Source organism: Oryx dammah, unplaced genomic scaffold (genome assembly GCF_014754425.2).
Source record: "Oryx dammah isolate SB20612 unplaced genomic scaffold, SCBI_Odam_1.1 HiC_scaffold_11209, whole genome shotgun sequence".
NCBI classification, from domain to species: Eukaryota; Metazoa; Chordata; class Mammalia; order Artiodactyla; family Bovidae; genus Oryx; species Oryx dammah.
This window is the reverse complement of record NW_024080602.1, coordinates 600,772-672,860: the sequence shown is the minus strand read 5'-3', so window position 1 is coordinate 672,860 and position 72,089 is coordinate 600,772. Positions and strand designations below refer to the sequence as shown.

Below are 72,089 nucleotides of genomic sequence, written 5' to 3'. Positions count from 1 at the left end.
CAATAATACTGGAATGGCTTGACATTTCCTTCTCCAGGGGATCTTCCCTACCCAGGGATTGAACCCAGGTCTCCTGCATTGCAGGCAGATGCTTTAACCTGTGAGCCACCGACTGGTGGGGACTATGGGAAAGAATGAGTCAAGAGTCAGGATACGAACCAGGAACAGAGGGCTTCACAGAGCATGAGGCAGTGAAGAGATTCAAAAAAGAGGCCATGCTTCTCTGGGTCCCAAACCACCAGAGAGCCGGAGAATGAGGCCTGGAAGCAGCTAGTAGGCTGAATGTTCAGAAGGTGTGACAGCGAGTGACCTGGACAAGCACAGGTTTCAGTGGCATGAACTCCAGCTCCCAAAACACCTGGATCAGTGGTTCTCAAAGGCTGGTGCAGAAAAACCTCCCGGCAGTTTATTAAAATGCGGATTCCTGGGAACTACCCCCAGAGAGCTGGATTCAAAAGGCTTAAATTTGAGCCCCCGAGTCTGAATTTTTAACAAGTCCCACCTCCCGACCCCCACCTCCAGGTGATTCTGATATGGTTGGATCACAAGCTATATTTTGATAAGCACTGCCCTGAAGACACAGGCATTTCCTTTCCCACCTGCCCCAGGTTCTGGCTTCCTGTTAAATGAACCATAATCTCCTCTGAGACCAACACTGAGAGTGACCAAACTTTTCAGTTCATGCCTTCCCATGAGGGATTGCCCCATAGACCTGTGTGGCATAAATCATATTTCAACACTGTAATCAGTAACACTTTCATACATACCACACACACGCACATTCCTAGGCATACACAGAATAAAGAAATACATTTGTCTCAGAGACTTACAAGCAAATAAATATAAATACACAGGACTAATTCAATAAAGGAGAGGAGGAAACTATTACACAATAATAAAAAACTCAATGCTCAAGTGACTCAAATACCACCTAAAAGAGTACATAAATGAGGTTGAATTGTGTGTGTTTGTCGCTCAGTCCTGTCCAGCTCTATGTGACCCCATGGACTGGAGTCCATCAGGCTCCTCTGTCCATGGGATTTCCCAGGTAAGAATACTGGAGTAGGCTTCCATTCCCTTCTCCAAGGGATCTTCCTGTCCTAGGGGTTGAACCTGGGCCTTCTGCATTGCAGGCAGATTCTTTACCATCTGAGCCACCAGGGAAGTGATGAATGAGGTTATAAACATTTATATTTACTCCTCTTTTTTGAGGCTGTGCTGGGTCTTTGTTGTGGCATGTGGGCTCCAGAGTGGGCAGGCCTTTAGTTGCCCCAAGGTATGTGGCATCTTAGTTCCCTGACCAGGGAGCGAACCTATGCGTTGCAAGGCAGATTCTGAACCACTGGGATGCCAGGGAAGTCCTTACATTTACTTCTATAATACATTTATATTTCCTCTTAGGAAAAGGGAGCCAAAGGAACACAGAAGAAGGGGTAACAAATTCAGCTTGGAGGACACGGTTAAGTCATCCTTGAGAAGGTGACGTTTTAGTTAGGCTTTGAAGGGTAAATAGGAATTCCCAAGGAAGAAAGGGAAGAGAATTCCAGGCAGAGGAACAGCAAGTGTGAAAGTAGGGAGGCAAGAAGGAGCACAGTGTTTCCAGGAAAGGTAAGATTAGCGTGGCTGGAACAGAGAAACGAGGGTGGAAGGAGGGAGAAGCAGATGCAGTAACAGTGACCTAGGGTGGAAAGGGACCCTGGGCCACCCACCCTTTGGAGGCTCTTTGATGCGTGCTATGGAGTTTGCCCTTGATCTTGGAAGAAACGGAGAACAGTGTGGTTTTCTCCGTAGGGGCTCTGTCTGTAGTTTCCTGGAGCTGAGGATATGACAGTGGGGAAGCTGGCAGATCTCTTCCCTTCCATCTAGTACAGCTTCCAATAGAAGGGGGGTCTCTAGTGGAAGCAGAGTCCTGAAGTCACACGGTCCTTGCAGACACAGCTTCTGCGTTTGCTTCTCCTGGGCTGTGGAACCTGAAGAACATCATTTGGGAGATAAACCATGGGGAATGCGGAGAGAGAAAAAGGGGTGGGGGGGGGGGGAAATTACCTTTAATGCCAGTTCCTCAAATGGACAAAAGGTATGAGGTCTCTTTGTCTAAACACGGATTTTAAATATTCACCAAAAATCAACTTTAGTTTCTGTAGCATGGCCGGGGGAGGAGAACCAAAAATGATCAAAGCACAACAAAGCAGAAAAAACAAGCAGAGGAGGAAAGAATATAAAAACAGGAAGTCAGTGGGCAGCAGTTCCCCATGAGGTCATTGGCACAGCCCCCAGGGGCTGATTCTCTGGAGGTCACAGGGTGGTGGCTGGGAGAAAGCGGGGGTACAACCCTTTCTCACAGTTGTGGGCACTAGAGCAGGCCAGAACATGGGGTCAATGCCAGACACACCTGGGAAATTTCATAAGTTATTTCTGTGTGGGCTGGAGGAGGGGTCGCTCCAAGCTGCCTAGCTGAGCCTCGGGTGAAGTAGGAGGCAGCGGCTGGATTCGGGTCAGAAGCTGAGCCCTATGTCTGGCAGGTCTCTGTGACTCTGGGCAAGGGCGTCTACCTCTGTAGGCCTGTTTCCTCATCCAGGATTTAGTGTGGTTTGCCAAGCCTCTGTGCCCGGTGGCCAGAGGACACTTGAAAATCCAGCTGTACACTCTGGCATGAGCTGTGACCAGGAAGAGTGTTTTATTTTTCTAATTTACACCCAAACACCATTCTGCCAGCCAAAGCCAGAGCCACAGGGCTGTGACCACTTAGAGAGGTGCCTTCTTCTTATTCATATGTAGGCACTTCATGGGCTGATGGTGGCCCTGACTGGGGGTGTGGATGGAGGTGCAGGGGACTAGCTTGAAACAATTGGCTAGGGCTGCCCCATGGAAGGTCCTGGATGCATGCTGAGGAAATTGGATGTAGACTTAAAGGGAATGGAAAGTAAATTTGCTCCAGCCCACAGGCCTCCCACCAAGCTCTTTTCCTGGCCCTGCTCACTGGAGAAGCTGTGCTGTGACTGTCACGCACCTCCTAACACAACAGACTGCCTCAGCCACCCGAGGGTCATTTTTGGGTTTGGGCATGACCTTTATTATGTCCCCCATGATTGGAGGAACTGAAACAGGCCCTGGACACATGTCCACCTCGACCTGGAGTCACTGAGTCTGGCCTCAAATCTGCCCAGGGGGCCCAGCTACACAAGCCATAAGTTTAGTTCAGTCGCTCAGTCACGTCTGACTCTTTGAGACCCATAAGTACAACAGAGTTAATGCCCCACAGGGTGAATTTTGACCAACAAGAGACCCAAGACAGGGAGGAAGCAACAGAGATTCCTAACACTTCTCCCAAGCAGACTGTTCCCGGGTGCAGTGATTTCACGTGGTCTTCCAGAAACATTCAGCGTGGCTGAGCCGTCCGTTCAACTTCTCGTGGCGCTGCAGTCAGTTCAGTAATGGACCGCTTTGCATTTGCTTTGCTCTTTGTCTGCCCCATCCTAGTTCTCTCAGTCTCTGGCCTGGGATTAACTCACCTCCCCATAAAGCTTTGGCATATCAGCTTTGCCTCTTGTTTTTAATAGGAAAAATGAGCTTAGGTGAGAGCTCCCGGTAACAGCTTGTACTGCCATCTTGCTGTTAGTATATGACTTCTCTTGCGTCTGCGTGTGTTGAAACAATCATCCTTGTTATAGCCATTTGGGCTATAGAATCAGAAGGGCATGGAGCCAAACAGCTGTGCTGTGCTCAGTTGCTCAGCTGTGTCCGACTCCTTGCGATCCCCTGGACTGTAGCCCTCCAGGCTCCTCTGTCCATGGGGGTTCTCCAGGCTTGAATACTGGAGTGGGTACCCATGCCAGGAGATCTTCCCAACCCAGGGATCGAACCCAGGTCTCCCGAACTTTAGGCAGATTCTTTACCATCTGAGCCACCAGGGAAGTCCAAGAATACTGCAGTGGGTAGTCTCTCCCTTCTCCAGGGGATCTTCCCAACCCAGGAACTGAACCAAGGTCTCCTGCATTGCAGGCGGATTCTTTACCAGCTGAGCTACCAGGTAAGCCCAGAGTCAAACAGAGTGGGGCTCAAATTCTGGCTCCATTGCTCATTAGTTTCAAACATAAACTTGGGTGGTGACTTGGCATCTTTACATCCCAACTTCCTCCTTTATGAGCTAGAGGTCATAAAACTTACTTCATAGTGTTGGGAATGATTAAATGCACTGAGAGGAGGGATGCAGAATATTTAGAATATTGCTGGACACACAGAATGAGCTCAGACAATGCTGTTTTTGTTACAATGATTAGGGCAATTGAAGAGCAGGCACCCAGGAGCCCAGCAACAGCATCTCAGAGAGGGACACACTCCGCCCGAGGTAGGCGCATGACAGTGATGCCAAGACCAGCCTGCCTGAAGACTTCCCGGACAAGATTCTGAGCGGGAGGATTCTCTGCTCTTTGAACATGGAGAGCGACTTGAACACCACCCCAAGCCACCTCTCGCAAGTCATTTCATCTCCAGGCAGCACCTGCCCATTGGCTACCCGCTCCGGCCTCGGCCCGGAGCACACCCACCCATCCCTCACCCTGAGTGCTGTTTCTGCTGCTGCTCCTGCCTCCGTTTGATCCTCAGAAAGGACAGGCTTCTGGCCTGGCTCGTGTCCACTTGGACCTCGGTCTTGGAGACTGAAGGCGAGATTTGGCAGGAGGCAAGGCCAGGGGTAACCTAGGACAGAGGCTTTCACTGCCCATAGAAGCCTCCGATGCCAGCTCGGATGTCAACGGCTCAACCTCAAGGTCACTGTCGCATCTGCTCAGCAGCGCTGCTGCTGGGGCCCCGCGTCTACTTTCACTGGTCCATCGCTGAGCGGTAACAGACCACTGACAGGGTGGGGAGAAGAAGGGCAAGGGGCTTCTCCCCCTCCCTCACCCCTGTGTCTCTACACTGCCCCCCATCTGAAGCTGAGTGCTTAGGAGTGAGGGACCTGGGACAGACTTGAGAAAGGGCTACAATAGGTTTTGTTTTGTTTCATTTTATTTATTCATCTGGCCGTGTCAGGTCTTAGTTGCGTCATTTGGGATCTTTCGATGTGGCCCACAGGCTACCTAGTTGTGGCACGCAGCTTCAGGAGTAATAGCACTCGGGCTTTCTAGCTGTGATATGGACTCTGGAGGGTGAAGGCTCAGTATTTGTGTTGCGTATGCTTAACTGCTCTGAAGCATGTGGGATCCTAGTTCCCCAACCAGAGACTGAACCCGTGTCCCCTGCATTGCAAGGTGAATTCTTTACCACTGGGCCACCAGGGAAGTCCCTATTTCATTCTTTTCATGATGGGGGAGCTTGCACGTGGAAAGAGCCAGAAAAGCAGAGAGAGATGAAAGCCAGTAGAGCGAAGCCCCAGAGGAACCCTGGGAGGAGCGGAAGGCTCTGGAAGCCAGGACATAGGCAGAGAGAATCTGGTCTCCATAGAGTGAGACACCTCTGCTCTCTGACGTCACTGGGAGGGTGTGGGGGGCACAGACATAAATACCTTTGTAGGGGGGAAGCTGGAAGTTGAGGGATTTCTTGGTGCACGGTCTCAGCTTTCTCTGGAAACTAGGCGGCAAAGCCATCTGCTGACAAGGGGAGTCAGGATGGAATGAGAGCGTAGTGGTGAGGATCCACAACAGTCAACCTGGAGAAGGGACAGGATACTCTCTAGCGACATAGCGAAGGAGGGCTCAGATGCATTGAAGACTGAATTTATGATTTCCTCTTCAGAGCATCCAGCAGTAGAAAGACTTTAGTCACCAGCAGGCCATCCCCATGTGCCATCTCTGCCTCCTCTCCCCTCCAGGGTCAAGTGACTGGCTCTGTGGTCAGCTTGGGTGCTGCAGGAGCAGATGGCAAGGGAGGCAGTCCTGCCCCTCTGGTGATGATGGATCTTCTGGGGCCCAGTGTTCCAGAAGCAGCATGCAGCCAAGGCAGGGTGGAACCGCCCATCACCTGGAGTACACACACTCTTTAGACAGCAGGATGTAGCTCTCAGCCTGTCAATCAAACACTGCTCATGAGACATCACTCCCCTGCCTTTCCCCTACCAACATGTGGACAAGAAATCCCACCAAGCTTTCCCAGTGCCAAGGACAACTCCATTAAAAAGGGGCTTGTCCAGAGGTTTCATTAACTGATGTATGTACTTAGTTACTCAGTCGTGTCTGACTCTGTAACCCCATGGGCTGTAGCCCTCCAGGCCCCTATGTCCATGGGATTCTCCAGGCAAGAATACTGGAGTGGGTTGCTGTTTCCTCCTCCAGGGGATCTTCCCTATCCAGGAACTGAATCCATATCTATTTCTCCTGCATTGGCAGGCAGATTCTTTTACATAACTGACTATCTTTGTTTCCACAGATTAGCTGTTTCCCAAAACTCTCCAGGTGGTGAAGAAAGCTAGAGACCAGGGTAACTTGAAAACATGTTTTCTGGCAGAGGATTATTGGCAGAACAACCACACTGGGGCCGCTTATTGCCCTTACATGTAAAGTAGCTTAGCGCTTGGCCCTGGCCTACCTTCTGGAAATGCCATCAGCTCACAGATGTCAACCAAGGAGCTTAGCCTCCTAGGAGAGAGATGAGCCATGTGAATTCACTGCATTCTCACTTTTTTTTTAAACCACTTTGAATTTTGTTGATCCACTTATCTGAAGGGATAAATAGGGACTTCCCTGGTGGTCCACGTGTTTAAGCATCTGCCTGTTAATTCAGGGGACACGGGGTTCGGTCCCTGATCCAAGAACTAAGATCCCACATGCCACGAGGCAAGTAAGGCAACTGAGCCTTTGAGCCACAACTACTGAGCCCTATAGAGCCTGCACTCCACAACGAGAGAAGCCACCGCAGTAAGCAGCCTGCTCTCTACAGAGATAGCCTGTGCAGAGCAACAGAGACCCAATGCAGCCAAGAATGATAAATAAAAGGATAAAGAGCTGAAAACAAAAGCCATGGCTCCCCTCCCCACCACACACCCATACATCCAAAATATGCTGGTTTTGATCTTCCGGTTCTGCTGTTCATCCCTTTTTCTGTTTTGGCGGAGTTGAAACACTGTTCTACACTGATCTTTTGTAAGCGCGCCATCTCGTGGTAGAAGAAGGTAACGGCCCATTAATGCGCTGCTGAAATAATTCATTATTTCAACAAGTACTGTATCTGTTGAGAGTCCACTCTCTATCAGGCGCTCTATAGTAACTGCAGCCATCTCCTTATATTAAAAATAAGAGTCTGCTTAGGTGCTGGGAAACTTTCACTGGGATGGATGATAGCAGTCATTCCAGACCCTCCATAAGAGCTGCATCGTAGGAACCCAATAACCTCCCTCTTCACTCTATTTGAAATCTCACTGAGACTCTTGGAAGCTGAAAGGAGCCTGATGGAACTAGACTGCCTGGGGCTGCAGAATTCATTCCAGGTGCAACAAACGTGACCTTTTCCAGCTGTGATCATTTCCCACCCCTGACACATCTGTGATTCTCAGCCCTGCTGCCCAGCAGAATCACCTACAGGCTTTTAAAAACAGCAATGCCCAGATCTCACTCCCAGAGATTCTGATTTAATAGTTCAGGGGTGAGGCCTTGGTATTTTTCAAGCTCTCCAGGTGATTCTAATGTGCAGTCAGGATTGAAAGATGCTATAAAAATTGGTGAGCATGGGTCAGACATCACCCTTTTTATTGCTAATATAACTGGGAGAATTACTCCCTTACATACACATGCTTTCCTCACTACCCCCTTTCATACAGGAATTGAGAGCAGCAGGGGCCCATCAGCTAAGAATTTCATCTGTCTCTCACATTACAAGGAATATGTTCCAGGTCTCCAGAGGGGGTGGTCTTTGAGAAGCCCCACAAGCTACTAATAAAAAGTATATGACCAGTCAGCCCCTTTTCTTATTCTTAGCCAGACTAAGGGAGTACAGTTGGAAAGAAGAAAGGGTGGAGAAAGCGTTAAGCATGGAAGTATATTCTGGTCACCAAAAGAATGCTAAGTGAAATTTCAAGGGGGCAGCCTTGCAAAGTACAGGAAGTTAGGGGGAAAGTGTTTCTTTTCTCCTTAAGGGTCTACAGGTACTCTATGCTATCCTAGGAACTGGGCTTCCCTTGTGGCTCAGCTGGTAAAGAATCTGCCAGAAATGCGGGAGACCTGGGTTTGATCCCAGGGTTGGGAAGGTCCCCTGGAGAAGGAAAGGGCTACCCACTCCAGTATTCTGGCCTGGAGAATCCCATGGACTGTATAGTCCATGGAGTCGCAAAGAGTCGGACACAACTGAGTGAGTTTCACTCACTCACTCATGGTGTCTCCACATCCCCCACAGCTTGTCTGACTCTGAAGGACTTGGAGGGTCCAAGTGCATCCTGTATGACTTGGCTGGGCCATTCTGGATGGAATAACTAAGCCTTGGCTTAATGAACTCCTGGGGAGTTGCATGGGGGTTGGTGGAGATCCCTGTGTCAGACCAGTGCCTGTGGGTGAGAGGTGGTATTTCTTAAACATGGGAAGGGATGCACACCCCAGAGCCGAGATGTTTTGAAGAGGAAACTGCCTCTCCAAAAGGAAGGCAGATCTAAGATCAAAGGAGCAAAATCAGGTTCTGGAGAGCCCCCACCAAAAGAATTTCCTCCTGTAAAACACTTAATTTCTTGGATGTTTTCCCAGGAAAAAATGGTATTAATGGCTGCTTAAAATTCTGTCTAATTTGTTGTAACTTTAATTCTTACAACTTTTAGTAAAGCCTGAAAGTGTGAAAGTGTTCGTCGCTCAGTCGTGTCCAACTCTGTGACCCCATGGACTGTAGCCTCCAGGCTTCTCTGTCCGTGGGATTTCTCAGACAAGAATACTGAAGTGGGTTACCATTCCCTCCTCCAGAGGATCTTCCCAACCCAGGGATCTAATCCAGGTCTGATGCATTGCAGGCAGATTCTTTACCATCTGAGCCAACAGGGAATTCTGAAACATCTATTTATTTGTGATTGTGTGATAATGTTGTGGAGAGAGAAGAGACACGTTTCTATGCCTTTCCCTGCAGGTAGACCATTATTCAGTAAGCAACAGGATGTTGGGGGTGAGTACTGACCTGAGTCGTGACCCACACAGAACCCAGAGCCAGGAAGAGAGCCAGACTCAGAGGGACAGAGGGCAGGGAAACTCAGACATGGGACAAGGTAAACAACCCTTACTTCTCTCCCAAATATAGAGGGAGGAAGGGAACACTTAAGAAGGGAAGGAGAGCTATCATTTAGCGTGTACCATAAATTCCTTCATCACTGAGATAAAAGGGGGAGAGAAGGATGGTTGACTGAGAGGGCTGATCCAGAGGTGTGATTTTTAACTTGATTGTTTTGATTTAACAGCAGGACAGTCAGCAAGAGACTTCCCATAGATACAAGGATATATATGGTGAGTAGGAGGTCAACAATTTAAGACCAAAATAAACATTTGAGCATCTAAGCAGATATGGGGCTTCCTTCATATCTTAGTCGGTAAAGAATCTGCTTGCAATGCAGGAGACCGGAGTTCAGTTTCTGGGTTGGGAAGATCCGCTGGAGAAGGACATAGCTACCCACTCCAATATTCTTGCCTGGAGAATCCCATGGACAAAGGAGCCTGGCGGGCTTCAGTCCACGGGGATTGCAAGAGTTGGACACGACTGAGCAACTAAACCACCACCAAGCCGGTATAGGAATTTTTGGAGATACAGATCAAGTTCTACTTCTTAATTTTCCATAAGAGGAAACTGAGAAGCCTGGGGGGGGCAAGGGTCACTGACATCTGAGATCTGTGTCTAGAGCCCACCTCTCCTGACTTCCAGATCAGGTCTTGTATTTTTTGTTTTGTTTTTGATTAATTTATTTATTCGGTTGTGCCAGGTCTTGGTGGTGGCATGTGGGGTCTTTGATTTTCTTTGAGGCATGCAGGATTTTTTTTTTTAATTGCTGCATTCGGGATCTAGTTCCCTGACTAAGGAATCCAGTCCCGGGGGACCCCTGCATTGGGAGCCCAGAGTCTTAGCCATTGGACCATCAGGTAAGTCCCCAAGTCTTATTTTTGTTCGCTGTTTTCTTAGATGTATCTTGGTCCTGTTTCCACTTTAACACTGACTCTGATGAACACATTGAAAGTCAATGTGTTAGATGTTCTGGGGAACTCACCAACCAAGACTCCTGCACTGGGTTTTCTGGTGCTAATTAAAGGAAATTTTTATTTTCATTTTTTTAAAGTCTATTTTTACCTTATTTTGTTTTTAGCAGAGTGATTACCAATGTTTGTGTAGGCGGAGAATTAAATCCCTGAGTCAGAGACTCCACTTTGTTTTCAGTAAACTCAGTGACTAGGATCTCATGGGCAAAGTGTGTCCAATGGTTCCATTTAAAAGGGAACTTGAAATTGAGCCACGGAGCTTGGCTGCAGTCCTCATGCTAAGTGATTCCAAGAGGAGACTTTCGCTCATGACCAAGGTGACCAGGGCTTTGAAGAGCAGAAACAAAGCGGGAAAGAGGTACAGAAACAACTCAGGGACTAAATGAAATGCCCCCTTTGAATGGGCATTGGCTACATGGGGGAGACAAAAAGGAAGGAATCTGTGATGTGCAGGCTTAAGCCTCTCTCTCTCCTCTCTCTCTTTCTCTCTCCTCTCTCTCTCTCTCCCGCTCTCTTTCTCTCTCTGTCTCTCTCCCACAGGATTAATATCTGTATAGCCATTTTGTTGGTATTTGAGTTGGCATTTTTGCTATCAGCCACAGGGTCCAGCAAATAGACACTTCTACTGGTGCTTAAGCATCATCTCTTTTCTGGATTAAACGAGAAGACACTGAAGTGGTGACTCATGGGCCTTCCAATAGTCTCATTTTCCAGTGCTTTCTGAGGTCAGAGGTGCAGGCCCTTCCTGTGATGCTCTGTGCTCCACGGTTGAGCCTCCCTTATCCAGGGGGAGTCAGGATGACATTGAAACCAGTAGGTGTTCAAACTTGCCCGGGCCTCCTGAGTGGTGTGTTTATAGCAACAGGACCCACACTGTAAACTGGCTGTAAGGCTCCTCTGGTCTGGGTTGGATCACCCTGTACCTGGGACCCTCAAGAAAGCTTGGAGACACCACGTTTGTTTATTCTGAGACAGAAAGCCAAGAAAACACATTTAAAGGAGCCCTGACCCTTTATCCTCAGAGTTAGCCAGACATGGAAATTCTCTCTCACCGCAAGACAAAACCGCATTTTAAATGCAGACTGTTTTTTGTCCCTCCCAGTCCTCAGTCCCAGTTCAATGTTCCAATTATTTGGACCTCTCTTCTCAAGCTATGATAACATTTCTCTTTAATCCATCTTTTTTTGTAATGAAAAATCCCTTTTCCCATAATTCACTGTTACAGATTTATTTTCCACATAGCAGCACGAACAGATTCCTTTCCGACTCTCTATGGCTCGCCCTGCCCTTCTGTCTGAATTCACTGTATCTCCTCCCAGTCCTTAGCTCCAGCCACACTGGCCTCGGTGGCTTCAGGTTTGGGGGACTGATAAGGGTGGGCTTCCCAGGGGGTAAAGAATCTGCCTGCTACTGCAGGAGACGCACGTTCATCCCCGGGTGGGGAAGATCCCCCGGGAGAAGGGCATGGCAACCCCCTCAGTGTTCTTGCCTGGAGAATCCCACGGGCAGAGGAGCCTGGAGAGCTGCAGTCCGTAGGATCACAAAGAGCTGGACGTGACTGAGCCTAGCACAGCTAGCCAGCTAAGGATGGATTAGGTGGCATATACTCCTGAAACCACTCATCAACCATTTTCATTACTTTTAAAAAAATTTACATACAGTAAACCCCATTTTTGTCGTTGTTCAGTCCTATGAGGTTTTATACATGCATAGATTTTTGTCATCACTGCCATAAACAGGATATAAAACAACATGTTCACCCAAAAGAATTCCCTCATGCTGCCCTCCTATGGTCAGTTTCTGGCCCCTCCCTGTGGCAACCATTCATCTGTTCTTACCATTTTGCCTTTTCCAGACTGTGATATGAAGGGTGTCATACAGTATATTATCTTTTGAGGCTGATTTCTTTCACCTAGAATAATGCATTTGAGAGTTATGCAAGTTGCTGTGTGGTAGCAATAGCCCATTCCTTCTTTTTTCTGGCTGAGTAGTGGATATATTTCTATATTCTACATATATTTCTATATATCCACAAATATATTTCTATTTGTGGATATATCACCATTTTTTTCCCCAATCCATTTACTCACAGGAGAATATTTGAGTCATTTCCAGTTTGGGAAAATTATGAATAATGCTGCTATTAAGGCTGCTGTTAAAAATTAATACACAGGTTTTTGTGTGCATGTAAGTTTTCACTTCTCTGTAATAAATGAGCACCTACAGAGGAGATGGCTCAGTCAACAGGTAAAGTATATGTTTTTAAGTATATTTTTATCTTTATAAGAAAATACCAAACTATTATCTAGAGGGCCTGTCCTGTATCATATTGCATTCTCACCAGCCATGTATGAGAGTTCCACTTGTTCCACATCCTTGTGGACATTCTGTATTATCAGAATTTTTATATTAGTTGTTCTAATAGGTATTTAATGGTATATCACTGTGATTTTTAATCTACATTTTCGTGATGACGACTGACGTGAGTATCTGTTCGTGTATTTACTTGCCATCTGTATATCTTCTTTGGTGAAGTACATGTTCAATTCTTTGGTCTGTTTAAAAAATGGGGTTGTTGGCTTACTTATTGTTGAGTTTTGAAAGTTCTTTATATACTCTGGATGCCAGTCTATGGCTTATCTTTTCATTCCCTTAACAGTGTCTTTTGTAGAACAAAAGTTTTTAATTCACTGAAAAGTGAAGGTGTTAGTTGCTCAGTCATGTCCAACTCTTTGTGACCCCATGGACTGTAGCCCTCCACGCTCCTCTGTCCATGGGATTTTCCAAGCAAGAATACTGGAGTGGGTTGCCATTTCCTTCTCCAGGGGATCTTCCTGACCCAGGGATTGAACCTGGGTCTTCCATATTGCAGGCAGATTTTTTTACTGTCTGAGCCACCAGGGAAGCCCCTTTAATAAAATAAGCTCAATTTTTTTAAGGATCTTTTGTGATCCAAGAATCCAAATATTTTCTCATATATTTTGAATCTAAGAGTTTCATAACTTTTAAAATTTTATGTTTAGATTTATGATGCATTTTCAGTAATATTTGTATATAATTTGAGGTATAGTTGAAGCTCAAATTTACATATGAATATCCAGTTGCTCTAGCACTATATGTTGATAGACATCTATTGAATTGCTTTCAAACTGTGAACAGACACTTCACAAAAGAAGATATACAGATGGTAAATAAGCATGTGAAAAGACATTCAATTTCCATGTTGCTGCTGCTGCTGCTGCTGCTGCTAAGTCACTTCAGTCATGTCCGACTCTGTGCAACCCCATAGATGGCAGCCCACCAGGCTCCCCCATCCCTGGGATTTTCCAGGCAAGAACACTGGAGTGGGTTGCCATTTCCTTTTTCAATGCATGAAGGTGAAAAGTGAAAGTGAAGTCGCTCAGTCGTGTCCGACTCTCCGGGACCCCATGGACTGCAGCCCACCAGGCTCCTCCGTCCATGGGAGTTTCCAGGCAAGAGTACTGGAGTGGGTTGCCATTGCCTTCTCCAATTCTCCATGTTAGGAACATTCAGATTAAAACCACAACAAATAATCACCATGCACTTTTTAGGCTACCAAGAGTGTCACAGAGCTGAAACTCTGCTGGTAGAAATGTAAAATGGTATAACAACTTAGGAAAACAGTTTGTTAGTTTCTTTGAAAGTTAAACACACAGTTCCCATATAATCCAGCCATTATACTCCGAGATATTTACTCAAGAGAAATAAAAGCATATTTCCATACAAACACTCATACAGGATGTTCTTAGCATCTTTATCCCTAACAAGGAGACTAGGTAAACCCTGAATGCCCGTGAACAAGAGAATGGATAAGCATGGTTACGACGGGATACTGCATAGCAATAAAAAGAATGAACTATTGATAGATGCTACAACATGGATGATTCTCAAAGTGATTATATCTCATTCAAGAAGCAAGACAAAAAAGTACATTCTGTATGATTCCATTGATATAAAATTTTGAGAACTGTAAGCAAACGTAAATGGCAGAAAGCATATTGGTGATTGCCAGGAGATAAGATGGGGAGGTGGAGAGGAAAAGACATAACGCAACCTTTGGAGATAAGAGATATGATCATTATCTTGATAGATGTGATGGTGTTACAGATGAATATGTATGTCAGATTTATCAAATTGTACATTTTAAGTATGTGCAATTTGTTATGTCAATTGTACCTCAATAAAACTCTTTAAAATTGACCATATTTTATGAATCTATTTTTGAAGTCTCTATTGTTTCACTTTTAGTCAATACCAAGGTGTTCTGATCACTGTAATTTTATTATATATATATTAATTAAATATATATATATATTCAGTTCAGTTCAGTCACTCAGTCGTGTCCGACTCTTTGCGACCCCATGAACCGCAGCACGCCAGGCCTCCCTGTCCATCACCAACTCCTGGAGTTCACTCAAACTCATGTCCATCGAGTTAGTGATGCCATCCAGCCATCTCATCCTCCATCGTCCCCTTCTCCTCCTGCCCCTGATCCCTCCCAGCATCAGAGTCTTTTCCAATGAGTCAACTCTTCGCATGAGGTGGCCAAAGTATCGGAGTTTCAGCTTTAGTATCAGTCCTTCCAATGAACACACAGGGCTGATCTCCTTTAGGATGGACTGGTTGGATCTCCTTGCAGTCCAAGGAACTCTCAAGAGTCTTCTCCAACACCACAGTTCAAAAGCATCAATTCTTCGACGCTCAGCTTTCTTCACAGTCCAACTTTCACATTCATACATGACCACTGGAAAAACCATAGCCTTGAATAGACAGACCTTTGTTGGCAAAGTAATGTCTCTGCTTTTGAATATGCTATCTAGGTTGGTCATAACTTTCCTTTCAAGGAGTAAGCATCTTTTAATTTCATGGCTGCAATCACCATCTGTGGTGATTAAATTATATAATATATATTAAACGATATATAATCATATATATTATATTTTATAATATACTATAATATTAATTAAATTAATTAAATTATATTATATTATATATATTAAACATATTAATATATATTTTAATATGATAATATTAAAATCATGTAGTATGAGTCTCAACTTCTTCAACTTTGTTTTGGGTATTCTAGGGCACCTACATGCTTCTACATTCACATATAAATTTTATAAACAGCTTGTCTATATCTATAAATAATCATACTGGGATTTGTTTAAGATGGTCTTAAATTTATGGATCCATTGGTTGAGTTTGACATTTTAGCTATAACGAACCTTCTAATACATGAACAGGATATGTCTTCCCATTTATTAAGGTTTTCTTTGATTTCTTTCATCAGTGTTTTGTGGTTTTTACCATATAGACCCTGCACATGTTTTGTTAGAGGTATAGCTGAGTATATCATATTCTTTTGGATGCTATTATAGATGTTAATGTTCTTGAAATTTCGAAAACCTCTTGAACGCTTTGAATTTCAGTTTCCAATTGTTCATTTGTAGGTATAGAAAAATGGTTGATTTTGTGAGTTGACCTTGATCTTGCTAAATACACTTAGTTCTAGAAGTGTTTTTTATAGATTCCTTGGGATTTTCTACATAAACAATAACGTCATCTGTGATCCGGAACAGTCTTATTTCTACCTTTCCAATGACTTTTATAGGTTGTCTATTACTTGCCAGGATTTCCGGTGCAATACGGAACAGTTGTGGTTAGAGTTATTATGCTCCACTGATCATTTTTAACATAACAAAGAGAGAGACAGCCAGACAGCAAGCAAGTCACTTTTAACATGATGCACAGTCAGCTATGAGGTATTTTTGACAAAAAATTGAGCCTGAGACCAACCAATCCTTTAGCCAGAGCTGATACTAGGGGATGCCAAAAAAGTCAGTGATCAAGATAAACAACATTTTAATGCAGGTTTTTAAAAATAGAAATTAATGCAAAATAATTAGGAACAAAATAGTTTAAATAAAGACAGAATCAGAATGACTGGTTTCTCCTTTGCCCCAGGCTCCATTACGGCTCAGCACCATTGCTGATTTGACCCTGGTCTAGAGTCTGGATCTAATGACCATCTTAGAGAACAGATAGAAATAGAAGAAAGATTGAATAGGTCTGGTATGTGGGAAACTATAAAACAATGAGATATTTCTTTAATAAATAAATTGCAAAAGAAAAACCCTGAAGTGCCAGAGTAGTAGTTACACAGATGTGTTATTTAAGGACTCTTCAGCAAACTATAACCTTATGATAAAGTGTACTTTTCAACAGTATGTTATATTGTTAAAAAAATATTTTTTAAAAGATGGAAGAAAAAGCATCTAGGGACTTCCCTGGTGGTCCAGTGGCTGACTCTACGCTTCCACTGCTGAGGGCACAGCTTAGATCCCTGGTCTGGGAATTAAGATCCTGAATGCTGCGTGGCGAGGCCAAAAAAATTAAAAAGTACAAAAATAAATAAACTGTTTAATAGAGAAATAAGAAAACTCACATCTCCATTTTTTTAAAAAAGAGCACCTAAATTCAAACAGTTACTAAGTTTGGGTGACTAGGTTATAGCTATTACATAATTTCATTTTTAATGTTGTTTTATAATGTTAATTATTTAACAATTTATAGCTTTATAATAGTATATATAATTTATATAACTATTATTAAAATGTCAGGTTATGTTGTACTCTCATATGTTTATAATTTATACAATTTTTATGAATTACAAACTTATTTCAACAAAAGTTAAAAAAAAAACCTTACCTAGCCCTTAATTATTACAGATGCATACTGAAGAATGTAGGGGTGACGTCAATGAAATCTGGAATTTATTTTTAAATATTTCAGAAAAAAAGGAGAAAAAAGAAGGGAAAAATGAAAGAAAATCAGAAAATGCCAGATGAAATAAATGTGGGAAAAACTGATAATCGTTAAATCTGGGGAATGTACTAGTATTCATTGTACTCTACTTTTGTCTTTCTTAAAATATTTTCACTATAAAAATAAATATACAGCCTTTCATCCTCACCTACTGTCATTTTCTACTCCATTACATTGTTATATTTTTAAAACTATTATCTGAAATTATCTCATTTATTGGTATATTGTCTGCCTCCTCCCAGAATTACAAGCACCACATACACAGAATGTACCTGAACCATATTCACTTCTTTACTCCCAGCACCTAAAACATTGTAAAACAATGAACTTTATCAGCATCTTACATCTATTGTGACTGCCCAAACAGGTGATGTGTTGTAGTTGGTAGGTATTTTATTTTTGATACTATTTAAAGAATGGGCTTTCCTGGTGGCTCAGACTGTAAAGAATTTGCCTGCAACGAGGAGACCTAGGTTCAGTCCCTGGGTCAGGAAGATTCCCTGGAGAACGGAATGGTAACCCACTCCAGTGCTCTTGCCTGGAAAATTCCATGGACAGAAGAGCCTGGCGGGCTCCATGGGGTCACAAAGAGTTGGACACAACTGAGCAACTAACACTTCATTAAAGAATAAGATCTCAGGATGGCCTCATTGTTTGCCTCAAAGTGATCCCAGCCCTTCACATACACGCCCCAGCTCTTTTCTCCTTGGATGGACAGCAAGGATTGTGATGATGTAGGGACTAAGTGCCCTCCAGAAGCTCTTCACGGTCATTTCATGGCCCCCAGATTTGGTTATCTGCCAATATGGAAAAGGCACCAAAGCCCAGCAGTTTCATTTGACCTACTGAGGTTCCCCTGTGAGGTTGTTGATTTCAAAGATGTTTAGGTTTCACAGGTTCTATCTTCCTTACATTGTTTGAGGCTATAAACAAAGAACAGATGGTGTGCTCTATAAATCTGCAATTAACAGCGTCTAATCAGTTCTCAATGCCAAATTCAGCTTCCCCATCTTGAGAAGGGGCTGTACAACTCAGAATAAGCACGTGTCTCTTCCAAATTTAGGTTGTTAAAACTGAAAACACAGTGGACATTTCTGCATATTTATTGTGCTTAAAACGAATCTATTTGTGTCATTTATCTCCTCTTCTGGGTTTTGGGTTTCTGGACTTGTGATATTAGAAGAATCACTTTTGGATAAAGAAAATATTCATGTTCCTAACAGTTACTATTTGTTCTCTCTGAAGTCTGCCCCATGGCCACTCAAGATGACATTTACAGACACAAAGATATTTGTATAATGGAATTCATCTGGGCGCTTGTTAATTGGGGCTGACCTTTCACGTGCGCTCCAGGTGCTTCAGGTTAGGACCATCACCCTCATTTTATCTTCGAGAGAGGCAGCCTGGGTGGTCTTTTGGTCCTGACTTCCAAAAGTCTCTATTGCATCGCCAAGTTCCCCTGCATCAACCCTAGGGATTCATGCTCATTTTCAGATTCCTCAGTGATTCAGAGCTCAAGAGTCCCCATTCCAAACTTAATCACGCAAAAGATGCTTTTCCTACCTTTGATTGGATACTCCAAGGTGGAGTCCAGGGTCAGAGTATTTCAGGACAAGGTGAAGTTGTCAAATGGTGCAGTAATGTAGAGCCCTTAGAATCTATATGCCCTGTTTGGATGTTTGGAAACACTGAATTTATATTATAGTGCACAATAATTTTAAGACTGGAGAAAATAAGTTTTTATTGAGGATCCATTCAACAACAATTTCCTGAGCTCCAGCCATGGACTAGATTCTATAAGATGTTTTGAGATATTGATTCTTACCTTGTGGTTCATAATCCAGCAAAGAAATGACGCAAAACAATTGCTATAATGCAAAGTGATTAGTGCTATAAATAAGTCTTTCCCACTCTTATTAGGATGAGAAAGTTTACGGCCAAGAGTTATAATTATGATGTATTTTGGGGAACTGTTTTTGCTTTTCTTTTGGCTGTGCTTGGGTCATTTTGGTGTCTGGCTTTTCTCTAGTTGCTGGCAGAGCACAGGCTCTAGGGCACACAGGCTCAGTAGTTGTGGCTTGGGGGCTCTTGCCGGCAGCATGTGGGGTTTTAGTTCCCTGACCAGGGATTGAACTCATGTCCCCTGCGCTGGAATGCTGATTCTTAACCACTGGACTACCAGGGAAGTCCTGATGAGCTGTTTATTCATAGAGAGAAATTTCCATGTATTACAGTATCCCATTTAATCCTGCCAAGAACAGTGATGTTGTAGTACTACCATTCTCATTTTACAGATGAGGAAACTGAAATTTAGAGATATGAGACAGGCCTCATAATTTGACAGATGGCAAGACTTTCGTTTGTTTCTCAACCATGAGAGTACACTCTGCAGGTGCCAGGTTACGCTCCCCTTAGACAGGGCTATTTCCCAATTTGGACACTAGAGGTCACTAAGAGAGTATAGGAATGAGAAGAATTTGCCTCTGGGCTACTTCTCCATGAACAGCTACAACAAATTGCCCTTCCCAAAGTCATCTTTGAAGGTGGATTAACTGTAACTGCAATAGTGAGAAGGCAAGTCTGAACCTACCGCACATTCCAGTTACAGAAAAGGGCAAGGTTCACTTAGGATTCATTTTTCATCCAAAGCACTTCAGCTCACTACTACTTTTACCCATCTTAGGGAATGTGTGTCGAATTTAACTGATGTTTGTGTACAGTTACAGTTTGTGTACAAGCCTGTACACCACGACAGGCTTGCTTATGTTCATCCTATGCTGCTGCTGCTGCTAAGTCGCTTCAGTCGTGTCCAACTCTGCGACCCCATAGACGGCAGCCCACCAGGCTCCCCCATCCCTGGGATTCTCCAAGCAAGAACACTGGAGTGGGTTGCCATTTCCTTCTCCAATGCCTGAAAGTGAAAAGTGAAAGTGAAGTCGCTCAGTTGTGTCCAGCTCTTAGCGACTCCATGGACTGCAGCCCACCAGGCTCCTCCGTTCATGGGATTTTCCAGGCAAGAGTACTGGAGTGGGGTGCCATTGCCTTCTCCGATGTTCATCCTATAGCTGATGCCAAACCAGGGCTCTTATGCAGATAGTTGCTCAAAAAGAAATTAGTCCTAGTGAAAGTAGCCCAGTTCATCTGGGGGCTGCATACACACTCCTGAATCATCCTCCACAACCCCATTTATTCCAGCTCCCAGAGCAAGGAGTGGCTGGCATAGCCCCCAGTCCATTGGCAGCATTTAAAGGACTGTCCATCGGCATGATTCTCAACCTGAGGGATGCTCCACAGGGAGGAAGTTGTCAGGCTGCAGGTAAGCCTGCAGGATTACCTCTCTGCTAAGAGAAGGAGCACTCGAAGGCATCAATCAGTGTTCGAAACAAGAAGTCAACATTCCCTGCTGTTTCAATCCTTTCCTTTTTAGAAAGTGAAAGTGGTAGTTGCTCAGTCATGTCCGACTCATTGTGACCCCATGAACTGTAGCCCACCAGGCTCCTCTGTCCTTGGGATTCTCTAGGCAAGAATACTGGAGTGAGTTGCCATTCCCTTCTCCAGGGGATCTTCCCAACCCAGGCATCGAACTCAGCTCTCCCACATAGCAGGCAGATTCTTTACCATCTGAGCCACCAGGGAAGCCCCTTCCTTCTTAGAGCTTTGCCATTAGTTGCAAGGTATTAATAGCTTTTCCAGCACGTTTACAACTCATAAGGAGAATATGTAGCTGAAAACTACTGGAAAAAACTAGTTCACATTTTAGGGAAAGGATTTAAAAACAATCAATGACCAATGTATCTTCAAAAAGTACTTTCTCATGTGGTTCAGTCCCGCATGGCAAAAACCAAACAGAGCCTTTTCAACCCACCACACCCTGGGGTGATGCAATAGTAAACAAGATAGAGGCATGGACATGTTTCTGGATGTGAAGCTGGCCAGCAGCTCAGGTCACCCTACAGTCCAGCAGGCTGTGGATCAACCAAGCTAAGGATCGGAGACTTCCCTCCAAGATGAAAAGCATGGCAGCAATTTGAGGCAGTTCAGCACTTAGTCTACATTCAGGAAAGGGGCAGCCAGCAATTTTTTGAAGCAGGGAAATTATGCAAACAGAACTCTCCTTTAGTAAGATGGGTTTGGTGGCATGATGGGGGATAGATTAAAGACGGTGATTGAAGACAGGGAGGAGGGTATGTGGATGTAAGTAAGCACGTGGGAAGGGAAAGAACATGTAAGGAATATTTCAAGGATGGAACTAACAGTTCTGAGTTGTTGATTGAATATGGGGAAAAAATGAAGAAGGTATAAACATGATGACCTCACATTCTTTGAGCATTTACTATGTGCCCATTCACTGGGCTTCCCTGGCTCAGACAGTAAAGAATTCACCTGCAGTGCGGGAGACCTGGGTTCAGTCTCTGGGTTGGGAAGATTCCCTGGAGAAGGGAACAGCTACCCACTCCAGGATTTTGGCCAGGAGAATTCCACGGACAGAGGAGCCTGGTGGGCTACAGTCCATGGGCTGGCAAAGAGTTGGACATGATTGAGTTCTTTTCACATGTGCAAGATAGTTTGCATTTTATGGGAACTGACTCATTTAATTATGACAAATTAGAAGCAGGAATTATCATCCACTTTTCCCGGGACAGGAACTGAGGCACATAGAGGCTAAGTCACTTGTCAAAGTGACTAAGATCTGAACTCAGGTTGTCAAAATCCAGAAGCTCCACTTATCACATAGCACAGAGTCTCTTCTCCAGTCTGGGGGACGCAGATGACAGTGACGTCACTGGCTGAGATAGGAAGTCAGGAGCAGTAGGTGTCGGTGTGTGGGTCACTGGGGGTGGGAGGGCAGAAAAGGTGATGTTTCGGACGTGTGAGGAATCTGGGTGTTCTGCCAGCACCTCAGGCTTCCCTGGTGGCTCAGCGGTAACGAATCTGCCTGCCAACGCAGATGCAATCCCTGACCTGGAAAGATCCCGTAGAGGAGGGCATGGAAACCCACTTCGGTATTCTTGCCTGGGAAATCCCACGGACAGAGGAGCCTGGTGGGCGACTGTCCATGGGGTTGCAAAGAGTCCGATGCAAATGAGCAACTGAACAAATAAGCCAGCACCTCAAGTGTTGATGTACAGCAGGCTTCAGGTCCCAATTTGGAGAGGGAGCTGGTTTTCATTAAAAATATGAAACATCTGTAAAAATGCTGTTGGCTGACTTCCCTGGTCAAACTATTCCAGAAAGTCCTGCTATGCTCACAAACAGGAAGCCCATGCCCCAGCTGAAGGTTTGGCCAGAAATTTAGGAACGTCAGGTTCATCAGCAAGGTGCTCAGGGTCTCTGGGCTGCAGAGAGGTCTATGAAGGAGACCACACCACCCCAACCTTGAATAAGGGGGAGGGATTGGTGTCTCCGAGACTCTGTCAATTTATCCCAAGTCTTCTCCTTATTCCAATGAAGCACTTCTTCTCAACACTGCCCACTCATCAGAATCATCCAGGGAGATTTAAAAACCGCTGATGCCCAGGCTGCACCCCAGATCCAGTTAAATCAGCCTATGTCAGGGTGGGCACAGACAGTTTTGAAAAGCTCTTTAGGTGACTCCCGTGTGAGACTTGAATTAAGCACCAGAGCACAGGAGGAGGATTCCGTCTTTGGAGATGATCAGAGAGCAGGGAAATGACTAACATCTATAAAGTACTTTTCAATTCATAAGAAACTTCCACATACATGGCCGTATGGCCTTTTCTAAGGAGTATCGTCTCATTATCTACAAGCTGGAAGGGGAAACCATGACTCAAAAAAAGAGAAATGACTTGCTCAAGGTCAAACAGTTACTGACTGGAAAAGCCATGACTAGAATCCAGATCAGCTGAAGTCCACTCCAGAGTTCTTTCATAAGGCCACACAGGGCAACGCCACAGAAGGCAGGCCAAGGTCATCTGTATTCACATAAAAAGGTGAGAGTGTAGCTACCTTTTAAAGTAATGATGATCACAGGAGCAAATCTTAAAACAAGAGCTGCAGCTGTGGCCAGGGTATAAAGGAGAATAAAGGGTATAAAGGGACACCGGGAATGTAGCCAGGCCAGAAATAGTTGGTGAAGTCCAGACACCTCATTGTCAGGGGGTGATGGGAAAGGCCAGGGAGGTGGTGAGTGGGATTGGAGGTAAGAGAAGGAAGCCCAGGGCAGGACCTGGTGTGGAAATGTCCAGAAAGCCCGGTGGCCTGAGCTCCAGATATGACTCTTGGGCCACCTCAGTTGTAGTGGTGGAAAGAGCAAATGTGAGTAATTCCTGGAGGCATTTACCAGTTAATAGGAATTCTTCTGGAAATTTAGGGACACATCATTTTACTAACCAGATAACAATCACCTGCTAATTTGTATCGAGCTGTGTAATTAAGAGGACACTCTTTTTCCATTTCACAGTGGCCTGAGGTATTATCCTGCCATAACAGCTTCATGAGTAATACTGATATAATAATACTTCATGGCGACACAGAGGATAAATGAAACGATGTGTCTAGCTAAATGCCTAGCACATGCTGTGCTGTGCTCAGGCGCTTCAGCCGTGTCTCACTCTTTGCAACCCCATGGTCTGTAGCCCACCAGGCTTCTCTATCCATGACATTATTCAGGCAAGACTACTGGAGTGGGTTGCTGTTTGCAACCCAGGGATTGAACCTGTGTCTTTTGCATCTCCTTCATTGGCAGGCAGATTCTTTATGACTGTGCCATCTGGGAAGCCTGCCTAGCCCATAGAAGGTGCTGAATACATGTTAGCTCCCTTTGTGGTTGCTTCTTTTTAGGATGTGGATGATGACGTCCCACATGCTGAGTCCCGTCTGGTAGTGAAGAGTGTGGGCTCCACAGCCAGACTGCTAGCTTCAAGCCAGGTCTGCCAATCACCAAGTCCTTAAACCTTGGACAAGTTAGTTACCCACACAGAGCTTCTGTTTCTTCCAGTAGGAAATAGAAATAACATGTGAATCTTTCTTGTGTGGTGGTTGGGAGGATTAAATGAGATAAAGTATGGAAAGCTCTCTTGGCATAGTCCCTGGCATCCAATCGCTGTTCAATAGCTGTTGACAAATTTCATTAAGGATGACTTGCCTAAAATACCCCCAATAGCAAGTGGATTAGCCAACACTGGAATCTAGCACAACACTTTCTGCCACTGGGGCAGCTTCCATTGAAAATGAGCTAACATTGATGGACGGCCAACTGCATCTCGAGACTCTGACATCAAGGCAAAGCACTTCACAGGGATATTATGAGCCGAGGAGGGGCGAGTAACTCTCTTAACATCACAGAACTAGTTAGCTGGGAATATGGGAGTCAGACTCTCTGACCTCAAGTCCCACAACCACTGTCTATGCCAATCACTCTTAAAATTCTAGTGTGCATCAGAGTCACCTGGAGGGTTTGCTAAAATTCAGATTACAAGCCCTTCTGCCAGGGATTTTTATGGCGTTTTTTCTTTCACTTCTGAAATTAAAAATGGGTTTTATTCCTAAGAAGGAAATATGGCTCTGATCCTACTACTACAGTCTTAACGACTTTCAAACATACAACAGGATATGACTAACTACAGTTACCAGACTGGACATTGCATCCCCAGGACTTATGTATCTTATGGCTGAAACTGTGCACCATCTTTAAAAGTTTTTTTTAATTGGTATATAGTTGCTTCTCCCAGAGTTTTTGATTCAGTCAGCCTGAGGTAGAGCCTGAGAATTTGCATTCTTAACAAGTTCCCAGATGACGTCAATGCTGCTGGTCTGGGCACCACATCTAGAGAATTTGGCCTATACTAAGCTGTCTTTGTTGGGTACAATTCATTGTGATGAGAGATTGTGGTGGTCTACCCCGAATAGTCATTGGAAGGACTGATAGCTCCAATACTTTGGTTACCTGATGTGAATAGCTGACTCATTGGAAAAGACTCTGATGCTGGGAAAGATTGAGGACAGGAGGAGAAGGGGGTGACAGAGGATGAGATGGTTGGATGGCATCATTGACTCAAAGGACATGAGTTGAGTTTGAGCAAGCTCCAGGAGATGGTGAAGGACAGGGAAGCCTGGCGTGCTGCAGTTCAGGAGGTTACAAAGAGTCGGGCACAACAGTGACTGAACAACATCTGCAAAAACTCCGCTGACCTCTCAGGCTGCCGGGAGCCCCAAGGAGAGCCCTGGGGCACATTCAGGAACTGTGTCTCTGTTAAGCTCCTTGGAGCCTCATGACACCGCCCACACCTTGTCAGATGCACATTTAGGCACAGTCTACGGGTTCAGAGCCAGCACTCCCAGTTAGGTGTTTTATTATTTATTCACTTGACAGGAAACATACATTTGGTCATATTAAAACACCATGCTACTGGCTTAATTAGTTGCTGTTGTACAACAGAACTCCTTTGGGCATTCAGGAAGCCCTTGCATGGCCAACTGAGGACAGCTCAGTCACTGGAGAGAAGAATCCTGCCCTGAAGAAGAGACCCACTGGCAGGCCCTCTCTGGGCAGCCTCTGTCCCAGAGCCCTGCAGAGCCATTCACACAAGTTGGGCATTATCAAAATAATGGTCATGCTGGGAGGAATGGGTGTTCTGAACTAGAAGATGGTCTTAAAACCAGAGCATACCAGGCAATTTATATATATTACAAATATATAAATTAAGAGGTCTACAGGTATACAAAATCTTTCCAAGGGGACATTAATTTCATTCAATGTCATGCCAGGTATTTGTCAGAACCTTGAAAACAAAGGCGATGTTCAGTGGAGCTGGTATTAAAATTAGAAGGTATTTACACACAGGCCCTGCTCCTCTCGTGTCCACCATGGAACCCTCTGGTGTTGTCAGGGCCTCTGGGCAACCTCAGTACCCCCACAGGTAGCCCATCTGCAGTCTGCATCTTCCGAGAGAGCAGGGGACTCGCTCGGGGGCTCTTCTCCTGTGGCCCCATCTCGGCTTGACGGCGCCGCCGAACCCAGGGGCTGCCAGAGGGAGTGACGCTGCTGTCCGAGGAATAGTCCGCACACTTGCGGACGATCTCAGGACTAGCGCTTGTGTTCGGCCTCCCTTCTTCAGCCAGTGGGGATTTTCTGGAGACCCCTTTGCGCTGAGCCAAGGGGCTGCTCCAAGGACTTGAGCATGGGGAGGCATTGGGGCTCAGAAAGAGATTCTGGTGGCTGGAAGGGCTGAGCTTGTTGGCAACGGCATGTCGCCGGCCAGCCATAGGGGATGCTGGATTGCTCTCAGGGTCGGAGGAGCTGTTGGCGGAAGACTCGTCCCCCACGTACTGCAGCTCCTCGACTCTCCTGTTGAGGGACTTGTTCAGGTGGATGCTCGAGGTGGGTTCTTCGTCCTGGTTCTTCTCTTTGGATGGTTTCTTTTTGGGTGGCTTCATGCCAATCAGGACAGCTTTCATGCTTTCCCTGCCCTGAGACTCTGTGATCATGAACTCGTGGGCCTTGATGGCTGCTTCCACCTCCTCGAACTCCACAATGGCACACTCTTGGGTCCCCACTTGGCTGTACCGGTTGCTGATCCTGCGGATATCAGGGGGCAGCTCTCGCCCTGGTTTGAGGATTCGCACTGATGAGATGACTCCGAAGGTCCCGAAGAGCTTGAGCAAGTGTTCCATCACCTTCTCCTGAACCCTCCCATTCTTCTGGGGGGTGGCCAGGGCCCACAGCTTGGGGGACAGGTAGAGGTCATAGACCAGGAGCATCTTGCTGGGGAGGTTCTCGTTGGGGAAGAGTGGGACAGGGGTGGTCCTCCTCACCTTCCGGTGGTCCTCGTTCAACTCCAGCGTCACTGAGTACTTTAAGGCGTGAGCTGTGGTCCTCCAGTCCCGGGTAAGGTGTTTCACCTGAAGAACACAGAGCAAATCGGAAATGGTACCTATCGTCCTTGTCCTCCTGGCGCCCTCTATAATCTCCCTCCCTCCTTTCCTCACCCCGGTAACACCAGGATCTGGAATCATACCTGGTGTGTGCAGGCACTCAAAAACCTAGTGAGTGAATGAATACGCTTTCTATAATTATGAACAAGACAGTATGGTTTAGAGCAGTCATGTCCAACAGATCTTTCTGAGGTGATGGAAATATTCTATTCTGTGTAAGTGGAGAGGTTAAATCCAAAACAACTCTATTGGAAACGAAATTCCAAGATCCATCTCTGGCTGGCAGTAAGACCTGAAGACTTATTCAGTCTCTCAGTACCTCAAGTTTCTCATTTGTAAAATGGAGATATTAATATTGCCTACCTCATAGAACTAAGAATTAAACGAATAGAGAAATATATACATATCTACACCCAGATACACATTTATATAAAGCTTAGGGCAGTGTCCAGCTCACAGAGTATTCGATAAATATTATGTGGTATCCATATTTCAAATATTACATGCTACCATTTTGATAGCATCTGGAGATTTTAACATTTGAATCCTTCTCTGAAGTGGTATTTCTGCAGTTAATACACAGAAGGTGTCAAAAGATCTTTTAATATCTCCTGAAAATGATGTGGGCTGTTTCGACGAGGAATTAAATCCTACTTGGGTGTCAAGGAGAATGATGAAACAGTCCCTCACTCCTCTTCTTTTAGTGGAAATTGTGTGTATCAATGCTACAGCCCAGGGAAGCTATATTTATACTGTAAAATAGTAATTTTCAAGAGGCCCACTTCCGGTAAAGGGAATGCCATGGAGAATGAGTCATCCCAAAGAACCGGCGGAGGTGGGTGGGGTGGGTAACCTGAGCCAGTGCAGACAGTGGGCAGAGGTACCCTGACTCAAACAGAAACTTCCCGGAATGAAGAAGGGAGGGCTCCCAAACAGGGCAGGTGTGGGAACTGGTGCTGCCAAGCTCCTGTGGAGAGGGCACTGTCCACTGTCCTGTGGCCTCTGGGTGAAATGGCCCAGACTGGGGCTTGGGGTTCGGGAATCATGAGTCACCTACGAACAGACTCAGGGCTGACTGCAGTGGCACGAGGCAAAGGCAGAGAGAAGCAGATCCAGGCAAAGGGTTGGGCTTCAGGTGGACAGAGTCAACGAGGGACCCAGAAAACGTGAAGAAAACGGCCAAGGGACAGTTCTGGGGCATGGGACACCCACACAGTGGCTCTGTGAGGGTGAAACACAGGCGAGCCTTGTCTGTTGCTGGTCAGGGAGGGAGCACTCAGGAGAGGAGGGGAAGACCAGGCAAGGAGTGTTGGGGGAGGCGAGGGCAACCTGGCCTTAGAGGGCTGCAGAAGCTACTGGAAGACCATGCCCAATCCAGAGAGAAGCAGCACCCAGCACCTGCTGCTCAAAGCCAGGAGTCAGGGCCACTAGGAAACCTCCGTTAGGACCGAGCATCCCAAGCCTGGGTCTGTGAGCCTGGAGAAGGAGTGTCCAGGTACAATCTGGGAAGAGGAACTAGGCAGCTGCCATCTTTGTACAATTACTAGAGCTTGGTAAGACTTTTTGAAATTCTGTAATTGCCCTGTTAGTTACCTTTGTAATGCATCTGCATGTTGAATTGCTTCAGTCATGTCTGACTCTTTGCGACCCTATGGACCATGGCCTACCAGGCTCCTCTGTCCATGCGATTCTCCAGACAAAAACACTGGAGTGGGTTGCCATGCCCTCCTCCAGGGGGTCTTTCCGACCCAGGGATCGAATCTGCATCTCTTATGTCTCCTGCATTGGCAGGTGGGCTCTTTACCACTAGTGCCACCTGGGAAGCCTCTGCTGCTAAGTCACTTCAGTCGCATCCGACTCTGTGGGACCCCATAGATGGCAGCCCACCAGCCTCCCCCATCCCTGGGATTCTCCAGGCAAGAACACTGGAGTGGGTTGCCATTTCCTTCTCCAATGCATGAAAGGGAAAAGTGAAAGTGAAGTCGCTCAGTCGTGTCTGACCCTTAGTGACCCCATGGACTGCAGCCTACGAGGCTCCTCTGTCCATGGGATTTTCCAGGCAAGAGTACTGGAGTGGGGTGCCATTGCCTTCTCTGTGGGAAGCCCCTACCTTTGTCATATATGCTTCCTATTATGATTAGCAGGAAATCTTTTAGAATGAAAAAGGTCCTTGATGTTATTTTGGAGGTGTTGGGCAGTCTGTGTCTATTCTGCAGCCAGTTTTCAACAGAGGAGAACTCTCCTAGACAGATTCAGTTAAGTAGAAGCTTAAAAGTGAAACAAAATACAAGTCAAGTGCGTCGCTAAGTTGTGTCCGACTCTTGCGACCCCATGGACTATAGCCTGCCAGGGTCCTCTGTCTCTGGGATTCTCCTGGCAAGAATACTGGAGTGGGGAGCCAGGTCCTTCTCCAGGGTATCTACCCAACCCAGGAATTGAACACAGGTCTTCTGCATTGCAGGCAGATTCTTTACCGACTGAGCTACATGGGAAGCATGAGACAAAATTAGGCTCACTTTAAGAGTACCTGTGGAGGAAAAAAAGGAAGGTACAGGATGATTCCACTGGTTGCTCCATTTTGGGGTCCCCCAAACACCTTCCATGTGAGGGCTTGCTCACCGTTTTCTGGACATGTATGATACTGTGATTTATACTAAGGAATATATTTATCTGGTCTTCATCCCTGATACTAGCACTGAGTTCCTGAGATCTTTGTAACTTTCTCAGTGATAAGAGCAGAAGCAGCAGCTTCCCAGAGGCTTCAGTGGTAAAGAATCCACCTGCAATGCAGGAGACCTGGGTTCCATCCCTGGGTCAGGAAGATCCCCTGCAGAAGGAAATGGCAACCCACTCCAGTGTTCTTGCCTGGGAAATCCCATGGATAGAGGAGCCTGGCTACAGTCCACTGGGTCCCAAAAGGGATGGAAGTGACTCAGTGACCAACCAACGACAGGAGCACAGGAGCATCTTTTGTTCTAATACGGTGACTCTGGGTGGGCTCTTGGATGGGGCGGGGCTGATCACCAGAAAGACCAGTCATGATCTGAAGCTTGGAACCTTCAGCCCAGCCTGCCACTCTCCAGAGAGGGGAGAGGGGCAGGAACTGCAGTTATAATGGATCATGACGACTTGATGAATGCCCAGTAAAAAGTCCAAACGCGCAAGGTTTGGAGAGATTCTAGGCTGATGAACACATCCAACCTACCAGGAGGGTGTCATAGCCCCATTCCATGGGGGCAGAAACTCCTACACTCAGGACCCGCCCAGACCCTGCCCTATGTGTCTCTGCATCTGAAGGTTCATCTGTATCCTTTACCTTATTCTTTAATAAACTGGTAAATGTAATTAAGCTTTTTTCCTAAGTTCTGTGAGCTGTTGTAGCAAATAATCAAAGCCAAAGGGTCATCAGAAACTCTGATTTGTAGCTGGGTTGGAAAGAAGTTGTGGATTCTGGGGATGTACTACTTGTGATTGGCACCTGAAGAGGGGTGCAGAATCCTTAACCTGTGGGACCTGATGCCATCTCCAGGTAGATGGTGCCAGAACTGAGTCAGACCACAGGAGATCCAGCTGGTGTCGCAGAATTGCTTAGTGTGGGGAAATCTCCTTCACATCTGGGGGCAGAAGTAGGCTTTCCTTCATAGCCTGAAATGCCCCTTCCCTTCTCCTATACCTTGAAAACTCCTACTTATCCTCCAAGATCCTATTTCAATGTCACCAATTCTGGGAAGGCTTCTCAATCTTTCACACAGGGTTAGCTGTTCTGATCAATCAGCTCCAAACAGTACTTTGTTCTCTCTGTTGCAGGTTGATGGTCTATTGTGATTACATTGATGCCGATCTCTTGATGTAATCTCTTGATGGTCATACTGTGATCCTTCACTGGTCTCTCTCTCTGACTGGACTTTGCCAGGGCATGGAGAATGCCATATTCATTCTGTATATCCTATGCCTAACACAGCACTCAGCATATAGAATAAATACATTTGGTGAATGAATAAAGGAAAGAGACCAAGAGAAGAGGGCAGATTATTCTAACAGGCAAGGCAGAGAACTCTGGGAGGAAAGCCCCCTCCAGGGCTCTCTAACCAAGTACACTGGCAACACAGGCTGGGACCCACTCGTTACACATCCCGTTATGCAACAGGCCACACGGGCTTTTCCATTCTAGTAAATACACTTCCCCCAAGGGAGACACCGAGTTCTTACTCCAACTGGCCTGTCAACTCATCAACAAGTAGGAAAGGCACAACCCGGTTGTTGGATCTATACAGCAGAGAAATAGATGAGGATGTTGGCATTACACAGCAAAGGTGGCTGGAGTCTTGGAGAAGGCCCATCTCCCAGAGCTCCCTGAACCTCTTATTTACTCAACTCCACAAATGAAAAGCTTAGATTTTATATATTTCTAGGCCTGCTAGCTGAAGCGCCAATACTTTGGCCACCTGATGTGAAAAGGCAAGTCACTGGAAAAGACCCTGATGCTGGGAAAGATTGAAGGCAAAAGGTGAAGGGGGCGGCAGAGGATGAGATGGTTAGATAGCATCACCAACTCAATGGATAGGAACTTGTGCAACCTCCAGGAGACAGTGAAGGACAGGGAAGCCTGGCATGCTGCAGTCCACAGGGTTGCAAAGAGTCAGACAAACTTAGCGACTGAACAACAACAAGGCCTGGTAGGGGTCTCCCAAGGCCTCTGAGTCCCCCTGTCCTGGCAAAGCATCCTCCCAGCCACCCACTTGCCCAGCAAGAGTCCTTGAACTTTGCTAAGAACAAGGAATGTCATGTCATAACTGCTACCAGCTGAGATTTATCTCAATACCCAGGACCCTTTCAATAGTGTAGGAGGACATTCTTTTCATTTATTTATTTGGTTGTGTAGGATCTTAGTTGCAGAGCATAGGCTTAGTTGCCCAGTGGCATGTGGGATCTGAGTTCCCCAACCAGGAATTGAACCTGTGTCCCCTGTAATGGAAGGCAGATTCTTAACCACTGGACCACCAGGGTAGTTTCTGGGAGGACATTCTTAATAATGATCCTAAATCCCTTCTCTTGATCATTTTTTCCCTCTTTTTCAGGGCTCAGAGGAAATAAAAAGTTGTTAGTTATCAGGTTTCAAGGGGGTAAAAAATATTTAGAACCACAACCCACAGCACCCCTGAAATCCTCAGAGCAGCTTCTGAGAATGAAGCCTCACCTTTTTGAAGGAGGTGAGCAGCTTGACACTCACATATCCCAGCTTGTTCCTCCTCACGTGCTTGAGCAGGAAGGCGTCTTTCTCCAGGTTTTCATCAGAAAAGTAGAATTCGATCTGGTCCACCAGCTTCTTGATTAACTCCTCGTCCGGGGGCTGCCACTCCTGCTCCAGGTCGTCACGCTCATTCTCGCCCCCACTCGTCGTGGCACCACTGAGACCAGAAGGGGACATGAAGTGTTAGGGGTTGAACTCTAATCTCCCCAAGTTTCCTATGTGGAAGTCTCAACCCCCGATATGTCAGAGTGTGATGATATTTGGGAAAAACGTCTTGCAAATGTAATGAAAGGATGAGATCATACTAGAGCCGGAGGGTGGGCCCTATTCCACTCACAGAGTAGGGAGAATACCATGTGGGGATGAATGAACACAGAGGTCGAGGAGTGTCTGAGATCGCCAGCAAACCACCACAAGTTAGGGGACAGGCCTGCACAGACCCTTCCCAGCACCTCAAGAGGTAGCAAGCCCCCGCTGACATCTTGATCTTGGACTGCCAGCCTCCAGAACTCTGAAGCAATACACTTCTGCTGTTCTAAGCCATGCAGTTTGTGGTTTTTTGTTAGAGCGGCTGCAGGAAACTATAATGGCTCATATCTGAACTGGACTCCTCAGAGGTGAGAATCACATGGCCACAAGGGGATAGTTTGCCCCTAACTAGCTAAGAAATCAAGTTTTTGTTTAACCGTCTATTAACATTTATGTTGCTCTGCCGTTGACAGCATGCTTTTCATACACCCTCCTTATTCTTCCCTCCCCACTCTACCCCACAAATTCCTATTTCTACAAGACTATTTAGCAGAGTGACTAAGAGCCCTAGGCTTTTAGAGTTAGGCTGCCTGAGTTTGAATCCTGACACCAACATTTATTAGCTGAGTCAACTTAGGCAAGGAACTCCACTGGCACAACCTCAGTACTTATTAGCTGTAAATCGGGATTCACGATTATCACTTTCTTGATAGGGCTGTATGAAGATTAATTAATTTGTGGAACTACCTATGAATATCCTGACAGCTCAGTAAGTGATACATTCATTTATTCATTCGTAAGTGCCAGATAAAGGATTAAAACTCAAATTTTCTGTCTCCAAAGTCAGCTCAGATGATACCTTCATATTTTGTTGGGACACTGCATGGAATCCGGGAACAATCTCACTCACTGGGGCCCCTCTAAATGAATCCCCTTCCCCTGCAGCTCCACCTGGACACACTTCCTCTCCCTCTCTCCCAGAATATTAGGGAAGGACGACTAGGCAAAGAAGTACTGGGGCAAAGCTTTTTTAAGAGGGCCACTATTTCATGAAGAGACTACAAAATCTTTGTAATATTTTAAGGAATTTCTGGTTATCCATATCATAGTTGACACCATTATTAGAAGTTATCAAAAGTGAGTTCTCTTTTGTATATTTAATTACCAAATTATATATTATATAAACACTGTATTTATTATTCAATACAAAGGATTGGTTAAAAATCACTTCCAGAGAAAAGAAAAAGAACTGCTCTCCTTTGTGGCAGCTTGATGTCTAGTAACATTAACCATCAGACCCAGGACTTCTGTCAACATGTTCTGAGCAGAGAGAGCATCTCTTGATGGAGGCACATATCTAATCCCCCTAAATCATCCTAGTCTTTCTAAAGCACTCAAGGCACTTCCAGTGTGCTGGGAAAACTTGCCAGGCTCCCCAAAGGGCTCAGTGGGTGCATGTGTGCTCAGCTGCCCAGTCGTGTCCGACTCTTTGTGACCCCGTGGACTGTAGCCTGCAAGGTTCCTCTGTCCATGGGATTTTCCAGGCAAGAATACTGGAGTGGGTTGCCATTTCCTTCTCCAAAAGGGCTTAGAGAGTTCAAATAAATAATCAACCAATTAAAAATGGGGCTCATAAAGTAAAAGAATCTATGAAGGTGACAGTTGATAGTCAAAAAAGACTCATACACATAAGTCCTTCAACTTCAGTAAAATTTTCACTGGCTCACAACCTTAAAAAGAAAAGGAATTGTGTAAGAGTCAAAATAAGAACAAAAATCAAATATTCTGGCAGGAGAGGAAAAACCTAAATAAATCTATCTTAATTTTTCAAATTCAGAAATTATATTCAGCTTAAATAACAGACATTGGTTGATTTTAAAAATGAAGTGTTTTACTTATTTGCCTGTAGATAGTTTGGAAGTGTTTTTTTAAAATACCTTACTGATGTCACAAGACAAATGTGTACATTTGTAAAGGGGGAAAAAAAACAGAGAGACTAGCTTTAAGAGTATGTTTTTTAGAAAGGCTTTTTAAAAATGCGATGATAAACCAGGAGCATACACTAAGGCAGCCCATTAGAGACAACAGGTCAAGTGCAACTTAAACAGATAAGCTGAATATTTCAGAAGTCCTAAAGGGCACCTGGGGCAGACACCAGTCTGACTCACCTGACATTTAACAGCAAACTCTTTCTCACTTACCCTCCTGTACTATGGAGGCTATAAAAACTAAATGCTCACTTTCCCGTCTCTCTTACACATGGCAGCCATTTGTCACGTTATGGCCAATAACATACCAGTGAACATCTCTTGGCCTTGTTCCTTCCCCTTTTATCTGTTTTGAGTGTGGATGTAATGGTTGGAGCAATAGCAGCAATTTTACCACCATAAGGAAAAGGCCAAGAGAATCAGCTTGGTCTGGTTTATTTTCCTTATTGGTTTTCTGACATTACCAAGTTACTGAACCAACTGATATAACTAACTACTTGCAGAACTATTATTATAAGAGAAAGATAAAATTCTGTTTAATTCACTTGTTAGTTGGGTTTTCTCCTATTTACAGCCAAATACTAGGATAGCAAACGACACTGAGAAAAGAGGTCTTCAAAACATGCCACAGGAAAAGTATCAGTGGGACAAAGAAATGAAAAAGGTAATGCAAGATGGAAAGATAAAATTTCATTTTAGAGAAAGTTTATGCCCTAGACAATAGTTAAATTAGAGGTTGAATATACCAGGTAAAATAATTACAAATGCATAGGAAATTCTAGGCCCAGCTGGCAAGAGTGACAATAAGCAGCAGGGAACGTGGTGATGTGTGCGATAACGACCAGCAAGGAGTTCTGGGTGGACTCAGGGGTACGAGCAAAATGACCAAAGTTATGACAAATGGCTAATATCAGAGGTGACCAGACCACCGAAAGGACCCACAGACCAAGAAGTCCTACTCCCAAACCAGAGCAGCTGATGCTATCACTAATCAAATAAAACACAGCAAACAAAACAGAATGGAAGGAAGGTGATGCACCTTCTCCCTTTCCTCAGTGCCTACGCCAGATCTTCCCATTCTTCCCGGGGTCACTATTCCCATGGGACGACTTTATTCTCTGCAGATGATTCTACCTCCAACTTGATTGAGAAAACAAAATTGATCCAGTCAGACTGCCCAGGCTTTCTTCAAGCTTATCTGCATGTCTGGAAATCCACCAGAAAATTCATTTGCTCTATCTGGGTGCCTTTTCTCCATCTTAGTCTCCCGCCCCCAGCTACAGGATGGGACACAGTTGGTCACCTTCTTCTTGACAGTCTTCCTCTGGACTTATATGAGTTGTTTTTTTTCTAGTTTTTCTCCCCATTTGACTGCCCTTTCAGGTTTATCTTTCTCCTCCCATTTCTAAATGCAGGTATTCCCCAAGGATCTTTCCTTGGTTCTTTATCCGCTGGCAATCCCCACACTTCAGCTGCTGGTTGGGTCATCTGATTCGTCTGCCTCTCCTCCCACCCCTCCATCCTGCTCTCACTCAAGTCCACTCCTCAATACCCAACTGCCGGCCAGATGTTTCCATGTGGATAGGCTGATATTACTTCAATATCAATATACCCAGAATCAAACTGTCACCTTCTGCAGAACTCAGCCTCAGGTAGGACTGAGCCTAGGCCTGTTCACCAGGAGACATTCTACATGGGCAGCTCATCTTATTTTCACACAGTCTCTCAGTAAATAATCCATAATGTGTTGGGAGGTGACTCCTAGGTTATCTGCACCTGGTGAGCAAGTAACCAGAAATTCCAGAGCAGGTGGGCAGTACTGGGAGGCAATTAAAAAAATCCCTGTATGAGTGCAGAGGTGAGCTGCTTGTACTCAGAGGACCCCTCCCTCTGCATGGGTGCTGTCAGGAGCAACTGTGCTTCTCCCAAGGGGAATCAAGGAAGAGCAGGAAAGCCTAGTTTAAATATGGGAGCCTGCTGCACTATTTCCTGGTTCTTGTGACAGCCTTTGAACACAAAAGACCATGTATCCTTCACAAACATTAAAGAAGTTTATAGTCTTTATATATGAACATTGGCGACTTTTTAATCGTTGTGCAACGATCTTGTAATAACCACATATCTTTCCTCCCAAACTGTCCCACCACTTTCCCTATATTCTCTTCTCTGTGCTTAGACTCAAAACCTAAAATGCGTTTTTCAGCCTTCTCTTTAGCCCCCAAATTGAGTCATTATCAAGTGTTGATTTTATTCTGCAGTGTCTCCCATCTGTTCTCTCCTTTTCATTCCAACTGTTCTCATTACTTTTCCCTTGGACCCTATTAATAGCTTATAAAAAATAATTCTTAAAATTAAAGTAAATACATATATATAGAAAAAATTAAAATAGTAGCGAACCTGGAGAGAAAGCAACAATCTCCCACTCCACCCCTTCCTAGATGCAACCCGTGTTCAACCAGTTAATTTCTGTAAGAGCTCCTTATAGTTCTCTAAGTTCACAGCTCTACATACCACTCGGCAATTTCCAAAGTTCTCTGTTCACGTCCTATTATACAAAATAAGGATTTCGGGGGGGTCAAATGTTATGCTATTTTTGTTTTTTTCTATTAGCCTTCCCTGTGTTTTTAAATAATATACTTAAAATTCTGTTTCTTATTCCACCAACATTAAAAAATATTTCTCAATTCCTCATAACATACAATGTGCATAATATTATCTCTCCTTTTCCTTCATCTCTTCTTACATTTCCAACTTCCCAAATTTTATCAGATGTGCCTTTATTTCCTAGCGTCATGGTTCTTAATATTTACTGTCTCTTCCAGAACTACTATTTCATGCTTTGTCTATAGTTAGTAAACACTTAAAAGTCAATCAGTTGTAGGTTATTATTAATATTATGACTACATAAACACTGGTCACCACAGGGAGAAGGCATTTGCTAAGAATACACTTCTTTTCTTAAAATACTGTTAGTTGGCTGGCTACTTGGGTTGATCCTCCACATCTATTATTTTTGCTCATATTTTGTCTTTGAATGTAAATCAAAGACATGCTAAGCGATTTCCTTGACATTATTTTCTAATCTTTTCCAATGAATTTTAAAATTTCAGTAATTATTTCGTCTTTAAAAATTTTTTTATTTCCTCAGGCTGTTCCTTTTGAGAGCATCCTGTTTTTACAAGTATGTCTTATTTCTCTTTTTTAAATTGGAGTCTAATTGCTTTACAATGTTGTGCCGGTTTCTGCTGTAGAACAAGGTGAACCAGCCATATGTAAACATATATCCCCTCCCTCTGGGGTTTCCCTCCCACCCTCTTCCCAACTCACCCTTGCAGGTCATCTCAGAGCACCGAGCTGAGCTGTCTGTGCTATACAGCAGCTTCCCACTCACTATCTATTTTATACACGGCCCTGTTGCTGTTTCAGGGATACAATATCTTGAATTCTCTCAGGGCACTAACTGGAGTATATGTAATTTTTAACAGTTTCCTTTGTTTCAACAGTGTTGTCTCTATATCCTCTGGGGTCAGTTTTCCCATTTAATTTTCATGTCATTGATTTCCTTCACACGACAGGTATACAAGTCATCTTTTTCTTTTAAAAAGTTTTTCTAAATTAACTTATTTTAGACTAGTTTTAGATTAGAATTTAGAAAACTTGTGAAAATAGCACAGAATTCCCATATACCCAACACCAGAATTCTCCTATTATTATCTTGCGTTAGTATGGTACCGTTAATGAACTAGTATTGACACATTATTATTAAAGTCCATACTTTATTCAAATTTCCTTAGTTTTTACCTGATATCCTTTTTCTGTTTCAAGATTTCATCCCATGCTACATTTAATCACTGTGACTCTTTTCTCTTGGCTATGACACTTTCTCAGACTTTCCTTGCTTTTGATGTCCTTGACAATGTTGAGGAGTACTGGTCAGGTATATTGTAGAATGTCCCTGAATTCAGATTTGTCTGATATTTTTCTCATGCTTAGACTGGGGACATGAGTTTTTGGGAAGAGGGCCACAGATATAAATTTCCATTCTTATCACGTCATATGGCACATACTATCAACATGACTGATTATTGTGGATGCTGACCCTGATCACCTGGTTGACGTATTTGTCAGGGGACTCCACTGTAAAATGACTCCATATATAAGGAGTATGGAACTATGGTTCCGTAGCCACTCATTTTGAAGAATGAAGGTCTAAGATGTGCAGGCTTCTCTCGCTGTATACTCCTGTCGCTTTTCTTCCGTCGGTGGCTCTACATATGTGGGTGGGGCGTGCCAAATGGCAGACTTTGCTTCAGAGTGAGCAGGAAGGGAATCACTCAGTAGGAGCCCTATAACAGGTGCCAGCTCTATCTTAGCAGCCCTAGATCACCACGTAGTTCATTCAATTCCTTTAGAAAATTATCCGGTTTCTTTTTCCCTGGGAAGTAAAGGGCAGGTTGCTTGCTATCTCTCACTGACAAGCAGAGAGACTGGGCAACGGTTCTAAAGGAAGAATTGCAATTACCTCGCAGATATCAGCATCGCTTTTCACTGTTGTATCCTCTGCACAGTTGCCTACAACAGCCTTTCTAGGCTCCCGCCACCTCCTGTTGTAGTTTGGGCTACAGTCTCTTCTATTTTGTGTTTTATTATACATTTTCAAGAACAGCTATAAAATCCCACTGCTCTGCATTAATACTAAGAATTTTTCTATTTCTTATTAAATAAAAGCACAAATCTTAGCTCTTTATTCAGATGCACTTAGAATCTGGCTATAGCCAGTTTTCAAATTTACTTCTGTCTACTTTCATGCAGATCCTTTGAAGCAAATAAAAGGCTTATAGTTCCCTGTAAGCAGCACAAGCTTTCTGGACTCTATGCCTTTGTGCGTGCACCTCCTATCTCCTTGCATACCCCTCTCTCTCAGGTCTGGCCACACATCAAGATCCATCTCAAATGCAATTCTCCCAGGAAGAAAACAGTTTCAACTTCCCCAAGTACTTGTGTCTACTTGTATCAGAGCTACTTGTGTGCATATATTAGTGTCCTGAGCTCTAAGTTCTGGGATGGCAGGATTCATATTGAGTTTTCTCATTCTACCCAGAGTCGAACATAGTAGAAGTTTAAAAAGCATCACCAAGGGAAGATGAATTGTTTTTGTATGGGCAAATCACTTATCGGGATTCTTTTAGAGATAAAGTATAGTTCCTAGTTTATATGTCATTAGTGGGTTTCACTGTGAAAAAGTTTTATGCTTACGTTATTGTTTTGCTTTAAATAAAGCATTATAAATTGGGAGCGGTGATGAGTTCTTATATTATGACTGTAAACCTGCTAGAAATGGAAACGAAGTATAGAAATAAAGGATACATTTTAAACAGATAACTGGGCTGCACAGACCAGTGGTGAAATATTTATTATATTTGTAAATTATTTGGAGGAACAACCCCGGGGGCTCAGATGGTAAAGAACCTGCCTGCAATGTGGGAGACCAGGGTTTGATCCTTGGGTTGGTCCACTGGAGATGGAAAGGCTCCATGCTATATATGGCTGGTCCATGGGTTCCTACATATTTATTACAGAGATCAGGACCTTTCTTCCTTTCTAATCCTGTCTTCTGCTGTGCTGTTCTGGCGTATTTCCTAAGGCCTAGGAAAAGTATAGAAAGTGAATGTCTCTCCATGTCTAAATAATGGTTTGTGGTGCGGAGCAGAGATAATGTATACAAGGTACACAGTTACAACCTTGGCACAAAATTGGCATTAATAAAAGCTTCTATTAACATCACCCAGAACAAGGGAAAAGATAGCCTTGTGCAATGGCCCTGAAACATCACAGAGAGAAAGAAACCTAGATGTTTTTGTTTGTTAAATGAAGGGCAGGCATGCTCAGTGGTTTTATTATTCATACTACTATTTAGTATTATATTTTAAATCCTTTTTACATACTGTTCAGTTCAGTTCAGTTCAGTCGTGTCCGACTCTTTGCGACCCCATGAATCACAGCATGCCAGGCCTCCCTGTCCATCACCAACTCCCAGAGTTCACTCAGACTCACGCCCTTCGAGTCAGTGATGCCATCCAGCCATCTCATCCTCTGTTGTCCCCTTCTCCTCCTGCCCTCAATCCCTCCCAGCATCAGAGTCTTTTCTAATGAGTCAACTCTTCGCATGAGGTGGCCAAAGTACTGGTGTTTCAGCTTTAGCATCATTCCTTCCAAAGTAATCCCAGGGTTGATCTCCTTCAGAATGGACTGGTTGGATCTCCTTGCAGTCCAAGGGACTCTCAAGAGTCTTCTCCAACACCACAGTTCAAAAGCATCAGTTCTTCGGCACTCAGCCTTCTTCACAGTCCAACTCTCACATCCATACATGACCATAGGAAAAACCATAGCCTTGACCAGATGGACCTTAGTCGGCAAAGTAATGTCTCTGCTTTGAATATACTATCTAGGTTGGTCATAACTTTTCTTCCAAGGAGTAAGCGTCTTTTAATTTCATGGCTGCAATCACCATCTGCAGTGATTTTGGAGCCCCCCCAAAAAAAGTCTGACACTGTTTCCACTGTTTCCCCATCTATTTCCCATAAAGTGATAGGACTGGATGCCATGATCTTCGTTTTCTGAATGTTGAGCTTTAAACCAACTTTTTCACTCTCCTCTTTCACTTTCATCAGGAGGCTTTTTAGTTCCTCTTCACTTTCTGCCATAAGGGTGGTGTCATCTGCATATCTGAGGTTATTGATATTTCTCCCAGCAATCTTGATTCCAGCTTGTGTTTCTTCCAGTCCAGCGTTTCTCATGATGTACTCTGCATATAAGTTAAATAAGCAGGGTGACAATATACAGCCTTGACGTACTCCTTTTCCTATTTGGAACCAGTCTGTTGTTCCATGTCCAGTTCTAACTTCTGCTCCTGACCTGCATACAGGTTTATCAAGAGGCAGGTCTGGTATTCCCATCTCTCTCAGAATTTTCCACAGTTTATTGTGATCCACACAGTCAAAGGCTTTGGCATAGTCAATAAAGCAGAAATAGATGTTTTTCTGGAACTCTCTTGCTTTTTCCATGATTTAGCAGATGTTGGCAATTTAATCTCTGGTTCCTCTGCCTTTTCTAAAACCAGCTTGAACATCAGGAAGTTCATGGTTCACGTATTACTAAAGCCTGACTTGGAGAATTTTGAGCATTACTTTACTAGCATGTGAGATGAGTGCAATTGTGTGGGAGTTTGAGCATTCTTTGGCATTGCCTTTCTTTGGGATTGGAATGAAAACCGACCTTTTCCAGTCCTGTGGCCACTGCTGAGTTTTCCAAATTTCCTGGCATATTGAGTGCAGCACTTTCACAGCATCATCTTTCAGGATTTGAAACAGCCCAACTGGAATTCCATCACCTCCACTAGCTTTGTTCATAGTGATGCTTTCCAAGGCCCACTTGACTTCACATTCCAAGATGTCTGGCTCTAGATGAGTGATCACACCATCATGATTATCTGGGTCATGAAGATCTTTTTTGTACACTTCTTCTGTGTATTCTTGCCACCTCTTCCTAATATCTTCTGCTTCTGTTAGGTCCATACCATTTCTGTCCTTTATTGAGCCCATCTTTGCATGAAATGTTCCCTTGGTATCTCTAATTTTCTTGAAGAGATCTCTAGTCTTTCCCATTCTGTTGTTTTCCTCTATTTCTTTGCATTGATCGCTGAAGAAGTCTTTCTTATTTCTTCTTGCAAGACAATGCAAATAAGTAAATGTTATGTTATCAACAATATTTTCAGTATAAAAAAAAACAAAAGAAATAAAGCAAAAACCCTGAAATGTTAAATCTGAATTGGAATTATCAATATAATCTTATTTGTTAAAAATATATTTCCTAGCTCTATTGAAAGGACTTGAAAGTAATGATGCCCCAGTAGAGATTAGCACTTTTAATTCCAGGCCTTGGTTTCTAAATACCTCCCACCTAGTATTTGAAAAAACAGCGATTCCTGTGGAAATGGATACATATCATGACAAAAGTATAAATTAAGCCTAGAATATCTAGTATCAGAAAGCAAAGAAGACACAGAGATGGCCATCAGGCACATTAAAAAACGCTCAGCATCACTACAGGGACATACAAATCAAAACCACAATAAGATATTACCTAACAGCTGTCATAATGGCTATTATCAAAAAGACAACAAATATCAAGTGTTGGCAAGGATATGCAGAAAAAGGAACCCTCATGCACCACTGACGGGAAGGTAAGTTGGTGCAGCCACTATGGAAAACAAGATGGAGAGTCCTCAAAAAATAAAAATAGAACTACCCTATGATCTAGCAATTCTACTCCTAAGTATTTATTTGAAGAAAATGAAAATATTAATTATAAAAGATATATCCACCTCTATGTTCACCGCAGCATAATTTAAAATAGCCAAGATATGGAAGCAACCTAAGTATCCATAAACAGATGAACAGATGAAGAAGATGAGGAATACACACACACACACACACACACACACACACACAGAGGAATATTGTTCAATCACTAAAAAAAAAAAAAAAGAATAAAATCTTCTCGTTTGCAACATGAATGGAACTAGAGGGTATTATGCTAAATGAAATAAGTCAGACACAGAATGACACACACTGTATGATCTCACTTATATGTAGAAGCTAAAAAACAAGTGAACTGACAGAACAGAACAAAACAGATTCAGAGAACAAACTGATGGCTGTAGGGGAGGGGGCAGAGAAAGAGAGAAACGGGTGAGGAGATGAAGAGGTACAAACTTTCAGCTGCAAAATAAATGAGTCACGGGTATGAAATGTCCAGCATGGGGAATATAGTTAATAATTATGTAATCTTTTTGTTTGGTGAGAGATGATCACTAGACTTAAGTGGTGATCATTTTGAAATGTTCAGAAGCGTTGAATCACTATAATCACTGTGTAACAGGAAATAATATAGTGTTGGAGGTTAATTATACTTCAAAAACACTAACAAAGTCAGAAAAAGAAATTAGACTTGTGGTTACCAGGGGCAGAGGACGTGTGAGAGAAGGGGGAATTGGATGAAGGTGGTCAAAAGATAACAAACTTCCAGTTATAAGATAAATAAGTACAAGAGATCTAATATACAACATGATAAATATAATTAACACTGCTGTATGTTACACATGAAACATGTTAAGAAAGTAAAGCCTAAGAGTTCTCATCACAAGCAAAAAATTATTTTCTATTTCTTTAATTTTGTATCTATATGCGATGATGGATATTCACTAAACTTACTGTGGTAATCATTTCATGATGTAAGCAAGTCAAACCATTGTTTTGTACACCTTATACTTATACCATGCTGTAGTCGATTATATCTCAATGAAACTGGAAGAAAATAAAAATAAACTTAAATAAACTTTAAATAAAATAAATGAGGGGGAAAAATAAACCGAGGGGGAAAAGAAAAGGAAGTGCTTGTTTCTGCTTGCCTCTTTTGTTTGTTTGTTTTTTAATTGCAGGATAACTGCTTTAAAATGTTGTGCTGGTTTCTGCCATGCAACAGCATGAATCAGCCATAAGTATATGTCCCCTCCCTCTTGAACCTCCCTCCCACCTCCCCATCTGCTTGCCTCTTTAAGAGGAACACTTGTTCAATCCCGGATGATCAGGGAGAGCTCTATTTTACATAAGAATGTCAGCTAATAAATGTACCAAGAATAATAAGATGAGAAAATCATCAATGTATAATTTCCAATGAACTGACTCAAGTAAGTAAGCATCGATCATCAGTGGATGCTAACACCATTTGGTGAAAAGTCAAAGAAAATTCACAAGAAGCCCAGATGTTGTTAATCACAATGGAGGGATCACCTTAATCAAGAAGTCGTTTAGCATCACAAATGCTGGATGCTGCCTGTGGTCACAGGACAAGTTCATGGTAGTGCCCACAAGTTGTTCTTGCAAAAATGTTTAACTGAATCTAACCAATCCTTTAGCACTAACTTGAGCTCATGGGAAACACATGGTACAAAGGAGCAAGTTAAGCTAGAGGATGAGAACATAACCAGATCAGTTCAAACAGTGAAACAGCCATCAAGGCACCTGGGCTCTTATTTCTAAAATAGGAAACCATTTTAAAAAGTGGAGATGCTCTAGATTAAAAGATTCTAAAGAGAGATAATAGGCGACTGTTTTGATCTGGCTTGTGTTCTGGTTTGAAGAGGAAAAGAGCAGCTGTAAAATGTAATGTGGGACAATTAGGGAAAACATGAATATGGAACTTGGCTATCAGATTATTTTAGGGATTATATTAGGTACTTATGAAGCTGAAGCTCCAATACTTTGGGCACCTGATGCAAAGAGCCAAAAGATCCTGGTGCTGGGAAAGATTAAGGGCAGGAGGAGAAGTGGGCGACAGAGGATGAGATGGTTGGATGGCATCACCGACTCAATGGACATGAGTTTGAGCAAGCACCGGGAAATAGTGAAGGACAGGAAGGACAGGGAAGCCTGGTATGCTGCAGTCCACGGGGTCTCAAAGAGTCAGACATGACTGAGGGACTGAATAACAACAAAAATAGTTAATTTTCTTAGTTGCAATAGCAGTATCATGATTTTATAGGAAAATGTCATTATTAAAAGCTACAAAATGAAGTACTTAGGGGATAAATCTTGTGTACAACATACTTCCAAATAGTTTAGGGAAAAATCACACACATTATATATCCATCAAGCAAATATGGCAAAATACTAACAACTGTTTAATTTAGATGGTAGATATACAAATGCTCACATTACTTCTCTTTCACATTTATGCCTGATTTTTTTATGTTAAAAAGGTGAGAATAAGAGAAAAGACACTTTTTTAGTAAGCAAGGTGATGGGTAAGACTAGTGAACATTTGGGGGTTATAAGGATTTTTCCCTAATTCCATTCCAGGTACTGGGCTAGGTATTGGGGATATGAAGAAGATTAAGACAAAGTTGCTACCTTCAAAGACCTCACTGTCTAGAAGAGGAGAAACACACAACTATCTCAATTTCCTGGAGTGACTGTGATGAGAGAGACCCTCATTTATTCAACAGATATTTACCAAGCACCCACTAGGTGCCAGGTGCTGTGCTGGGGAGCTAAGGATACAGTGATAACAAGGTCGATGTGGTTCCTGAATTCATGAAGCTCATATTCTTAAGAGGGGGACAAAATTAGCACTGTGGTGTGTACAGAGTGCTAACAACACGAAGAAGAGAACACAAACTCAGCTTTGGGGTAAGGACTGAGGATGATGGGGATGATGCAAAGTTTTACGGTGACTAGAAATTAATCAGAGGGATCAGAGGTGGGAGTGCAAAGATACATGAACACCAAACAGCACCCCGTGTTCAGGGCTTTGGAGGGGCTCAGCACTGGGGAGCAGGAATTGTTAAAACAGGCAGGGAAGGAAGCAAAGGGTTGAGGGATGTTGTGGGTGGATGCCTACCTCAACCAGCGGGTTTAGGAACCTGGGCTTTTTCCTGCAGGCTCTGGGAGCCCAGAAGTATTCATAAAAGGCAGTGGCGGCTGCTGTGCCAGGCTAGCCCAAACAGGGGACAGCATGGTTCCTATTCTTGGCTACACTCTCCTTGTGCTCTGGGTGTTTGCCCACTGGACTCTGTCAGTTCCACCACCCTGAAGAGCCCCAGGGATCATCTGGGGTCAACTCTATGCCAGCGGCCAGCAGGAGGGTTCAGGCTGAATACTCCACGACACTCCAGCCCCTGGAGCTGGGAGAGAGGATGGCTCTGGAAGGAGACTGTTAGGGGTGAGGATAAGAAGCCACTGCCCCCTGAAGGAAGGGCCCGTGTTCTCCTAGGGCTCCCTAGGGAAATAAGGAGGGCTTTGATCCCTGCTAACGGTACAGTCTCAACGTGTAGTCCCCAGGATATGTAACAGCTCTTTGCCACAGTCATAGGCAAATAAAGGCAGCAGAATAAGTCACTCTGGGCTATTTGACACAAACTCTGAAATTATTTTGACTAGGTAGCTGCCTTTTTAAGACTGTGAGATGTCAGTGACTCATTATTTTTATACTCTCAATACTTAGCATGGGGACTTCCGTGGTGGTTCAGTGGTTAGGACTCCACACTTTCACGGCAGGGGGCCCAGGTTCAACCCCAGCTCAGGGAACTAAGATCCCGCATGCTGCAATCAAAAAATAGAAAAAAAAAAAAAAAAAAAAAAAAAACTCAGCACAGAGCTGAGCGAATGATTAAATCAGACTTTACAGTAAAGTACTGATATTATGTACTTATCTCTTGTGTCATCTGCTATGGCCCAGCTTTCCTGCACTAAACTGCTGGGCTGGACTTTCCTCCTAGAATACCTCTGAACAGCCCTGAAACTCTGAGTCCTTAAACCCAGATCTCTTCCACTAAGAAAACATCAGGTTGTGAAAGGGAATAATTCTGGCCCCTGTATTCTCAAACCCTTGATTACTCTCCCAATGAAGTAAAAACGTGCCTGCCAGGGAATAATGCTGCAAAGCTCTGACAGCTCAAAGTGTGTGCGCTGAGTCCCTGAAGAAAGAGGGCTCTTAAGAAGTGCCTCGTGGAATTTCCCAGAATTTACAAGTTCTAGCACTGCCCTACCCTCATTTCTATGGATGCTCCATACCGCATCTCCCTTCGAAAACCACAGTCCTGAAAGGCCTGGGTGTTAGTGGACACAAAACTAAGGTCTCTGGCTGATAATAGAGATGAGGGAGCCGCTCAGAGGTGAGGTTAGACAGGTGGTTTCTTGCGCTAGACTGACCACCCATTACCCAGGACCCCCACGCCAAGGCAGCAAGATGATGATGCAAGCTTAGAAATCTGCAGAAGGTGAATGAAAACGGGAATCCCCCAGCAGGGCAGGATGAAACAGCATGCCCTGAATTGATCCCAAATCGGGGCACGTGAGCTCTCTACACCATGAAATCTACTGGCCTCGGATCTCCCAGCAGCAAGTGTCAACTCTGCCTGGCCTGCCCACCCCCACCCCCAGCCCCACTCGGACTGAGAAGCACACAGGGCAACCGCGGCAGTGAAGGCTAGGTGGGACCACTCTCCTGGGGAGGTGGGGCGGCTCCGGAAGTGAAGGCTGGGCTGGGGTAGCTTTTTTGGAGGGTCTTTGGTTGAACTCAGCAGGCAAGCAGAGTCTCCTCTGGAGAGAAGATGGCGAGGCTGGCCCAGGAAGGACTTTCCCCGGGTCCCAGAGTATGCCCACGTCCAGGCCCCTCAGATCCCCGCCGCCAGCCCCGGGAGGAGGATTCCCGGACTGCGGACCCGGGCACCGACGACCGCCCAGAGCCGCTTCCGACTCCGCGGGACGGCCCGGGGCAGCGCCGGGGCGGCGGGGCCGACGACCCGCCGTGCCCGCGGACTTGTGGCCCCCAGCTCGGCTTCGGCCAGGACTCGGGGTCGGCGGCTACCACCCGGGCCCGGGCCGCGCCTACCTGTGCCCGCGGCTCGGCTCCTCCTCGCTGGCGCTGCCCCAGCCCGGACTGAGGTACCGAGCAGGGTCCCCGGCGCCCCGCGCCTCCGCCCCCTCCTCCTCGTCCTCCGGCTCCTCCACGTCCTCGGCCTCCTGGATGGCGACGCGGATCTGCACCGCGGTCTCGGGCCCTGGCAGAGTCTCCTCGCCGGGCTGGGCCATGGCTCGCGGGCCGGCCGGGACTGCGGCGCGGCCGGATCCCCGCGCCGCCGACAGGCCGAGCCAGCCGGGCGGCGGCTAACGCGACGAGGGGCGGGGGCGGCGCGAGCGCTCGGCCCCGGGAAGGACGGGGGTCGCGGCGCCCCGCCCCGCGCCGCAGCCGCCACCCCGTGCGCCCGCGCAGGCGGGCCCGCGCAGGGGAAGGCACTCTCCTCGGCTGTCCTCCCGCAGGGGGCTGTCCGGGGGCGATCCGCAGACCCCGATCCTCACAGGGCGCGCCCGCGGCTCGCGCGGCCCAAGCCCGCGAGGACGTGCCGGGGCTCCCTCCTCCCGCCCGCTCCTTTCCAGGCTGCCCGGAGGAGGGGAGGGGCGCGGCACATCTGACTTCACAGTTGGTGGATGAATCTGAGGGTGGCAGGCACAGAGAGGAGCTTAAGGGGCTGCTGTGCTTCCTGCGCGTCTCCCCGTCTGCCTCGCACGGACGACTGAAGTCTCCACCTGAGGTCTCTTTGGCATAACCACCCTAGAGTGTGCGTCCTGTGAAGTCAGGGACTTGGCTCTGGCGGTGCTCCGGTGCAGTGGTGCCCGGAGTGTGGTCCACAGACTAACACCTTGAGCTTTACCTGATTAGGAAGCTACCAGCATGATTCAGAATTTTGTGTTTTACCAAGCCCTCCAAGTGACGTTGAAATTCACTAAAGTTTGAAATCCACTCCCCTATATATGCCTCTTAGAATATGCCCTGCACATAGCTAGTAAGCATCCAAATATTTGTTGAATGAATAAATGAAGCTATTGAAATGCCAGTATGGTCGAAACCCTGCCACTTTTTTCACCTTTAGCTTACATTGAATTTTATCTCCACCCTTCAAATGTGACCCAGAATCTAGGGACGGGGCCATAGCTGTGCATAAAACCTCAATCTGCTTTCACAAAGCTCTTGATTGAGTGACTTACGCATAATCTGTTGTGTTAATTTGCCACAGTAGGACTTCAAAAGAATACCTTTTGACTCAGGAAATGGGGTCTTGGAAAGCAGCACCCTTGAAAAAGAACACCATGCAGGAGGCTCTTGGCATCTGAGCTGGGCCAGGAGAGACCTGTGGCTCAGTTGGTAAAGAATCCGCCAGAAATGTGGGAGACCTAGTTTGATCCCTGGCTTGGGAAGATCCCCTGGAGAAGGGAAAGGTTATCCACTTCAGGCTACCCAGGCCAATATTCTGGCCTGGAGAATTCCATGGACTGTGTAGTCCACCCGGTTGCAAAGAGAGACTTTGCAACTTTCACTTTCAGGAGAGACCCAGGGGTGCAATAGAACAGGTGCTCAAGATCTGACTGGAATCTGCATCCCTTTCTTTTTCAGATCTCTCTTTTAAATTTTGTGGGTTTTTTTACTTTTTATTCTGTATTGGGGTATAGCCGATTTGTTGTGAGTTTCAGGTGAGCAGCAAAGGGACTCAGCCATACATATACATGTATCCATTCTTCCCCAAACTCTCCTCCCATCCAGGCTGCCACATAATATTGAGGAGAGTTCCCTGTGCTATACAGTAGGTAGGTCCTTGTTGGTCATCCATTTTAAATATAGCAGTGTGTACAGGCAACCATAAATTCATTCTCTGAGAGTCTGTTTCTATTTTGGAGGTAAATTCATTTGTATCATTTCTTTGTAGATACCACATATAAGGGGCATCATACGATATTTCTCCTCTCTTTGATTTATTTCACTCAGTATGACAATGTCTGTTGTTATTCAGTTGCCCAGTCATGTCAGACTCTTTGCGACCCCATAGACTGCAGCACGCCAGGCCTCCTTGTCCCTCACCATCTCCCGAAGTTTGCCCAAGTTCATGTCCATTCCATCTGTGATGCCATCCACCCATCCTTTCCTCTGACGCCCTCTTCTTCTGCCCTCGATCTTTCCCAGCATCGGGGAATTTTCCAATGAGTCAACTGTTCACATTAGATGACCAAAATGCTTGGAGCTTCAGCTTCAACACCATCAGTCCTTCCAATGCGTATTCAGGGTTGATTTCTGAGGATTGACTGGTTTGATCTCCTTGCTGATGATGTCTAGGTCCATCCATGTTGCGGCAAATGACTTTATTTTGTTCTTTTTAATGGCTTTTTAGTGTTCTTTTAATTCCTTTGTGAGGCTTCCCTGGTGGCTGAGTGATAAAGAATCTGCCTGCCACTGCTGGAGACCTAGGTTCAATCCCTGGTCCAGAAGATCCCCTGGAAAAGGAAATGGCAACCCATTCCAGTATTCTTGCCTGGAGAATCCCATGGACAGAGTATATACCACATGTTCTTTGTCCAATCCTCTGTTGATGGACATGTAGGTTGCTTCCAGGTCTTGGCAGCTGTAAATAGTGCTGCAGTGATGGGGTGCATGTATCCTTTCAGATCTCTCTTTTGAAAAAAGAGGTCCTAGAATGAGTAAGTGAAAGAAGAGGGAGACCCTTGGTGTTCTGCTCCAGAACAGCTCACAGCCTGCAGTCTGAGCTACTGGAAGCGGCAAAAAGTTCGGAGGATCTTTTTCCAACTCAGCTGTGCATCCCTCCAGGGCTACAGTGGTTATAGGACCTCTGCACACCTGGTACACAACTGCAATGAAGAGCAAGAGGAAAGAGATTTGTAAGCTGCTCCAAACATCCTGATCTGATAACTTTAGTTCCTAAATTCACAAAACAATATGCATCTTCTCATTTGAACTGTTCTGTTTGGCAAAGACTTCAGGGATTATTGTCCTTACCCATGATAATGGCTCCATTGGTACCAGGTTTTAATTTATATAGAATTTATGCATACATTATATCAGGGTTTCCAATTGCCTGATCATAAGAGTCCCCTGGGGACTGCTCTGAAAATGTCAATTCCTAGTCCCCTATAATTTGAAAACTGGCAGCTGGTAAGTATATTTGATCCTCAGAAGTGTTTTATTTGGTTGGAGTTTTGAAAAAATAAATTGAATTTATATGCTCTTGAGTGTGTGTGTGTTAGTCAGTCATGCCTGATGACTGACTAAGCTCAGTCTCTGTTCATGGAATCCTCTAGGCAAAAATACTGAAGTGGGTAGTCATTCCCTTCTCCAGGGGATCTTCCCTACCCAGGGATCAAACCTGGATCTCCTACATTGCAGGCAGATTCTTTACTGTCTGAGCCACCAGGGAAGCCCTTAGATCCAAATTGTCTACCTATGCCCATTCTGGTATTTTTATTTCTGACTCTGCGTAAAGGAATTTTGGATTTAGAAGGGATGTAAGACACCATCCAGCCCTGAGTTCTTCCTGTTCTGTACTGGGTACTGCAAGAGTACAAACCTTTCTGCCAGGCTCCCACTGAGAGAATCAAATGCAAAACTTGCATGAAATTTTTAAGGCAACTTCACGTTTGATTTGATTAATCCTACCCACACACCTCATCATCTTGTGTCACTGATGAGGGAACCAGGCCTTTTAAAGGGCCCCTTCTGGTTTCCAGCTTCTTCCTTCACAGGGCTGTGGCCAGGGAGTGAGGCCAGTTCCACCCAGGCCTGTGTTTAGCATCATTGCTGGCTGTTTGCATCAGTACTGAGATGATTAGCAAAGTCTCCTTCAACAAAATCATGACCTCAGCTCACAGTTGGCACCATTCCCTTCTCCTGGAATCTTGAAAGCTCATTTTTATAGTAAACTCAAACTGGGACATAGCTTTTTCTCATAGTTTCTGAGGATAAAACAGAAGGAAAAACACTGAGAAGACATAGGGATGGCCTGAGGTTAAATTAAAGCAAAAACTTAACTCTGAAAGACCCTTCCAATAACTGTAGGTGCAGGAGGCATTTTATTTACTTATTTAATCATTTGTTTAAGCATGTAACAAATACCAGGCCCTGTGCTGGCCTCAATTTTGTAAAGTGACTAAGACATGATCCATGAATAGCAGAAGATGGAGGAAGCCTGGAAAAGAGAGCCTTCAATAACAAGAATGTGTCCACTGCAATAAACGTTGTCGCAGAAACCTGAACAAAGAGGCACAGCCTGTAAAAACATCACCAAGGATGTCTTGACACTTACTAGAAAAGCAGCAGAGTGTAATGGGAAAAGTACTTGCTCTGTTATCAAATAGACTTGGAGTCAGACACCAGCCTTGCCACATCTTAGCTACATAAACCTCCTGCTGCTGTTTTCACACCTGCAAAATGGTCTGAATGTTCCTTATCTCATCAAGTGAGAGATACAGATTAAATCAGGGTGTTTGTGGAAAATGCCTAGCACAGCACTTGGCTCAGATGAGGTGCTCAGTGTATGCTGATATACACTGTGATATGGCCTTCCGAGTTCTTTCATTCAAGGAAAGTCTTAGCCTGTGTGGGAAACACAAACGTTCCAGTTACTGCATATATATCTTCCTCCATTGTAAATCAAGAAACTGGTATTTTTTGTCTAAATGCAAAAATCTTTATAAATTGAGGTAGTCTTTTAGAGCCAACTTGATTCTGAATATACTGACAAAATAGAACCTCTCTGGGCAGGAAATCAGGATCTTTCTATAGTTCATTTCTGGCTTCAGTAAGAATTAAGACATTCGTCCACAGATATGAGGTGTTTTAAGAGCCTTTTCCATCAATATACTTCGTTTATTAAATAATAGAAATCCCCAATAACCACCTAACTAGAAATTATATTTCCCAGAATGCTTTGTATATTGTCCTAAGCATGTGACTAAATTCTGGCCAATGAGATGGGAGTAAAGTGCTTTCTGGGTTGTGCTTTCTAGAAATGTAAATGTGCCTCCCTGGACTTTTTTCTGTGTGCATTGACTGGAGCAACCACCTTGGCTTCAAGGATTGAAGCCACATGTTAAAGGTGGCAGAGACAAACCCTGGACTGATTTAGTGAATCATCTATCTGGACCATCATTTGAGAAGGAAAGGAAACTCAGACTTTGCTTAACCCTGTATTTTGAGATATCTTTGTTAAAGCAGCTTAGTCTGTATCCTAACCAATACCTGAGGATTTACTGAGATTGACTGAAATAATCTATGGATGCAACTAGCTTAGAATTCAGGATATAGCAGTCATTCAATAAATTGATGTTAAGTTTTAATTTTAAAAATTTGACCATTCAGTAACATTTGTTGCATGACAAAAGTATATAGATTATGTGGTAAGAATGAAGCAGAATTCAAAAAAGGATAGAATACGGTCTCTTTCTGGGAACTCATATTATATTGGGACACTTGAATTATTTATTCCTTCTCCTAATCCCTTTGTTTCCCAGGTGGCCCTAGTGGTAAAGAACCTGCCTGCCAGTGCAAGAGACATAAGAGACTCGGGGTCCATCCCTGGGTCAGGAAGATCCCCTGGAGGAGGGCATGGCAACCCACTGCAGAATTCTTGTCTGGAGAATCCCATGGACAGAGGAGCCAGGCGGAGCTACAGTTCATAGGGTCACAAAGAGTCGGACATAACTGAGGCGACTTAGCACGCACAATCCCTTTGCAAGAATAGCATCACCAGCATTACTAGTGGAAGTGCAGCCATTTCTGCACATGGCAAAAACAGTGGGGGCTTCCAAGGCTCTCAGATACTGTCTCCTACTCCCTGAAGTTTGAGGTTCCCTCTCCCCAAAAGAGCCACACCCCAAGCCTGGGTCCCACTATTTCAAAGTAACACATTGCTATTTTAACATGAATTTCTTTGTGGAATATTATCAAATTGTTTTGGCACAACTTCAGAGAGATAGTGTTTAAACTTTGCCTGCCATTATGCCTTGTAGAAGACTAGTCTATCAAACTGCTGGGGAGTATGATACATTAAAAATAGATGGATTTTATTTGGGCTGGGAGGGAAGTGAGAAGAGGGCTAGTTCTAGGAGAGTATTCAGAAATATCAGGGGTAAAGGTGATTGGCAGAAGTGCCAAAAAGCACAAGCAGAGATATTCAATTAGGGAAAGTCTGAAGAACTAGAACAAAGCTGGATCACTCAGAGCAAGAGAGTCAGTTGCGTTCTCTGATAAGAAAGATGAGTGCATCCCCAGTCCTCCAGTTCCTAGGAAGATACACAGCAGTGAAAGCTTCAACCTGATTGGGGTGGGAACCTTATTGGGTCTAAGATTCTGGTACATTAGTATCACCTAGGGAGCTCTTCAAAAGTCTGATGCCCAAGTTGTACCTCCCTCAATTAAGTTCTGGGGGTGAGATTCAGGCATCAAAATCCCACCCCCCAAACTCTCAATGTGATTCTAATGTGTGGCAAAGGATAAGAACCTCTGTGTCAGATTCAAGTTCATGTTCCTTCCCAGGCCTCTCTTAAAAGATCTGGAGACTGGCTACTGGCTCACCTGATTTCCAGGTGTGAGTAAAGAGCCCAGTTCAATCCCAGCAGTTTCATAGAGTTAACTGAGAAACTAGATGACTCAAAGGTGAATTACCATCTCTTAGCAGAAGCGGACTTCTGACCATGTTGCTGCAAGCAGTTGTGTAGGTTGTATACAGTACAAGGATGCTTGGTAAAGGGTAGGAAGGGATTGAAACTACAGCTTAAACTCTGCTCACCAAGCTGTTGCCCTTTCCTTGGACTTGATACCAGTAGAAGACGAAAAGGTGCCTATTTTTAATGCTCACAAAGGAGCTAAAGGGCTAATAGTGTCTATATTTTAGGCCTGCCTGAGGTAGAAGCAAAGGGAGATTTAAGAAGCATCTGTATTGGAATTATCTGCAATTTTACTAAAACACAAGTTCCTGGACCTTTATCCCAGATCTAATGAATCAGATGTTTGAACAGGGCTGAGAAATCTATTTTTTAAACAATATCCTGAGTGGATTCCATCAAGCTGAAGTTGGTGACCACAGGTAAGTGAATGGGATGGTCTTTCAATAAAAATAAATTGACTACCTTCTACATGCCAGGTCTGTGCCACCTTTCAAGGATACAAGAGCAAGTAAGATCCTGTCTCCTTTCAAGCATCCTGATTTAGTGGGAGACACAGACAAAAGTGTGGGTCCCAGGGGGAGCCCAAGCTATGAGTTCTGCTGGGGCTCATATGTATCTGGCACATTCAGAGAACCAGCCAGCAGACTCAGAAATCTCTACAAGAGGAAGCTCCTCCCAGGAGAATAGTCATCCCAGGGACATAGGAGCCAGGCACCACCAGCCTGTCCCACTAACAAAGGTTCCACTGTCTGAAAGAAAGAGTGATTTGCAGACCACTCAGTGTCTGATGTGTATTTGCTTATGGGCCAAAGCCCTGCTACCAAACCCCTGTTGATGCTCTGTGATTAATATATAACCACATTCAAGTTCCATGGAAAACTGGGGGGCCAGTGTATTAAAATGGGAAGAGCTGTTTTCTTATAACCAATATAAACTATCTGGGCAGAAGGAAATGACTGTGGAACCCCACTGGTTGAACATACACACAAAGGGGGAGGCATTCTTTGCCGCTTGCCAGAACAACATTTCACAGCTTTGGGACCTCCTGTGCCCCTCCTCAGCTGCAGGACGGAGCCTGTGGTGCCTGGTAGACACAGCTGTGCACAGGGGAAGGGGCACTGTGTAGCCAAGAAACACTGGGCAGCAGAGGAAGGAGGACCTACAACCACCAGGTGATGACTAGGTAGACTCATCTGTGAACACATGTGAGCCCCACCCCCACCCAGGGAATTCCCACTGATGCTTGGGCGTGTTTGGGGTGGGACAGGAATGAGGATCCAGATTAATGGCATTAGTGAGTGAGAAGGGGCGGGTGGAAGGAGCCCCCAAATCATGGGTAACAGATACAGAAGATGGGGCTTTCCTTCATTATCACCCCTTTTGCAGAAGGAACTTAATGCCCAGTCAGAGTGACTTCTCATTTGTAGCCCAGACCAAGCACTCCGGGATCCCTGAGGCGGAAAGCTCTAGCACATCCTGGCCCCTGCCCGCCTTCCCACCCTTATCTCCTGTCACCCTGGCCCTAGGTCTCTGTTCCAACCACGTGGAGCTTCTCTCAGTTTACCTTAAGCCACCAACACTCTCTTGAGCTTCAGGTGCTTGAAATGCTAATTGGGCACCCCCCATCTCCCACTACAGGCCAGTTCCTACTAACCTGTCAGCCAAAATGTCACTCACTCAGATGGACCTTTCTGGAGTCACCAGCTCAGGGTCTAGGACATTAAGTGCAGTCCATAAACTCAGCAGACAAAAAAAAAAAAAAAAAAAGACGCTTGCTCCTTGGAAGAAAAGCTATGACAAACCTAGACAGTGTATTAAAAAGCAGATACATCACTTTTCCAACAAAGGTCTCTATAGTCAAAGCTAGGGTTTTTCCAGTAGTCATGTACAGATGTAAGAGTTGGACCATAAAGAAGGCTGAGGGCCAAAAAATTGATGCTTTCAAATTATAATGCTGGATAAGACTCTTGAGAGTCCCTTGGGATAGCAAGAGATCAAATCAGTCAGTCCTAAAGACAACAGAGGATGGGGATGGCTGGATGGTATCACTGACTCGATGGACGTGAGTCTGAGTGAACTCTGAGAGTTGGTGATGGACAGGGAGGCCTGGCGTGCTGTGATTCATGGGGTCGCAAAGAGTCGGACATGACTTAGCGACTGAACTGAACTGAATTGAACTGAACTGAAAGGAAATCAACCATGAATATTCATTGGAAGGGCTGATGCTAAAGCTGAAACTCTAATACTTTGGCCACCTGATGTGAAGAGCTGACTTGTTGGAAAAGACCCTGATAGAACATAGAAGTCAGGGGGAAAAGGGGGCCACAGAGGATGAGATGGTTGGATGGCATCACCAACTCAATGGACATGAATTTGAGTAAATTCCAGGAGACAGTGAAGGACAGGGAAGCCTGGTGCGCTGCAGTCCGTGAGGTCACCAAGAATCGGACATATCTTAGAGACCGAATGACAACATAAACTCAGATGTGGAAAAAGTATAGCTCTTTGGGTGGCTGGAAACTGAATCTCAGTTTTAGTTTGCGCTTTTCTCATAACTTGGATTTGGATCAAAATTCCACACAGTCATCTGGTCACCAGTTGTCTGTTTCCCCAGGAATCGATCTACCAAGATCATCCTCAGTCAGAAGCTCTCTTGGCTGCCTCTAGGCCAAGTTTGCTGCTGCAAGGCCCAAACTGGAGCATGGGGATCTTTGCTGGGTTTGGCATGATTTGGTGTGCCTAGAATTAACACCCCTGACACACACCCATTTTCTTCCTTTCTCCTCTTGCTTTCATTTTAGAGGAATCATTTTCTAGTTCGCAGAGAAGTTACTCTCATCTCAAATTGTATTCAGCTCAATGGTTGCTAACTTCTTTCCCAATACTTTTTATTATTCTCATAGATACAGAAAGGTTGAAAGAATAAGAAAAAGTGATCATCCTTATAAACTCCACAGAATTAAAAGATTGTTGATATTTTGCCGTCAATACGTCCTGAACTCTAAGTACTCCAGACTATGTTTTCTAAAAATAAAGTCATTTGTCTTCATAACCACAACAACTCCATCACACCCAACAAAATTATCAATATTTCCACAAAATCATCTAATATCTACTTTGTATTCAAATTATTCCCAAATGTTTCATTCCAATAATTTTTATGCTTAAAAATAAAAACCAGAGTCAGAGTCACACATTCTTAACCTTATACTATTCTAGAATATAGTTCTAATCTAGCAAACTTTCTCTGCCTTTTTATATTGTGGCTGTTGTTGTTTTTTGAAATTGACTTGTTTGAAGGTTTTACATCAGTTAACCTAAAAGACTAAGGCATTTGTAAACCAAAGTCAAAGAACTCTGCTCCAAAGTTTCCCTAAGACAAGTGTAGCCAACTGTCATTGTTTACTCAGGACTGAGGGTTTTCTCTGACCACAGAACTTTTCTGCCCAAATCAAGAACATTCTGGGCAAACCAGGATGAGCTGATCACCCTAGAGGCAAGGAGGCACAGACTTGGATATTTACTTTAGTGGTTATAAGGTTCAAGCTAAATCTCTAAAAATAATAATAATCCAGGGACTTCCCTGGTGGTTCAGTGGTTAAGATTTAAGACTGTGCTTCTAACGCAGGGGTAGTTTTGATCCCTGGGGAAATGAAGATCCCACATGCTGTGTGGCACAACCAAATAAAATAAAGGCTCAGAGGGTAAAGCATCTGCCTGTGATGCAGAAGACCCAGGTTCGATCCCTGGGTTGGGAAGATCCCCTGGAGAAGGAAATGGCAACCCGCTCCAGTATTCTTGCCTGGAGAATCCCATGGATAGAGGAGCCTGGTGGCCTACAGTCCATGGGGTCACAAAGAGTCGGACATGACTGAGGGACTACACCTACCTACCTACTCTTAAAAAACAATAATCCAATATTATGCAGCCACACTTGATTGATAAATGGTTTGATAAGCATCTTATGCTTATGCTTTTGCAAAACTCATGTTTTTGGCTCTGCTTCATGTCTGATTTTTCAGTGGACAGTAAACTCCATAAAGGCAGGGACATACAAGTCTTTCTCACTACTCTAACCTCACTGTGTTCCCATAGTTCAGGTAAATAGGAAGTTTTATTAACTATTTGTTGAATGAAGGAATAAGTTAATGATGTCAATACTTCACAATTAAATATAGAAAGCAGAATTCAGCATATATTTTCTGAATGCCCAGCAAAGAAAATTTTAACCAGTATTTAAGACTGCAGCCCTGGTTGGTAGATTATGTTGCCTGCATGGAGATCTGGACAAACATTCCATGCAATCATCCTAGCCTTCCAGATAAGATTCTGGACGTTTAAATAATCTTCAACATCAGATGCAGATCTTAGCCTCTAAGACTTCAGAGGCTTCAGGCAGTGAGGGTACAGATAAAAGTAGGGGGTATTAGGGAATCTGGAGACACTTAACCCAATGCTAAGCAGCACTGGTCCATGTATGAGGGTCCTAAGGAGATCAGTAACACTGCAAGAAAATTAAACTAAATCAAGTAGAAATTAAAATAGTTCTACTCAGTCCTTGTCCCTTTCTCCAGAGTTGAACCCTTCGGGGCCATTAAATGATTGGTCTCTGATTGGCCAAGAAGGAGGGGATAGGGTTAGGAGGGCAGTTGAAAGGTCATATAATTCTGGACCTGGTCTGAGCTTCAGATGGACTCAAAGTCATGTCTGGCCTTTGGGAAAATCTGGGTTGAAGATTTGGTGACAGACTTGAAGTAGCACTGGGTCAGTTGGAGGCTGATCTGAAGTAGAATCTTGAAGGCACAGCGCCCTGGACTGGCAAGTCCAAATGAGAGATACCACATCTCAATGTATGCTCTCTCACTCCTTTCTCCCTTTCCAGAGGAACATCCGGGTGGGACCGAGGCTAAGTCATAAAGGGATGAATTAGTGGCAAGAATCCTTAGTTTAGATGCTCACCAGAAAAAGAGGTGTGAGGGGCCCTATGAAGTATCAATTAAAGACTGATAGACAAGAGTACTTGAAACAGAACTTCCTAACTGTGAAGGAATTTTGAAATGCATGATGAGATTGGTTTTTAAGCATCAGCGAAGTACTTTTCATGTGTGCGTCACACTAAAGTGGGGGACAGAAGTACTAAGACACCAACGTACAGTAAAGAAGACAAAGAGAATGACCATTTAAGAGCAAACACTTTCCTGGTGGCTCAGATGGTAAAGCATCTGTCTACAATGCCAGAGACTTGGGTTCGATCCCTGGGTCGGGAAGATCCGCTGGAGAAGGAAATGGCAACCCACTCCAGTGCTATTGCCTGGAAATCCCATGGACAGAGGAGCCTGATAGGTTACAGTCCATGGGGTCGTAAAGAGTCGGACACGACTGAGTGACTTCACTTCACTGTTTGCTGTGCAAATGACCTTACTGAATCCTTGTAGAAATTCCAATGAAGCCTTTTTCAGGGAAACTGAGGTTTAGAAAAGTGGCTTTTTCTAAAGGTCATATGGCTGGGATGCGACAGACATGAAGAGTCATGCTATCTGACTTCAAATCTACACTTTTCCCATTATACTACCCTGCTTTCTTTTGGAGATGCCATGGGACTAAGGTCTAAACAGCCTTAGAAATAGGGAAATCATTAAATCTGGGTGAAGAGGATCATCATGGCTGCCATGCTATTCGAAGGGCACTGGAAAGACTTTTATCTCCCCAATTTTCTCTACTACACTCAGCACACTGCCTGAAATTCTGGCATGCATTGCTTTGAGATGAATACTGGGGTCATGGTGCTCAGAGTCATTCTGAATGGACTAGTCTGATCCAGAGGTCGTAGGGCGAGGTGCTCTGTATTCCTCCTCTCTGTCACCTCTATTCTGATATGTTCCAGATGCTCCAGCAGCGCCGTTTCTCAATATTAGTTGTGAACTCGGAGCACTGTTTTCCCTTCTCTTTGGTGAGATTGTCCTTTGCCCTTGAGGGAGGGGGAGGGGTGCAAATAGCCTGGAGGGTGGCCAGATTATTCCATTTTGCAATCTCCAGCCACAGCTGCTAAAGAAAACTTATATTGTGTTTTCATTCAGTGGGGAAAACATGTTTTGTTTTGCACTCTTGCGTAACCATGAAACATCTGGGGTAACTTAGCTTAAAACTTCCCTCCAGTGTCACATTTGGGCTAAATGATATAGAAAAAATGTTCACCTTGAAATGTAAGCTATAACAGTATAATAAGTCATTATTACACGTGTTTGGATGCAACCCAGTAGGGAGTCATCCAGAACTTAACAGCCCGGGCCCTCTAAAATAAAGCCCTGCCTTCATGCTATGTCACATTGGCCCTTGTAAATAAATGTTATTGTTCAGTCGCTCAGTTGTGTCCAACTCTTTGCGACCCCATGGACTGCAGCACATCAGGCTTCCCCGCCCTTCACCATCTCCCAGACCTTGCTTAAACTCATATCCATTGAGTCGGTGAAGCCATCTCATCCTCCATCGTCCCCTTCTCCTCCAGAAAATGGGTATTTGGGCACTCAAAAGGGAAAACACTCAAGAGAGCTTAGAAAGGACACTTCATTGCTTTCAAATGGTGGGCAAACTTGCCACTCAAACTTGAGTGGGCATCAGAGTCACCTGGAAGACCTGTTAAAACTCAGGTTGGCTCCCATCTCCTGGGGGTTTCTGATTCAGCATCTCAGAGAATTTGCATTTCTAATCAGTTTCCAGGTGAGACTGAGGCTACTGGTCTGGGGACCATATTTTAAGAATCTTAGTTTTAAACCTTGGAGAAGGCAATGGCACCCCACTCCAGTACTCTTGCCTGGAGAATCCCATGGATGGAGGAGCCTGGTGGGCTGCAGTCCATGGGGTCGCTGAGGGTCGGACACGACTGAGCGACTTCACTTTCACTCTTCACTTTCATGCATTGGAGAAGACAATGGCAACCCACTCCAGTGTTCTTGCCTGGAGAATCCCAGGGACGGGGGAGCCTGGTGGGCTGCCGTCTATGGGGTCGCACAGAGTCGGACACGACTGAAGCGACACAACAGCAGCAGTTTTAAACCTTGGTCAGCCTGAGTGAGGAGTTGAATGCAATACAAAGACTGGTAAAAATCGTACACACCGGCAATGCCCAGTTTCATGCTCTGTTTTGTTTTTATAAATGGGTAAGAATTGGTGACAAAATGAGATGATGACACTTAGTCATTGATGGTGAGAGGCCCTTTGGTACAGACTTTCTAAAAAACTAATTGGCGGTAAATAAATATTTACAAGTATTGAACTAGTAATCCCACTTCTAGGTATCTCTAAGGAACTCATCAGAAATGTATGCAAAGACTAAGGTACAGGAATATTTGCTGCAGTTTATAAAAAGTGGTAGGGACTTGAAAATCACACAAATACCCAATATTTCATAAATTACAGTAATATCCATACAATGGAGTATTATGCAACTACCAAAGGAAATTTTTTTTAATGATGAGAGGAAAGGCTTGTGATATACTGTTAAATGACAGCTCAAAGCACAGAGCTACATATATAGTACATCAAATACAAAATTCATATATACTGCTGTAAATAGCATATCAAGTAAGAAAATGCACTGAAATGTTAATAGTCATGAATTCTGGATTGCATTACATTTGCACAATAGATATTAATCATTTCCTCCCTACTTGATCTTCTAAAACAACATGTCCTACCCATCGCCTCATCCTTCAAAATACAGAAGGGGAATTTTAGGCTGCCATATGTGTAGCAAGTGGCCCCACCCTTCCAGTGATAGGTGATTGGACCTGACAAGTGACTGACCCAGGATGAACCTATCAGAGGCTTCAACACAAAACTGGACTACCAAATCCAGAAACTGTGGTTAGGAAGCTGCGGGATATATATGCAGACTTAGGACTGGTGACCCCCTCGGGTTGTGTGTCATTAGAGGCCGCTGATCTGTAGCTTTACTGCTTATTATCATCTACAAGTTCAGTAGCTAAGCAGCACATGAACACACACACACACACACACACACACACACAAATCCTCCTTAAGAAGCATGGGTGGGGAAAGGTTGTAAACATTAAACAGTAACACTTTGTCCCTGATACATTTCCAACAACCTCCTTTTTTTTTTGACTGGAGCTAATTAGTGTGTGTGTGTGTTCAGTCACTCAGTCCTGTCTGACTCTTGGCGACCCCATGGACTGTAGCCTGCCAGGCTCTTCTGTCCATGGGATTTTCCAGACAAGAATACTGGAGTGGGTTGCCATGCCCTCCTCCAGGAGATCTTCCCTGGGTTGGGAAGATGGAAATGTAACAGAGACAAAAGTGTTACAGTTTAATCTTTATAACCTTTCCCCACCCATGCTTAGGCAGGGTCTTAAATTAACAGGTGACTCTTGTTTATTCTTGCCTATTTGTTTATTCTTAATCTCCTACACTCAATACATTGTCCCTTTAATAATAAGAAAATATTATTAAAATTAAAACACTGAGCTGCAGGTAGAAAAAAATTATTTACTGAAATGTTTCCTAGTTGAGGAAACTCAGCCCCAAACCTTCCTATTTTTGACAGGTTGAGCTTCAGAAACTGAGAGATTGTCTTGGTTTCTTTTAGTTTGTTTCAAAATCCAGGGGACAGTTTATTAAGTTTGGAATGTGTCCAGGCAAAATTCTTGTTGTATGCAGAGCAAAGCCCTGTCATTTCCCCCAGCAACTCTCTGAGGATTCCAACAGCAAAGACTGATGCTGAATCAAAGATGCAGGGCGTGGTTTTTCCCATTGATTTATAGACTTGAAAACTGGAGGAGTGAGTCATCAGCAAATTGAATTGGGATTGTTGCAGAGCATCCCACACTTTGTCATAAAAATCCTCCCGGAGTGTCATGCTAACTCCACTGTGGTTTTTCATTTTTAGAAATGAGTGAATGCCAGATAGTTGGTTACCACTTTTTGGTGACACGTCAGATTTGTGTGACGGAGAAGGCAATGGCACCCCACTCCAGTACTCTTGCCAGGAAAATCCCATGGATGGAGGAGCCTGGTAGGCTGCAGTCCATGGGTTCGCTAAGAGTCGGACACGACTGAGCGACTTCACTTTCACTTTTCTCTTTCATGCATTGGAGAAGGAAATGGAAACCCACTCCAGTGTTCTTGCCTGGAGAATCTCAGGGACGGGGGAGCCTCATGGGCTGCCGTCTATGGGGTTGCACAGAGTCGGACACAACTGAAGCGATTTAGCAGCATCAGATTCTCGTGAAGTTGCATCAACTCCAAAGAGTAAAACAGTTCAGGACAGAACTATTCTGAACAAGCCTATTAGGTAATTCTTATCCCTCTCAAGGTTATCGTTTTATCTTCTTCTCCACTGGGAATCAAATTTGAACTAAAACATGATTGAAATTGGTTTAAAGAATTTTTAGATATGCTGTAAGGTCTTTAAAGGGAGGCCTGCTTCTGTCATGACTGATTTTATCCTCAGTTTATTGAATCAGTGAAAAAACATTCATATAGTACTATGAGGTTAACCCAGAGGGTGAATACTTAGAAGTAACTTCCTGAGTGGTCCGGTTTAGGGATCCAGAATAGTGGTTTAGAAGCCTGGGAAGATGTTGGAGATCAAGTTGTGGTACAATTTAGAGATTCCAAAAGTGTGTGTAGTCTAAAAGGATGAAAACATTGTCAAAAAGGAGAAAATTATTGTCACTTTAATAAAAGAGGAAATCTAGACCAGGGCAGTTCCATAATTAGAATGTAAGAGAGATGTCATGCCCATGAGGAGAGTAATTTTGATCTGAAACCATGGTGTGGATCTATGCCTAGAGTGAAAGGGGACCTTATTTCTGAAGAGTTTCCAAGGCCTGAGAGAGAAACAGCCCTTAACAATGGATTGCTAAGCAGAGGTAACCTAAGTCTAAGTTTGCAGTTGAACCAATACCTATTGTACACAGCTATTTCCTCACTGAGATTAAACATTATATACAGTCAAAAGAGCTAGCTAAATCTATGATGATAGAATAGGAGGATGAGGGTTAAGATGAAGAAAGTACTGATTGCCTTTTCCTTAGGGAGCCTTTACCATGACATATACATCAGGTGATATTTGTTGTATAATATGTAACTCCACAGTGTAATGACTTAAAACACAACCAGTAATTCAGCTCACAATTCCATGGGTTCATTGGGAAGTTCTTCAATTTGGACAGGCTTGGCTGATGCTATTGGACTTACTCAAGCTTCTCTAGTCAGCGGGCACATTGGCAGTGGCTGGCTGGCTGATCTAGGACGGTCTCATTCAGATGTTTGGCATTTCCAAGGCTCTTGTAAGAGTCTGATTTCTTCTGCACAAGGCCTCTCATCCTCCAGCAGGCTAGCCTGGGCTCATTCATATAGTGATATTAGGTTTCCAAGCACAGGAGGACGACAAAGCTCGATACTCAAGCATTCTCAAAACTTCAGTATGCATAACTTTTGCTAATGTCCTATTGGTGAAGTGAGTCATATAGCCAAGCCAGATTCAAGGAGTGGACAAATAAATTTTCCTTCTTGATGACAGTAGAAGAATTTATGGTCACTTGAAAAATCTATTATAGGGTTGGTAAAGAAATAAACTGCTCCTTAGAACTTATAGACCAATTGTTGGGATATCAGGGAAACAGTTCTTGGATATAGAAATTCTTCATTTCCTAGGTGGTGGTAGCAAAAATACCTGAATGTCATTTAGTCCAGCTAAGGCACACTCTGTTTAGGAACGCCCTGGGTTATGTTATCACACAGTCCAACATAATTTTTGAGACCCTGAATAGAACCATCTTAGAACAATCCTGGAGGTGTTCTAGATGTCTGGAATCTGTCTGTTCTGAAACTATTAATAACAAGGCAGGGACAGCCTCCTAGAAATAGCTGAAGACCCATCCTTACTCGCACCAGTGGAAAGAGGACCTACTGTTTCTTCAAGGGCCTGGATTAAGATCCAGAAGGGACAAAGGGGAGATGGGTGAGTAGCCGTGATAGGGCAGGTTAGTAGTTTGAATGGAATCAGCGGGAAAAAAAGGATATGAAAGGTAAGCTTGCTCCCAGAGGGAAGTTACAAAAACATTTGTTTTTCAAAATTAATAATAAGCTGGAGTCATCTGTTACCTGGAGAAAAGTTTCGGGAACATTTAAAAGGACAGGAGGGAAAAAAATCTGATAGTCTATTGCAGCAGTTTGAATTTTTATAAAGACCATGAGTTAGGGAAAATTCTAATCTCTGCTCTGCCACTGATCAGTCAGTTAGCTGACCCCAGACAAATCACCTCATTTAGTTTTCTCGTTGATAAGATGAGGGATTTTGGCTGGATGATTTTTCGAAAGTTCTTTTCAGCTCTGACACCTTCATGGAAGCTAGACAGAGAAGAATAGACATGTATGTCAAGGGAATCCACTTCAGACAGCATGGAACAGATATTGAGGAAGATCTAAAATCTCTAGAGCTTTAAAAACATGGTAGATCCTTATTATTCATACAACAAATATTAACTGAGGATCTACTATATGCCAGACAGAGTAATCAGTGAATGACAGCAGCCTGGTCCCACCTCTTTGGAGATTTCAGTATCATTTGGGCTTGATCAATTTATTTTAGAGAAGTCACATTTGTAAACATATCCAGCTTCATTTTTCCATCATTTCTGATAAGAAATTGGATGGGGTTTACCAGAAATGAAGAGACTGGATTGTTGAGAACATTTCAGGCTGGGGTTACATCAGATAACTTCCCTGATCTTTAGTTTCTTAATCTGCAAAATGAAAAGAGCAGACTGGATCATCCCTAAAGTCTCATTGAACTTGAAAGTTCTGATACGGCTGCCCAGCCTTTCTTAGGTGCTTTAGCTCAGCAACCCCATCTAGTGTCACTGTGCGACCTTATTTGAAAACCTTCAATAGTCCTATTGACTGATGAGAGGCCACTGAAGAGTCTGGACGTAAGTGAAGACAGGCTTGAGAGTCAAGATCTAAGGGGTAAAGGGTTGATGGAAGTTACAATTAACACCGACTTAATGTTTATTCTGTGTTGGGCACTCTTCTCAGCAGTTGATGTTCATTTAATTTTCACAACAAGCCCATGATAAAGGTACTAATAACAGTCCTACTTTACAGATAAGGAAACATGGTACAGAAAGGTAAAGTAACATGCCTGGTAAGTGGCAGTGCCAGGATTCAAGTCCAGATAGTGAGCTACAAGGTCCATCCTCTTAACCACCGCAGATGCCCGATTCTAGCTAAGAGTTACGCAGTTCTTACCCTCTGTCAAGCACTGTTTCTGAAAGTTTTGCATATTGTAACTTACTTAACCCTCTCAACAAAAATAGGATGTCTGTACTAAAATCACAGCTTCTCAGACGAGAAGGGTGAGGCCCAGGGAGATGAAGTAACTTGTCTAAGCTCATATAGTTGATAACTGGTGCAGCCTGCATTCAAGTTTCTGTATTCAGCCAGGATAGGTGCATTCAGGCTGCTGCCATCTTCCTAGAATTTTTCTCCTACTTTCTCAATGTCGCTGCTTCATTATTCTTGGCACGGAAAGGAAAGAGGCAAGCATCAAACACCAGACAGAGTTGGGGTCTTTCTGTTTGTTTGATTTTGTTTTGCCAGTTATCTCAAGAGCCAGTTCCAGAATACTCAGAAGTTGTTGATTAATAGATAACGCAGGCTTGTACAATTTTATTGGTCTCTTCTGCTTCCTATTTTGGAGCACTTTCGCTAGGTAAGTAATGAAGATATTAAATGCCACGGGAGGGTTATAAGCTCTCCTTTAGGGATTCTACATCACGGCTTCAAGTATTACTTTTCTGTAAATGTCTCCCAAGGCTACATCTCCATGCCTCACCACTCTTAATTGCCTGAGAAAGGCATCTGCTTTCCTGCTCCATTATTCTCTCAAATTCAACGTTTATTAGCAAATAACTTATAAGCATGCCAAGCACATTTGCAAACCCCTTAGACCTTTAGAACAGTGCTTGGCACATGGAAATACTAATGAAAGACAATCCTCACATTCAAGATAGAGACTAGTGGGGGGATATTGGTAAACAGTCATTTACAACAAAGTGATAAGTGCTCTGGTGGGTTAAGCATGACATGCTTTGCTAGATGCAATGACATTTCATCCAGCCTTAAGGGAGAGTAAGAGTAAGGTCATGGTAGGTCTCTCGGCCAGCTGATTCCTAAAACTGAAATCACTATCTTTCTCCACAAACTGGCTCCTTATTTTTACTAATTATACTGCTGTTTGTATGTACCCAGGCTTAAAAACTCAGTCATGGTGTACAAGTGTCTCCTTGCTCACCAATCCAGTGTCTAAGTTAATCACTGTGTCCGATCAATTCTTCTTTCTTGTTGCCTCCGTTCTTTACCTTCCCCTACTCTAGTTCAGTCTTTTATCTTCTCAAGCCAAAACCAATATGGAAGTCTGTCATCTTAACCCTAGCCAATTCTCTCTCTATTTTTTTTTGCGTGGCTGGGGAGGAGCAGTGCAGGCTGAAGCATGCTGGATCCTAGTTCCCCATCAGGGATTGAACCCTCCTCTGCTACAGTGGAAGCCAATTCTCTCTGTCAGTTCTTTTCACACCATATTCCAGATTTATTTGCCTAACATACTTTCCCATTAAAAAATTGCAAAAGGTCATTCAGAGCTCAAAGGATAAGCATTAATCCCCTTGTTTTGGTAACATTCTGCTTCTAGCTTTCTCCTGCCACATCCTAGGAATCTCATTGTAAGAGCCTCTGCTTTCAATCTAATAGCGTCTGCATGCAGTGCAGGAGAGCCGGGTTCGATCCCTGGGTTGGGAAGACCCCCAACCCAGAGAAGGAGAAGGAAATGGCAACCCACTCCAGTACTCTTGCCTGGAAAATTCCATGGACTGAGGAGCCTGGTAGGCTACAGTCCATGGGGTCGCAAAGAGTAGGACACAACTGAGCAACTTCACTTTCACTTTCTTTCAACCCTTTTAGAGGAGATCCTCAACCTTTTTCCACCTGTGAGTGGTTTCATGGAAGACAATTTCCCGCTAATGGGGGTGGTGGGGTTGGCTGGGGTCGGTGGGGGGTGGGGTGGGGAGAAGGTATTGTTCAAGCTGTAATGAGAGCTGAAAGGAAGTAGCAGATGAATTTTGTTGAATTACCTGCTGCTGACCTCCTGCTGTGTGACACAGGCTCCTAACAGGCCACCCACCGGTAGTGATCTCCAGACCTAGGATTGAGAAACCCTGCTCTATCCCATCCTTTTCTGCATTCATGCCAGTGTTGACTTTATCTTTGCTTTCTATTTCTTTTTAGAAAACATAACATGTCTATATCCTATTTCTCCTCAAAGGGTCATTCGAGTTTTAACTATTCTGGGAAGCCTACTTTGAATTTATTGAATTTATTGTTGGTGTTGGTCATTTGGTAATTAGCATGTGTTGCTTTTTTTCTTTAGTCAGCTTCACAAAGGTGTGACTTACACAACTACAACTGTGTGTACCAACGTAACGTTCAACACATCATAATATAAAAGCCTTGCATAGCCCCCAAACACTTCCTTCTGCCCCTCTGAGGTATGTCCTCCCTGCCCCAGTCCTAGACAACCACTTATTTCCTTTCTATTAATACAGGTTTGTTTTTCTCTTTTCTAAACTTTCACGTAAACAGAAATACTGAGTGTGTGCTCTTTTCTGAGTCTGAATTTTTTCTCTCGGCATGTTTTCAAAATTCATTCATGGTGTTACACGTATGTTTGTCCGTCTCTCTTTCTTCTTTGCTGAGAGAATTTCGTTGTTTGAATATAATACTATTTATTTATTCATTTACCTGTTGATGAGCATTTGGGTTGTTTTCAGGTTTTGACTTTGAAGAATATTTGTGTAAAATCTTTGTGTGACTATGTATTTTAATGTCTCTTGGACAGATACCAAGGAATGAAATTGTGTGGTCGAATGAGTTGGGTATGTTACTTTTCTGAAAGTTTGCCAAACTGTTTTCCAAAGTGTTGTGACACTTTATGTTCTCAACAGCCGTGTATGAGAATTTCAGTTGCTCTTTCTCTCTCCAACCCTTGGTTATTCTAAATACTTTGCACTTCCATATTGTGAGTGGTATGGATTTTTTTTTTTTTTTTTTGGCCCGGCCATGTGACTTGTGGGATCCTAGTTCCCCAGGGACTGAACCCAGGCTTCCTGCAATGGAAACCTGGAGTCCTAATCACTTGACTGCCAGGGAATTCTTATGTAAGTGGTATGGATTTCTAAAATTTCATTCTCTATAATTACTTATTGCTACTATACAGAAATAGTTGATTTTTGTACTTTGACTATTAACTCACTTATTGGCTTTAGTAGCTTTCCGATAGATCCTATAGGCATTTCTATGCATATGATCGTGTCATCTATAGAAAGAAACAGATTTTTATCTTCCTTTTAAATGTCTATGTATTTTCTTTCTTTTTATCTTTACTGAACTAATTAGGATCTTTAGCAGAATGTTAAATAGAAATATTGAAGAATGGATATCTTTGCCTTTTTCCTGATCTTAAGAATAAAGCTTTCAGCCCCTGAATATTAACTATGATATTATTAGTATATACTTCACAGCTGCCATTCATCAGATTGAGAAATTAAGTTCCCTCCTATTCCTATTTTACTAAGAGGTTTCCTTTATTTTTTTAAATCATGAATGGATGTTGAGGTCAAATATTCTTTCTAAATCTAATGAGATGATATGATTTGTATCCTTTATTCTCTCAATGTGGTGAATTACATTCACTGATTTTTTTTTTTAAGTATTTATTTATTCAGTTGGCTGCTCTGGGTCTTAGTTGCAGCACACAGAATCTTCAGTCTTCATTGTGGTATATGCGAACTCTTAGTTGTAATATATGGGATATAGTTCCCCAAGCAGGGATTGAACCTGGGCCCCCTGCGTTGGGAGTCTTAGCCACTGGACTGCCAGGGAAGTCCTTACATTCACTGATTTTTTTTTTTAATGTAAAGATAACCTTGCATTGCTGAGCTAAACTATACTTGGACATATTATATTAGTCTTATAGTATATTGCAGGATATGTTTGCTGAAAATTAAATATATTTGCATCTGTTCCACAAGGGTGTTGGCTTGTAATTTCTTTTTTTTTTTTTGCCTAGTTTTGGTAATAGAGTGATGAGTTAAACTCAAAACATGAAATCAAGTGTTTAACAGTCCATTTCTCTTGAAAGAGCTGTGTAACATTGGCATTTTTTCTTATGGGTTTGATAGAATTTATAAGTGAAGTTATCTGGGCCTAGACTTTTCTTTGTGAAAGGAAGGATAATTATAAATTCAATTTCTTTAATAACTGTAAAGAGATTCAGATTTTCTGTTTCTTTTTGTGTCAGTTTTGATAGTCTGTTTTCAGTTCTAGAACTTCCATTTGGCCCTTTTTTTATAGCTTCCTTTTCTCTGAAGAGATTCCCTAACTCTTCTTTCCAAACTGCTATATTTTCCTATTTAAACATATTTATAATAGCTCCTTTAAAGTTCTTGCCTGGTAATCACAACTTCTGGTTATCTTGGGGTTGGTTTCTATCAATTATTTTTGTCTTGATTATGAGTCATGCTTTCCAATTTCTCTGCATAAATAATAATTCTAAATTTTGCACAGGATATTTTGGATGATAAATTCTATTTTCTTCTTCCAAAGCATGATGGATTTTGTCCAAATAGCCAGTTAACTTGGCTGGAATCAAACTCCCTGTTCCCACTATGATGGATAGCAACTAAAGTAAGGCTTCCAACTGTTGCTTTTTGCTGGGTCCCCTTGAGGTCTCTCCATAAAACATAAAAGTGATTAGTCAAGGATCTGGGTAGAATTTGTAAGCAGATTTTGGTTCCCTGAGTGGCTTCTCATTTTCCATGACTATTACTTTTCATTCTGATAGTCCTTAGTTTTCACCTTTGACTCGTCAAGCCAGTAAGGCTGCAGTTTTCTGCCTGAGTTCTATCTACTGCCTTTCACAGTGTGGAACAGGAAGCGTAGCCAGGTGGAAAGGCACACAGAGGACATCTCCCCTAGGGCAACTCAACTCTTGAAGACTGACTTCATGGTCCTGCTTGCTTGAGATGCTCCCTAGTCCCCGCCTCCAGAGCTGTCTGGTATGTTTCTTCCCCAAATTTACACGTCATCCATGGGAGGGTTAATCTGGTACAAGGTTTTTTGCTACTAACAGAGTAGGAACTACTCTATTTGCTTTCATGGAGAAATGTGGGGAGATTTAAAGAAATGACACCTTTCACCACTACCATCTTTCCAGAATTCCTAGAGGCTTATTTTTGACTGATCAAATTTTATATTCACACTTGCCATTTCTTTCTTCTCTCACCTAGGTCTAATGTTTTTACATGTGTATCTAATCAAGTTTTTTAAGAATAAGAAATAAATACCAGCTAAGCCAGCTCAAAGAATACATTCAAAACAGAATTTAAGCCCAGAATAAAACACTTGTGACCTTAAATGTCTTAGGTTGTATGGTCCTATATACCACACCAATCTCATCTCTAATCATTCTCTGCCTAGTTCATTATCTCCAGCAACACCTTAGCCGTCTTGCTATTCCTCAAATTCCAGAGCATGTGCTGTTCCTGATAGCTCAGTTGGTAAAGAA

The 72,089-nt window shown here is 43.9% G+C and overlaps 1 protein-coding gene across 1 annotated transcript; it reads right to left on the bottom strand.

Annotated features, from left to right (window-relative positions):
• Positions 1-25,289: 25,289 nt before the first annotated feature.
• Positions 25,290-48,114, bottom strand: LOC120860915 (la-related protein 6). The gene is made up of 3 exons (XM_040236640.1): positions 47,829-48,114; positions 32,086-32,296; positions 25,290-26,855 (listed from the first exon to the last, which is right to left on the bottom strand). Exons 1-3 carry the CDS (start codon positions 48,026-48,028, stop codon positions 25,788-25,790), a joined length of 1,479 nt encoding a protein of 492 aa, XP_040092574.1. The 5' UTR covers positions 48,029-48,114; the 3' UTR covers positions 25,290-25,787.
• Between the last annotated feature and the right edge of the window lie 23,975 nt (positions 48,115-72,089).

Excerpts from the sequence above, each read along its gene's own strand:
- LOC120860915 (XM_040236640.1), bottom strand. The coding sequence starts at position 48,028 with ATGGCCCAGCCCGGCGAGGAGACTCTGCCAGGGCCCGAGACCGCGGTG. Across the intron at positions 32,297-47,828 it reads GAGCCGAGCCGCGGGCACAG|TGGTGCCACGACGAGTGGGG; the intron begins GTAGGCGCGGCC and ends TTCTGGTCTCAG. Across the intron at positions 26,856-32,085 it reads TGCTCACCTCCTTCAAAAAG|GTGAAACACCTTACCCGGGA; the intron begins GTGAGGCTTCAT and ends TGTGTTCTTCAG.